The following is a 53,586-nucleotide window of genomic DNA, read 5'->3' as shown; positions in this document are numbered from 1 at the left end:
CCCCCCCAACCCAACCCTGAAAGCAAGTTTTTCAGGCAAAAAACCCATGACTAGGTCAGAAATTCTGGCAATCTCAGATATTTCGCCCACCTCGGATGTAAACCTGGCTGCGCCACTGATAAGGACGGAAAATAAATCTAACGCGATTTAAGAAGTGAAGGTAAACAAAAAACAAAAATGTGTAATCCTTTCGAGGCAAAAACTGTTCCTTAAAACAAGGGAAATTGTTTTTACAATACAAGAAGTTTCCAGCATCAAAAAATCAAAAGATCAAAAATAATGAATCTCGGGAATCAATTTGTCATTGAAATCGGGAGAAAAATTCTCTAATATGCAAAACTATTAAGACATACATACTTTTTATGTACCTCCCTAATGTTAAATGTGTGCAATGTGCAAAGTGACGTTAAAATAAGAACTATAAGATAACATACCTTTAGTCGTTCTAACATTACCTACAAATACCAATAAATTCATGTCAAGTATCAAGAATTTTAATTATATAACAAAATCAATAACTTATATACCAAGACTATAAGATAGGTCTCAAGAACTTTATTATATTTTTATTTAATGAGACTAATTTTAATTATGGCAGCTTTCTTGGCAGTAGAGTACAAAAAAAACTTTGGAATTCTTTCGAGGCAAAACATAATCCTCAACCCAAGGGAAAATATTATTTGCAATACATGAACAAGAAATTTCCAGCATCAATAAATAAAAAAATTAGTGCAAAGTGACGTTGAAATAAGAACTGTAAGATAACAAATACCGTCAAAATTAAAATATGACCCACCGGCAGCAAAAACAGCCAGAGAGGTTACGCAGAACAGAACCGCAGAGTACAGGAATCTTCCAGCATGCATCTTCTCAGTTACAAGTGAAAATAAAGCAATAATTGGCCACGTGTATTTATACTCAATTCTAGGCAGTTTTTAACATAGTTTTTTTTTTGTTCTATTAGCTTATCTGCCTGACATCGAATAAGTACGGAAACTTAAATACAACATGTTTTTGAATTTTTGAATTTCGAAATTTATAAAAAAAAAAACTTTTAATTTTGTAGGATTACTTTTGAATTTGTAAAAATACTTTTGACTTTGAAATTGTTATGAAATTCTTATGCATGATAATGTTTCATGGAATCGAGGCCTGTACCAAGCTAGTTGGAAACATTTGCTCTTACGTTCCCTACCACCGACATTAAAGGATAAATTAAACTAGTTTGAGACTGTGTGCATATTGGGAGCAGGTGAGGTCACGTATATACTCCCAACAAAAGTTATATGACCAAATTCAATTTATTTAATTGAAAAACCAGGGGTTGTCGATAAAACCCTGCCCCTATCAGAGCGCTGAGAATCATACAGTGGTGTAACCTATATTCGTGCATATAAGGATTCAACATCGAATTTCGTCAAAATTAAAAAACGCAATTTTTTTTTATGTCAGACCCGAGTTACCCGGAACAGATAGCCGTTAATATGTTTCAAAAAGTGAATGGTTCAAGTTAATGGGCAGTCGGTGGTATTTTTAAAGGGAAATCAAATCTTTCATAAGATTAATGGCCACTAGACTTGGGATAATTACTACCTCATTGGGGTATAATTTAATGTCTCATTAGTCCGTACCAAGACATGAAGTAAAAAATGATTTCAGCATCATCAGCATAAAGTTGTCACGGGCATATTGAATTTCAAATTCAAAAGTATATGTATAAATTCAAAGATATTTTTACAAATTCAAAAGTATTTTTACAAATTCAAAAAGTGTCATTACACATTCGAAATTCAAAATTTTAAAAATATGTCGTTTTGAGCTTCCGTACTCTACGGTTACGTGGTGCAAAACTGAATCAGCGCTTAAAGGGATTGTAATTTTGTTATGTGTTATGTTGAGTACGCTGTTACAAGGAAGAATAACTGAAATTGAATGTGAATGTGAACATTTGATTTAGGTCATTCACCTCATAACTCACCATGGTACATCAACTACCAGTTGGTCTGAGGAAAGAAATGAACAACCCAAACCAGGTGTGATAGGTGTGACAGGTGTAACAGGTGTGACAGGTGTAACAGGTGTGACAGGTGTGATAGGGAGCATGAGTTTAGTAGCACGTGTAGAATGATGTAATAATTTCTATCTTCTATGATATGGAAATAAGGAATATGATAAACTAAGTACCAACGAATCTTCAAAAGCTAAAATATGGAGATGTGCTACTTTCTAATAGTGGGAACATTGAGTTTTAGTTATTTATAACATATAGCAGTGGTTCTCAACCTTTTTCACTCTTCACACCCCTGTAACATATAAATAACACATAATATAATGTATGTAAATTATTTATTTACGATTCGGAATAGATATCCAATATACTCAATGTAGGGTATGAGATACATTACTCACAATCTGCATCGATTTTACAGTAGTAGAAATTCAACCCAGTTGCTCCACGTGAAGTTTCTAGTTGTCTTATATCAAACAGAGCGCACTCTGTAGGTGTAGAGACAACCGACAAACATCTGCGATTAAAGGCGCACAACTGTTGACACTTAGCCCTTGTTAGTGAACCTCCGATAACCATAATGACAGGAGATGTGTATAGTGTGCAGAGGTACTCGAGGAAAGACCATGTCGTACAATTTGGATGGTTGTTACATGATGTCTCGCATGCAGTCCGTGAGTTTTCTCTGGTTTTCTGGAGCATACCCAGGTGGAAAGCCTTAACACCCGACTTCCTGGAACTGACAGGCACCTGCAAACAAGAAAATATATAAGCAAACTATATTTTGATTCGTATTTGTGAAGGAGTTTTCTAATTAAGGCTTTGTCGTACCTTTAGTAACGTATCGACACGGCATCCGGCAGTGATTAAAGATCTCTCGATGTCGCGTGACCTGGCAAAAAAATCCTTCATTGCACGCTGCGTGGCGTTTGCTGTAGGCCTACTTAGCCAAACTAGTTGCAGAAATGTAGTACGTAAAACTTATTTTCATTTCTTACCTACACATGTTATATCCGTTTCCCATTCTCCACACTGTCCCTTGTTTAGTAAAAGGTCGTCTACACCTAAAATTACATTCAACTCCAATAACTCTTGACCCGATCGCAGTAGTCAGGTCACCATGCCTTATTATAAGGTCCAACGGACATTCAACTGAAAAAAAAAACATCAAATATAAAGATGGCAATTGGTCAAGATGGCAATAGGTCAAGATAGCAATTGGTCAACATAGCAATTTGTTAAGATGGCAGTTGGTCAAGATGACAGTTGGATAAGATGGCAATTGGTCAAGATGGCAATTGGTCAACATAGCAATAGGTCAAGATAGCAATTGGTCAAGATAGAAATTGGTTACTATGGCAGTTGGTCAACATAGCAATTGGTTAAGATGGCAGTTGGTCAAGATGGAAATTGGTCAAGATGGCAATTGGTCAAGATAGCAATTGGTCAACATAGCAATTTGTTAAGATGGCAGTTGCTCAAGATGGCAATTAGATAAGATGGCAATTGGTCAAGATGGCAATTGGCCAACATAGCAATAGGTCAACATAGCAATTGGTCAAGATAGCAATTGGTTAAAATGGCAGTTGGTCAACATAGCAATTGGTTAAGATGGCAGTTGGTCAAGATGGAAATTGATCAAGATGGCAATTGGTCAAGATGGCAATTGGTCAAGATAGCAATAGGTCAAGATAGCAATAGGTCAAGATAGCAATTGGTCAAGATGGCAATTGGTTAAGATGGCAATTGGTCAAGATGGCAATTGGTCAAGATGGCAATATTGGTCAAGATGACAATTGGTCAAGATAGCAATTGGTCAAGATAGCAATTGGTCAAGATGGCAACTGGTTAAAATGGCAATTGGTCAAGATAGCAATTGGTCAAGATGACAATTCTGGTCGATCTGACCCCGTTAGTTTACAACTTTCTCACATGGTCTACATTCTGTGCCTTCATATATCAAATTACCAGAATCACAACTCAGAATTTGTGGCATTCTGAATCCTTCACGGCAAGTGACATTGACTTTTGTAAACAGTGTTGAAGAATTCGTCGTTATTATTGCATTGCTGATGTTCGGCTCTGTCACGCAACCTGCAAACAATTTTGTGGAATTATTAGGAACATCATAAATTGAAAGTATGGGGGGTTGGGGGGTAGTTTTAAAACTGCAAAATTACAACATGTGTTTAACGTATTATTTTACGATACACAGTTTAGGATGAATAGACAATCTTGTCCTCATCCTTGGAATCAAATCCATGCAGATTACTGGCTAAGGGCTACCACTTTGTATGGTACATCTTCAGTTAATCAATCTAAAACTACCAAGAATACCAAAACTTCTAATAGTAATGGTAATACTTGCTGTGGTTTTAATTCCCAGTCTGGATGCAAGCGCACTTCGTGTCGTTTTGCTCATGTTTGTTCACGTTGTGGATACCCTCATCCGCTATTAACTTTTATGCTAAAGTACGTAAGAATACTCAAAATCAATCTGATAGGATCCACCTTCAGTGGACTATAATAATCAGACTCTAACGTCAGCCATGTACCCCCTGCCGTGTCTAATTTTTCTGATTCAATTGTTGCTCCTCCAGCAAACCTGCCTGTTGCATCTGGTTCTAATGCTGGGGCAAAAACGCCTAATGCGCAATCATCACGTTATATTTTTCGTAAAGCAAGTCCATCCTCAAGCAAAAGTGTCGACCCCAATAAATCCAAGTAGGTTGTGGCAGATACTTGATGGTTATGATCCAATAGAACGTCAATATCTTTATTCTGGTTTCACTGAGGGTTTTTTAAATTCCGTATTCTGGAGAGCGAACATTTTCCTTTGCAAATAATCATTCGTCGTGTCGTGATAATTTAGATATTTTACTTTCAAAAGTTAACGCAGAATTGTTAGAAAATAGAATTGTGGGTCCTTTTGAGTATCCTCTAATTTCAACATTGAGGTGCTCTCCCTTAGGGGTCATTCCGAAATCTGAGCAGGGTGCCTTCCGTTTAATACATGATCTATCTTTCCCTCAAGGCAACTCTATAAATGATCATATTGATCCCGTATTTACTGAGGTTTCCTACGAAACGTTAGATGTTGCAGTTCATTTAGTAAAACAAATGGGCCGTGGCGCTCTTATTGCCAAAGCTGATATTAAGGACGCTTATCCTTAAGTGCCAATACACGTTGACGATTATGGTCTTTTCGGATTCACCGTACCAATAAATGATAAAAATTACTATTTCGCAGATATGTGTTTGCCCATGGGTCTCAGCATGAGCTGTCAGACCTTTGAGCGCTCTGCTATACAGTGGTTTATGGTGTCGAAGAAAAATGCAATCATGAGCCATATGATAGATGATTTTTTCTTTGTTGTCCCTGAACAGTCTTCTGAATGTTCTGACTCCTTACAATCCTTTATGTGTTTAGCTAATTATTTAAATATTCCTATTAAACTCTCCAAGACAGTGTTCCCAACTACTTGTTTAACTATATTTGGTATTGAACTTGACTCGTCTGAAATGACTTGTCGGTTACCACTTGAAAAATTAAAGAAAATTAATAAGTTATTGTTTTTTAAGAATCGTTGAAAGGTCACTTTACGGGAATTACACTGTTAGGTTTGTTAAATTTTGCCACATTGGTTGTGGTTCTTGGCCGTACTTTTCTCCAACTGTTATATGATTTGACAATAAATGTTGACAAACCCCATTACAGTATTCGCCTTTCCAATGCTGCACGTTTAGATCTGCAAATGTGGACTGAATTTATGACTCACTTTAATGGGAAAAGCATGGTTTTTATTTGATAATTGGGTTAATTCCGACTGCATAAAACTTTACTCTGATGCTGCCTTATGCAGCTGTTTTGGGTCCAAATGGTTTTTTGGCAGTTGTCCCCCAGATTTTCTCTGTCCCATCTGCTAAGGAATCACAGAGTGTTATTATTGACTGATAATGAATGTGTTGTATTTGTAATCAACAAAGCTACCTTTAAAAGTCAGGCCATGATGTCTCTGTAAGGCGTATACCACAGCCAGTGCTTCCAAGAGTAGGTCTGGTGTCGGCTTTCAACACTATCACAAATTCTTGCCCGTGTATGGCTATATGAATATTTCCTCGGATGTGACAATAAACCGAGGCCCTGTGTGCTATAGGCTTCCCATCAGCCATATGAGAATGGAATATTATGTTGGACCCAGCTATCCACAACGCCCCAAACATTACTACATTTAAGTCGCTGATCAAGGAAAACACATACTCATTGCAATATAATGATCTTTTCAACTATGGCAATCGTGACTCCCAAATAATATTGTGAACTCCACAATGCAAAAAGTAACCTGAACTTATTATTATGTTATATATTATATCAGTTCATTGTAGTTTGATCTTATTACTTCAGGAGTTGTTTCCCTTTAACATCTATTGACATTTCTGTGAGGTACTATTTTTTGTGTATGAATACGAGAGAATATAGTTCCGGCGTGCACCAAAAAGCCGCCACCATGTGGGAATAAATAAATCGGATGTAATTCAAATTATGTTTGTTTTTCTACTAATGCCTGCCACATTCACTTCTTACGATACCACAATAGATTAACTACAATTTTTGAACTATTCAGACTTGGTCATAATTTGGCGAAGGAAAAGTAAATAACGTGCAAACAGTAGGTGAAAGGTCGATACAATTAGAGTAAATGTGGCTACGTTTCGGGACTAATCCTTCTATCAAGCGAAAAAACACAAATCAAAAGTAGACGAGAAACGTTGCTATCTGACAAAAAAATGGCACATTCAGCTTCATCGTATCAAGAATATGGGTTTTGACATGGTCTTATTAACCCGTATTAAACTAAGCCAACTTCACTTCGTTTTGTGGGCGTGGAAATGAGATTGGTGGCATTGAAATCTAATCAGATCGGTAGAACAGAAATGAGGTCATGTAAATAAAACACAACATCGCTTTGCCACCGCCCGTTTGAAGAGATAAGAACACAAGTCAATATTCTAAAGTAAGGTTTGATTTTCTCTCGGCTTCAATTCTTTAACGAAAATCTTACTCAATTGTGTACCGTACATATTCGTCAAAATCTGTAATGGCACGCTGCTTTCGTTTTGTTTACGTTCGCAAATAAAGCGTCATAACGATTGATTTGTTTTGATCGGCTGAAATTAGCTACCAATACAGTAGGGCCAATTTTGATTGGATAATATTTACCTATGAATACGTAATTTTCTCCACTTGTGTTACCGCGGCTCCGAGGAAGTATGAGGAATAGGGGTGTAGGAAGTATGAGGAATGGGGGTGTGGTTTGAACATGGTGACTCAGCTTAGTTACACAAACAAGAAAATATTTTTTCAAGGGAGATAATAATCTCAAAATAGATAACGTGCAAACAGTAGGTAAAAAGTCGATACAATTAGTGTAAATGTAGCTACGTTTCGGGACTAATCCCTTTATCAAGCGAAAAAAACAAAAAAAGCGAGAAAGGTGCTATCTCTACGAAGAAAAACACTAAACTGACAAAAAATGTCACATTCAGCTTAGTGAGATGAAAGAAAATAATTTTTTCAAGGGAGATAGTAAACTCACAAGATATAGGTCACAGAAACATTAGATTGTAAACTAATTTAAATATGAGAACTGTTTGTTCATTCCTGCAGGTGATAAGGTTCCAAGACGATGAATAATATTCATCTCACTGCGTTTCCTGTAGAGCTGTGGCGACTCCAGTTACTTTGCTATAGTTCACAATTATATTAATCTATTTTGGTTCCTAGATCTTAGAAACATGACATACAGAAATCTCACGAAATACTATACGACAATTAGGATTTACTATGTCCTTGGCAAGAAAGCATGAAAAGTGAAAAGTATCACTTATGGTATACAAAAAAAGCAAATTCCACACTTTTTTGCCATGGTTTTATCTTTTCATTGTCTAAGTCCTTGACAAAACGGCCTACCATGGAAGTTACGCTTGCGCTCTGCAACATATCAAGGTAATGAATGGCAGTATTCTCATGTGATCACGCGATTCTGGTAATTTAAATATCAGAGGTAGGTCGTTCAAGATTACGAGTATTTGCAAACAAAGACATTAAAAACAAAACCTTCAGAGGACATGGATTCAAAATGATAAAAATGTTGATGTATCATTGGTAAACAGATAATCACAATAAAATATTTAATGCATAATTTTTTTATCAGGATTATCCCTGAAGGCTGTAACATTGGAACCAATATGTGTTTGTAGGATAATAGTTTATTATGAGTTGTGGTCCTTGTTTAACTGCCTTCATAAGTTCTGATGTAAACACTCTTGAAACAACAGTTTAAGAAATGTAATTATGACTGTAAGCCAGTTTCACAGAGATAGATGTTAAAATGTCAAATTTAAACAAAGTCTTGCAAGCTATCGTAATACTCCCCTCTGTATCAAACAGGTTTAGTATTACCATTGAAAACGTCTTGATAACTCTCTGATATGAAACAAAACATAATTTTTTGCACTTGTGTCTATTTACTTGATATCCATTGCACTTAAGATAACTTTTTTTTAGAGATTTTTGGTGTAATGGGACACCAGATCATGAAATAATTACTCCCATATAGATTTGAATTATTCATTCCGAAATAAAAAGCTTAAACACTGTGATGCACTATACAATATGCAAATCATCTCTCGAGCTTATCAACTGAGTTAATATACCAACGAATTTTGATTAAATTAAAGGGGAAGTATGCGCAAGATTTTTTACATCTATGTATCTTCTTGATCAAATTGACTTTGTTTTAAATGGGTTTATCAAAATAGAGTATTAATTATTAAAGCAGTTTGACCTAGTTTTGGTGTTTGGTTTTATAATGGCTTCATATCACCAGTTGAAACCTTCAGAATACGTAGGAGACACATTTCTCTACAATTTGGCGTGTAATTTAGCCTAAATCCGTAAAGTAGTTTTTTTACGCCTACCAAAAACAATAATTAACTTAAAATTTTTAATTAAACTTTTAAATATTTTTGGCGGTTTTTTTTTCAGTTAAAACTTTCAGACACGTTTTTTTTTTTATCTTGTAGATATTTATTCAACATAAAATATACAATTATACAAAATATTACAGTATATGCAAAACTAAAACATGTATCGCACAGTTATTATATAATTAAAATCAAAATATACATTAATATCAAAGGAGAATACTCCTTAATGGAGTTAAAATACGGTAAAATATTAATACTGTATTATACTATTTACACTATTTCCATTATGGTATGGAGCTTAAAAAATATTACTGTAAGGCTTCAAATTGTGGACACTAGCTATGACAATGTTTCTCTAAAATGGGTTAACACGTACTATAATAATTAAAAATTAAAAACTTGATTAAAAAATCATGAAAATTTGAAAGTTGTATATGATAAAATGAAAATGATGTTTCTTAAATGCAGAAGTATCCCTATTGATGGATCTTTACATATGAAACCGAAAGTTGTAAAGATCCATAAGGATATTTCTTAAAAAAATGAAAAACGGGGTTAAAATATTGCTCTAGTAAAACCTAGAGCGTCGTCTGCTAGTGTTGACACAAGATATAAAGGAATGTGTAATGATGATTAAATCTATAGGGCTATAGAGACTGGTCCATACTGATAAATTAAGATGGTAAGTGGGTTATTATAAAATGTTCAAATCTATATACATGGTAAAATAAATATAATAAGTATATTATTTATGTATATTTAACAATAAAATGCTAAGAAAATTCAATATCAATTGTATTATCAAGGGTAATGTTGATAAAACATGACGGTAGAATAAACTTTTGAATAAAAGTATGCCTAGGATAAAATTGTTTTAAATATATTAATGCACTGGCCAAAATATTTTTATAAAAACAAACAAGATCTATATTACAGTCGGGATTGTCTATACATATATTTCTGTGGATATAAATGGTCTGTCTGGCACATGATAAAATTATATTTAAAAGCTCATTGGGAATTGATTTATTTGATTGTAAACCAAATAAAATAAAACATTTGAAATCATGATTATTAAAATGAGAAGGTAAAATATCAGACAACATTTGGTGGAGTAAATACATAAACAGACTAAGATCTAGGCAGTCGACGAAAAGATGTTCCGTGGTTTCGGGTTCCTCGTTGCATACTGGGCACATCTCTCCGTCGACTTTCCCTATTCTCTTCAGCTTTACCATATTCCATACCACATTATGGGCAATTTTAAAATCTAGGTTTATCATTGTTGGTGTCTTATAGATTTTAAAAATATTAGCCCATGTAGCAGGCCAATTGACTTCCAAATTCTGCTTCTCCCAGTGTTTAACACCTGTAGGGGTAACATCTTTAAGTTTTATTAATACTTTGTAGCAGAATTTGGAAGTCAATTGATCATATGAGATTTCACTACCATCAATATTGAAATGATTTTCACCAGTATGGACTACAAATGAGGACGAGTTGATAATATCTACCCATTTTTGTGGTAGTGATTCTTTTATATGACACGTTAAGTGACATATTTCTCAAGATTTTGATGTTGTCATTAATTTGAGCAAAATATACTTTTTAGACCTACAAAAACAAGATAATGCCCCTTTAAGATAAGTAAACATCTGTTATCGAATTATTGTAAAAATGTCATATGCATTGGACCCCAAGTTCTAATAGGGTGTCTAAGGATTTCAATCGAAGAAAACGCCCATTCAAAAATATTTTCGTGTGCTTCCGTTGTACACATAAGCATAGAGTGCAAGTTTCATCTATATATCGGATGAAACTAAAATGTGGCGTCTATTATACTACAAAACTTGATTTTGATGCGCTCTGACTTTGTACTTAATAATATGCATTATAGTTTATTCAATTAATTTAAGGGTTCATGCATAAATTGTATAAAGTAATAAATTCTAGAATGTGACACGGTCACTGTGACGCATTAACAAACAAGATTTAACAGGATGTTATTTATTTTATTTTTCATACGCCCACATGAAATGGAAGGAGTATATTGCCATGTCCGTCCGTAAACACTATAGAACGCACAATTCTTGACTGATTTTGATGAAACATAGTATGATTGTTTGTAATCACCCAAGGATGAACCCTACTGAAAATCAGAAAAATCGAAAAATATTTAGTATGAGTTATTGCCCTTTTTCTTGAAAACCCGATCAATTTTTAGCTCCACAAAGGCACAATTCCCGACGGATTTTGACAAAATTTGGTGAAATTGTTTTTATTACCCATGGATGAACAGCATTAAAAAAAAAAGTGATTGCCCTTGTTCTTGGAAAAACATTCAATTTTAACTAGTAAATACTTAATAAGGCACGATGCTTGCCGGATTTTGACAAAGCCTAGTAATATAATTCAGTATCTCCAAAAAGTTCAAAACAAGTGTATGACTGATGGTTTAATATTTACATTCTAGTGATTGTTACTGTACTGCCAAATATTTTAATTGAAAATCAGAGCTGTAAGTGGGCGTATATTACCTTACCTGGCAAGTTATCTTGTATAATAAGATAAAAGATATCAGTCATTGAAAAAAAGGTTGATCTGTATCAAAATATGACATCTAATACAGCGTACTAATTTTTATGAATACAGCAATGAATATATGCATCTATCTTCCTTGTACGAAAATTGTTTATTGCAACGTTTAAGGTTCCTTATGCGAAATATAAAAGCATAAATTTCATAATTTGCATTCATGCGAGTAGTATACTTCAACATGGATAACATCGTAAGAGTCATACTTATTCTAAGTGTTCTGCAACTGGGACAATCTGTAGATGATAGAGAATCGATCGACAGATTCAAAAGAGATGACAACGATGCGGGGCTGACAATGAAGAGTTATACGATAGCGTCGTCAGTAACTGAACGGTTCTCAACAGTCAATATCCAGAGTCGCCTGCAAAACGAGCAACCATATTCTGTCAACTCAACGTTACAGTGTCGTCAAAAGGAATAAATGGACAACTTGTAATTGAGTATGATTTGAAACACGAAAAAGACGCTGGTAATGTAATTGTAGAAGGATACTATTTTGTTCACTACTTTACACCAAGTGGACTTCAGACCATAGACAAGAACATTCTATTTGTAATAGATGATAGTGGATCAATGAGTGGTACCAAAATACAACAAGTTCGGGAATCAATGCTAACTATTTTAGATAATCTGAATTCTAACGATTATTTAAATATTCTTAAATTCTCCACTTCTGTGCAGACCTGGTTATCTATGCCTGCCCTGGCAAGCTCTGAAAATATTGCTAAAGCGAAGACATTTGTTAATGACAATCTTAAGGCTTCTGGAGGTACTAATATTAACGACGCCCTCCTGAAAGCCATACAATCTTTAAGATCAAATTCTATTAATGACATGCGAGCCCAGATTATTTTTTTTCTGACAGATGGACAGCCATCTACTGGTATAACAAACACGGAACAGATACGAAAGAATGTTATCGAAGAAAACAAAGGCTTTGCAGCTATATATTGTCTTGGGTTTGGTTTTAATTTGAACTATAATTTCTTGAAGAACCTGACCTATGAAAATAATGGATTTTCACGACGAATTTATGAAGGTGAAGACGCTACTGAACAACTTGTGGATATTTATAATGAAATTAAAGATCCTTTGCTGTTAGATGTTAAAGTTAACTATGGTAGTAAATATGTAGAATTAAGTTCAACCACTAACAACAAGTTCTACCAGTATTTTAACGGAACCGAGATTGTTGTTGCGGGAAAATTAAAGAAGTCTGGTGTTCTTCCAGCTGATACGGTTTTAGTTCAAGGAATTTCTAAGGATGGAAACTTGGATTTGAAAATGACATCCAAATCCGTGACTATTCGCCCGGTTGATGAAAATAGCAGCAACAAGAAATTGCAGGATTTCCAAAAAATCAAAGAACTGATTGAAAAATATTCAATTTACAATAATACAGAATCGGAAAAAGCCAAACAAGATGCTATCAAATTAGCAATTGAGAACAATTTTATTACTAAATTTACATCATTTGTTCTTCAAGTCAAACCTCTTTCAATCTCACGAAATAAAGTTATGTGTACTACAGGATTCGGAGCTGCCTTCACCGCGATAATCAGTCTCCTGAGCCTGTGGATGATTTAGATGTGATTAACATTCATCAACCAAATGATAAACAGAAGTATATACATTTCTCTGAAGTCAATTATAAGACTATCCAGAAATTAACACTTTTTTTTATTTGTAATTCTTTTTTTATGTTTTTAATTATTAGCCTACATACTAACCTCCTAACAGTATGTTAGATTTTTCTATATAAAAATTAACAATGAACATTTTTTTTCTTTTTATATGTTTAACTTAAAATACATAATTATAGTGTTGACATTAACAAATTTAGAAATTGTAAAACCAGGGGATTCCAATGGCCGTTTAGTGTGTACCGAAAATAGCATGATAGACGTGATATGAAAATATTAAGTTCCTTATTCCATTTTATGTTACAAAAGCCGAAATCAAAAAAAGAAGTCTGTCAGTCATACAATTCCTTTTAAACTCAGAGTATTATGACGTAGCTATCACTCAGGTATTAGATATTAGTAGCTTTTGCAATTATGACGTCATTTATGGTTAACCCTGTGAGGCCACAGCATACATGTTATGAATATTGTTCAAATGTACTATTTTGTTAGAATAGATTTGTATTTTTGGTAAACTTTTAGACGATGTGTGATACAGGCTGTGCGCGTTAAAGATCCCTCTACAGTTGGAATTCGAAAAAATTGTCCTCAATGTACACTGCATGGCGTTGCCCGTCTTCCTGAAAAGTAGGACTTAAAACTCTATTCATTTCATTTCTAAATTTTCATGATTTTTTAATCAAGTTTTTAATTTTTAATTATTATAGTACGTGTTAACCCATTTTAGAGAAACATTGTCATAGCTAGTGTCCACAATTTGAAGCCTTACAGTAATATTTTTTAAGCTCCATACCATAATGGAAATAGTGTAAATAGTATAATACAGTATTAATATTTTACCGTATTTTAACTCCATTAAGGAGTATTCTCCTTTGATATTAATGTATATTTTGATTTTAATTATATAATAACTGTGCGATACATGTTTTAGTTTTGCATATACTGTAATATTTTGTATAATTGTATATTTTATGTTGAATAAATATCTACAAGATAAAAAAATTTCATTTCTAACCCTAGGTTGAACCACCATCTTTTTTGTGGCAGTGGAATAGCCCAGTCGGTTGATGGATGGATTGTCATTTGCCAGTTCTTCCGGGAGTCAGCCCCTATCATAGTCTCTATCCCTGATCGTTGTTAGTTTATAGTGTATAAATATATATTCCTTTGGTTATACATTTAAATTACTATTAATTAATGTCAGAGTGATCAACATCATTATAATCATAAGTAATTACACTTACACAATGGACTATTAATTAATCAGCTTTTAAATTTTATTTGGTTGAAGACCATATTTATATTGATATAAATATTGCCCAAAAACCAAACCAAACCGCATTCCTTTTAATATGTCTGAACTTTACAGGATAAAAATAAGCCATCAAAACTTCAAAAGTGTTGAAGAGAACATCAGTAATGCCATTTTAATCGTTATTATGCCTATGCGTGTTATTAAAACCCCTGCTAGGCACCACCCTTTAGTAATAAAAATAATAATAATAATATGTTTATTCATTTGACCATAAGGCAATAAGCCTATAGTTCACTTACATAATGTACAGTGCATAATTTATAATATAATTGTACAATATTCGAAATTATATTATTTAAAGATGCATAACTTTATAAATCATGAACAATATAAAGTGCTATGCAGATATGTATTTAAATACAATAATCAAGGGAACATAATACAATCATTCACAATATAATATTTTTATTTTCTTTCTTTTTAACCACATACAGAAGCAATATATATTACAAATAATTAAACCCTCAACATTTCGTTTCTTATGTCGGTTGCTTTTTTTTATACATATAGCGAGATTAATAATGTACAATACACTGGTTATCTGAACGAAATAGCTGATGACAATTATCAGTTGGGTAGTCTCAGTAATATGGGGGAATAAAATTTCACCTAAGATCTGATTGAATTGGACATATTGCAATAAAATGCAATTCATTTTCAACAGTTTTATAATTACATAATGTGTACAACTTATTTTGTCTTGGTATACCATACCGGCGACCTTCAAGAATTGCTAAATAAAACGTAACGAATGACACATAGAGCTATATAAGTATGATTCACAATATATACCTTTTTTTATTTTAGTATAAAATTCACATTTTGGGGATTCCAACATGTAGTTATGTCAAACTTTCGTAGAGATATCTCTGAGACGTTGTTTTAGGTTGAACAAGAATGTAGGTATATCGCCCATTCCTTGGTTTAACCATACGTGACCAAAACCTAATCGATTTAGCATATTTTAATTGATGTACACCAATTATATCTACCATTTAGATCCTGTTTATACAGTATTTGATACGACAGTTTGAGAAGCCTATCAGTATCCATACATTGCAATTTAAGAAAATATGTAATTGGATTACATATATAGTTTATATTTCGTTCGAGTCTACCACACTCTGCTCTGGTAATAGCGTTTGTTGTTTTATTACCAGTACTTAAAATCCATTTACAAAATTTGTTATGTACATTTTCAATATCTTTACCCCATACTTTCGAACCAAAATACAATGCAAGGACATTTAAACTTGTTTCGGCGAATAGAATATGTCGTCAATGGACTGGTACAAAAAATATGCCACTACCCCCATTCTCTTTAACATGAATGCTAATTCGTTGATAAACATGCCAAATAGCCATGGACTCAGTATACAGTCCTGCTTTACACCAGATTGTCATATTAGTTTCAACACAATAGATTGTTAAGTTGTTGAATAGCACTTTCAACATTTAAATCTGTTTCTCTTTATATACCTTCTGCCGTATTTAAAAGGTCTACACTCTCCGCAATCGACTCACGATTTACTTAAAAGTGGCTTCTATTTGTAGGTGATAGTACAGCAACAGGTTACGGTTTGTGTATCCCACCAAAAGGCATCCGCATTAGTAAAACGAACACCCCCCCCCCCCCTCCCGCACTGTTCAGTGTTCACAGCAGAACTTCTCGCCATTAGGGATGCGGTAGCTTAGCTATCCATCAATTACACGGAGCATGCCGTGATTCTATCCGACTAGCTAAGCAGCCTCCAATCTATTTTTCTCACCTCTTCTAATCGCAGGTCAGAAGTTATCGCCGAAATAAGAAGAATGGTCCACAACAACCAAACCAACAAAACCGCAAGATTGAATTAGTATGGGTTCCATCAGATGTCTCCATTCCTGGCAATGATCAAGCAGCCCGTTGTGCCAATGAAAGTCTGAGTCTGGAGGATATCGAGCCTGAGGAATACTCGTATTCGGAATTCTGCAGTATCGTCTCTTCAAGGCTCAACCAGAAATGGGGCGGCATGCTACGGAACCTTGACTCCGCTAGATACCAGATTGATCCGAAGATACCAAACCAAACCAAACCATCCATCTGTAGCCATCTGCAAAGTGGTAACCAGACTCCGTACCAACAACTTTCTACGAGACCATCAGTTCAACGCCATTAAATGTCGCTGCGACCACGTTGCCACAAGGTCGCATGTCCTCATTCAATACACTGAACTGAAACCCGCTCGTAAGCCACTGACATATTACCTGGAAACCAACGGCATACCACTCACTATACAGAATGTTTTGGCTCCACCCACGGACCACTGGTATACGAAAGCTTTTATCCCTATTTTTTTTCCTTTCCCCCTCTTTTCTCACATTCTTTCTTTTTCTTTTTTTTAGGTCCTCTTGTTTTCGAACAGTTATTAGATAATCTAACCAAATCAAACCAATGACTACCATTCGACTACCAATCAACAAGAAATACCATGATCAGAACGAGTTTGGAAGAAGGAGATCGAGTAACTCACGCCACACCATCCAGGGCCGAGTTTCACCGCCATGTCATTCGACCCGATCAGATGTAACGAAGAATCAACAACCAAACCAACAACACAGAGTCATCCAATTGAACCAATCCAACTACCAACTATACTACGACTACCAACAACTACCTAGTTTGCGATATCAGCATCCGCTGGAAGCGAACGTTAACTTGTCATCTACCTACTTACCTACGTAGGTGATAATGGGCGTATATGTATAAGACACACTAATATTACAACTGATGGGGAAATGTTTTGATGTCGGTTTCTAGAACCCTTAGTTAGCAGCCACTTTTGAGCATTCCATTGACCGCATGCTTAATGCTGTAATAATATCAAAGCTATTATTTATTGAAACAAAAATGTCATTTGATCTGTATCAAAATATGACATTAAATCCAGCGGTCTTTGTGATTTATTAACAAACTAGGGTATACAGGATATTATTTATTTCCTTTATGCAAGTGGTAATTTGCCTGATACTGCCTGATACTAAGCTATTTGTGTGAATCACGATTTTGTTTCTATTTATTGATAAGGAAGGATGTTACTTTAATTCAAAATATAAAAGCATACATTTCATAATTTGCACTCATTCCATAAACATTCTTCAACATGGGTAACAATGAATCCACTGACAGTTTTAAAACACATGACAATGAAGCGAAGCTGTCAATGAAGACATATACCATAGCGTCGTCAGTAGCTGAACGGATTTCAACAGTCAATATCCAGAGTCGGCTGCTAAACAACCATCCATATACTGTCAAATCAAAGTTATTAGTTCTTGTACCAGAGGAAGCGTTCGTGTCGAAATTCAGTATATTCATAGATGGATCGGAATATGTGGGAAAATTGGTTGCAAAAAAAGAAAGAAAGGCAACTCCTAACAACGAAACAGAAACCCAAATAAATGTTGAAGTCAAATTTTCAGAGACGAATACAGAACGGGGTATTAACATTTTTGAAACAGATATAAAACTAGAAGCTGGAGCGGAGACGACACTTTCATTGACATATAATGAACTTTTAGAACGTCGACTAGGACTTTACACTCAAAAAATATTTGTGTATCCAGGTCAGGTGGTTGACACATTAGCCGTTAGTGCGGCTGTGATGGAACACCAAGGATTCGAGGCTTTCTCCTATTCTGTTCCAAACTCAGATAAATCTGTTTCTTTGTCAGCAACTTTAGATCCAACAGTAAACAGTGTTCTTTATCAACCAACAAAGATACAACAATCAATAGTGTCGTCAAAAGGAATAAATGGACAACTTGTAATTGAGTATGATTTGAAACATGAAAAAGACGCTGGTAATAATGTAATTGTAGAAGGATACTATTTTGTTCACTGCTTTACACCAAGTGGACTTAAAACCATGGACAAGAACATTCTATTTGTAATAGATGATAGTGGATCAATGGATGGTACCAAAATCCAGCAAGTTCGGGAATCAATGCTATCTATTTTAGATAATCTGAATTCAAACGATTACTGCAATATCATTACCTTTTCCTCTTTAGTTGAGACCTGGTTATCTACGCCCGCCCTGGCAAGCTCTAAAAATATTGCTAAAGCGAAGACATTTGTTAATGACAATCTCTACGCCTCTGGAGGTACTAATATCAACGACGCCCTAATTGAAGCCATACAATCACTGAAATCAAGTTCTGTAAATGTGAAGCGAGCCCAGATTATATTTTTTCTGACAGATGGACAGCCAAGTAGTGGTATAACAGATACGAAACGGATACGAAAGAATGTTATGGAAGAAAACAAAGGCTTTGCCGCTATATATTGTCTTGGATTTGGTTTTGATTCAGATCACAACTTCTTGGAGAACTTGGCCAATGAAAATAATGGATTTTCACGACAAATTTATGAAGATGAAGACGCTACTGAACAACTTGTGGATATTTATAATGAAATTAAAGATCCTTTGCTGTTAGATGTTAAAGTTAACTATGATAGTAAATATGTAGAATCAACCACTAACAATAAGTTCCACCAGTATTTTAACGGAACCGAGATTGTTGTTGCGGGAAAAGTAAAGAAGTCCGGTGTTCTTCCAGCTGATACGGTTGTAGTACACGGAATTTCTAAGGATGGAAACTTGAAAATGACATCCAAATCCGTGACTATTCGCCCGGTTGATGAAAATAGCAGCACGAAGAAGCTACAGGACATCAAAAAAATTAAACAACTAATTGGAAAATATTTTACCTACAATAGTACAGAATCTGAAAAAGCCCAAAAAGATGCTATTGAATTAGCAATTGAGAACAATTTTATTACTAAATTTACATCATTTGTTCTTCAAGCCAAATCTCCTTAAACCTTAGAAATACGTTCAGTGCACTACAGGATTCGGATCAGTTTTCACTACTATAATCAGTCTCCTGAGTCAACCATCAACCAAATGATAAACAGAAGGATATATGCATTTCTCTTTAATTAGTTATTGATTATGTCAATTATAAGACTATCCGGAAATTTACAAAAGGAATACATTCCTGTTTTTTTAACATTTTATTTGTTTGTAATTCTTTTTTTATGTTTTTAATTATTAGCCTACATTAGCCTAGCAGTATTTTAGCATTAAACATTTTTTTCTTTTTTTATGTTTAACTTAAAATACATAATATTATAGTGTTGATATTAACAAATTTACAAATTCCTTTTTAACTCGGGAGTTTTAAGACGTAGCTATCGCTTAGGTATTAAATATTAGCAGCTTTTGCAATTATGACGTCATTTATGGTTAACCATGTGAGGTCACAGCATGAATAATATTATGAATATTTTTCAAGTGTACTATTTTGTAACAATAGATTTGTATTTTTGGTAAACTTTTGGACTTCAATAAAACTATAGCAATTTCAGAATTTTGTAAATATGCAACAATACTTTTAGCCGATATTTGCATTAAAAGATATACCCCAATTGAACCTTGAGTCCTTCTCAGCGTTAGAAAACATGGGATACCACGGCCAGTGCTCCCAAGAGTAGGTCTGGTGTCGGCTTTCATCACAAATTCTTGCCCGTGGCTATATGAATATTTCCTCGGATGTGACAATAAACCGAGGCCCTGTGTGCTACAGGCTGGACGCGTTAAAGATCCCTCTACAGTTGGAAATCGAAAAAGAGTAGGCTAAGGCCGCTGTTATGGCAAAATTTCCCTCATTGTACACTGCGTGGCGTTGCCCTTCCTCATTAGTCCAATTTATTTCAGAAAGTAGGACGTGAAACTCCATTCATTTCATTTCTAACGCTTGGTCGAACCACCATCTTGTCGGCTATCAGCCCTAATCATCGTCACTATCCCTATACTGATGGTTGTTAGTATATACACAGAGTATATACATATATTGTATAAATATATATAGGTTATACATGTATATACATTACTATTAAAATTATATAATGTCACAGTGATCAACGCCAACGTTCCATATAAGCATAAGCACGGGAATCAAAGACATCCTAAATTGGTGTGGTGCAAAAAGAAGACTCTTGAATGATTGTTCTGAAGCTATGCAAAATTGACCTTTTAGGCTTTTCTTCAACAAACATGGCAGGTAATTTTGCTCTACGTTCAGTTACCATACAGTTTTGTCATGTCACTGAACATTTGCCCACTCTTGAAATTTTGGTATAGTTGTTGCAGAGTGCCGATGGACTATTGATTATTCAGCTTAGCTGAAGGCAATTTAAATATTTTTTAAGTATTCTTGTGATAAGGTATCAGTTTGATTTTACTAATACTACTTCAGGGGTTGCTTCCCTTCCCTTTCTATGTTAAGTCTCAAAATTTAACTTTCTATAACTTTTTCTGGAAATCTCGTTGAAAACTTTCCAATATGTTACATGAAAGCCTGGCCAATGCTCAGTTTCTGGACAAAAATTCAATATAACATGACCATGAAAATATTGAGCTAGCCAAACTGAAACATTTTCTCAACGCTTGACTGTGAATGCACACAAAACGACTATTTTTAGAATTATCCTTCTGCATGAAAATCTCTCATCATCTCACAAATTCTGCAATTTCAGACATCAAATTCCAAATCTAGACCAAAAATTAGTCAAACACAGGCATACAAAACCCCCGAAAGGAGAGGAGAAAGAGGATTTCTAAAAATTGCACGGATTATATTTGTTATACAATCATTAGCATAATATGAGAGAATATAGTTCAGGCGTGCAGCAAAAAAAGTCGCCACCATGTGGGAACATGTAAAAAATATTGTTTTTTGTTTGTCATGTCTGCCACAGTCACTTCTTACGATACAACAGTAGCCTAATTTACAATTAGCAAAATATTTAAACTTGGTCATAATCTGGCTACAGTTCACAATTATCTTAATCTATTTTGGTTCCTAGATCTTAGATACATGACATACAGAAATCTCACGAAATACTATACGACAATTAGAATTTACTATATATCCTTGGCAAGGAAGTATGAGAAGAGAAAAGTTTTACTTTTGGTATAAAAAAGCTAGCACTCTGCAACATATTACGGTAATGAATGGCAGACTTTTACGATCACTTGACAAATAATTGTGAAATGCCGAAACTAAACTTGCCAAAAAAGACAAAAAACGAAATTCACCATTCATTACCGAGAAAGAGTCAGCTTTACGGAAACTGTCGAGGATTACCGAATGGTCCTTGGCAAGAAAATATGGATAGTATCACTTTTGGTATAAAAAAAAGCAAATAAAAAAAAAGCAAATTCCAATTTTTTACGTAAAAAAATAAATTTTTTAAATTGATCATTAGGTTGTTTTTTTTTTCAATTGTATTTTCAGTTTTTTACATATTGATATTTTTAAATGTCGTCCCTGAACTTCCTATCAACTGCTTTTGTTAATATGTTTACTATATTCTTTGGTTTTAATTACAAACAATGTCAAGGAATCTAGCAAACATGCTGTTCCGGTTTTTTACAGCTTCCTTCATTGTCGGCATGGTTACAGTTATTAAGGCTGATACCCTCACTATTCAACTCATCTAACATGACACATTCACAAGGCCCCGAGTTTTTAAAATGCAACACACTGGGACAGCGCTGATTGTGAAGCCTATCAGTATGATGTTCTATAAATGGTATAGTTGATTCATCATGGGTATCGTATTCAACACAAGTGTCTAAATCTTGGGGATATGCTCTAGCTTCTAGATTGTCTACATTACACGGAAGTTCTCGTTCCTTATTTGTGTTCTCTTCACTAAAGAAGTACGATACATCTTTAAAACTTGGATTTAACTTTGGTATAACCATTTCTATAATTTCTTTAAATGTGGGCCGTTCAGTATGTTTATATCTCCAACAACACTTCATTATCACATATCTAAACAGAGACATAATCATAGAATTAATTATTATAATGTTATACATCGTTTTAATTGAGCAAGTACTCGACATTCAGTTAAGGTGCGAATAGACGATGTACGGGTGTCCAGAGCGATGCGCGGAGTGAGATTATCGATGCAGTTGAAATTAGAAAAAACGAATCGTGTCCGCACCCGTACCTCATGTGTTCACCACTTTTATTTTCGTTTGTATCGATCATTCCACACCGTTCACCGCATCGGACAACGTACCTCGTCTATTTGCGGCTTTACACTCATGTACTTTTGTGTGTAGTCAGTTAAATCAAAATTGTGAAAATGATGCAAGAATCTTGAAATACTTGAAGACTTACAATTTATCAGGACATCCTTCGGGTTTATTATTAATATTACCATTGACTACATATTTTAATACTTCTTCATTAGAGAGACCTTGATAGGGTTGTGCTCCTAATGTTGCCATTTCCCATATAACCACACCCAGCGACCTGTACGTAAAAGAATATAAATTTCATTTTCATATTTATAAGAAAACAAAAATGACACATACGGCATCTCAAATGAACATCAATCTCTCAGAATTTACTGGTTCCAGATGCTTTAGCAAGCACAAACAACTTTGCATTAATGTAAATGCAACACAATCGAATAGCCAAAATACAAAAACGCCAACAAGGCCTATAGTTTGGACATTCTAAACTCGACACTTCGACCTTCTAAACTAAATTAAAGTTAATGGGACAGGGTTCGCCATTTTTGGGTGTTGATTTGGATTTTCTATATACGGTATAGTCTGAAGAAAAGACGAGTGGGTCGTCCTTTTTACTTTCAAACGCAGATATTCCTGGACAAACATGGATTTGGAGACTCAAATTTCGACGGTGAGCTGAGAATATACTTGGCTAAAGAATTCCCGTTTCTGAGACTAAAACCGGATGGCTAACCTGTTCCTTTTAATGTAACAGTCACTCATATAATACATCACATGCAAGTATGCCTTACCAAACATCTGACATGGTTGAAAATACACCATCTTTTAAAGATTCCGGTGCCATCCATCTCACTGGTAGCAATCCTTTGCCAGCTTTTTTATAATATTCTGTTTCATAAATGTCTCTAGCCATACCAAAATCTACAACAAAATAGAACTAACTAATTATATTTATAAAATAATTCTTGCCAAGTTGTTCTTGTATTCAAAGATGGGTTCCCTTATCTTTATTTATGAAAATACTAATACTTATATGAATAGAAAGTAGAGATAATCTAATGACTAGGAAAAATACCAGGTTGTCTCACATGTCCATAATTAATTCATAATTAGCTATATTAGAGAATTACCAGCAGAATTCCAATGAGTGACCGATCAAGAAAGGTCAAAAGTCTCTTTTTGTTTATCCAGACTGTACATACATGGAAATTAATGATTAACTCTTAATTATATGCAATAAGAACATAATGATAATGATTAAGAATACGTGATAATTCAATCGAAAAACCAATTCATCAAATAGTTTGCTTAATTTGACACTAAAAAAAACAAGGAAAACTGGACTGGCTAAATTGATGCTATCAATGTCCTTGATACACATACAAATATTAGAAAACCTCTTTACAATCCCTTTAAATTGAATAATACCTCCTATTTTGACGACATTATTTTCTGAAACCATACAATTTCTGGCTGCTAAATCTCGATGTACAAATTTTTTATCTGCCAAATACGCCATACCGTCTGCTATCTCTCCTACCATCTGTAAAATATCTTTTAAACCAAGTGTTGGATTATTTCTTGGATTCTGAAATTGAAACAGTGTTTAAAAGGGAGTTTAGGCCAATTAAGGTGTGTAATATAGTCTAAAGGTGGAATTAAAACAAAATATTATGGTGACAAAAAATGAAAACGAATCTATTAACATCAATGAAAAATTTTTTGCGTATTTTCCTAAAATTGTCAAGATTTTGTACACGATTCGTTTTGACGCATTTTCATTTTTCTTTAAGTATCCATGTGCTTTCTTAAATTTTCACATTCGGTTTTTTCACCACCATATTGAATGGGAGGTTTGCTGACTCTGAGCTTTATTCATTATCACAATGCATTAGGCAAATAGCACTATATCAAAACATTAATCACCATCACAACGGTAACACACACAACATAACATAACACCTTATTAACCATAACAATGAAATGAATGGAGTTTTATGTCTGCACCATGTGGGCTAATGAAGACGGGAAACGGCATGCAGGGTAAAATCAGTGAAATTTCCAACTTCAGAAAAGAGTCTTTTTAACTTTCAAACGCGGATAATTCTGAACACACATGGAATTGAAGGCTCAACTTTGAAAGGTGTGGCGTGAATACTATTACGGAAAAGCTTAGCTAAAGAATTCCCGTGTCTGAGACTAAGATACGTTTGGTTAAACGGACGGCGAACCTGTCCTTTTAATTTGTTTTTTCTTATATATAACTAAACAACTACAATTGATACAAGAATTGTATTTAAGTCTTATTACCTCTGCATTTGGTCTGCAGGAACGTAAATAATTTCTTAAATCTCCATTTTTCATTAATTCCATGATGACTAATGCTGGTTGTCCTATAGATACAACTCCTAATAACCTTACTACATGATAACATTTAAACTCCCTAAAATGATCAGACAAAAATACAATATATAGTATGATAATCTTTTTAAAAAAAAATAAAATTTTTATATACAATATATTTTGACACCAGACGTATTGCGGATAATATAATATCGCAGCATAATCCATTTTATAATACATTAGCAAGTTCCTACCGTAAAATTTACCCTAAATAATCCCCATCAGTTTTCTACCTATTTTAGATAGATGACGCAGTTATATGTTTAACAGGTGAATCAAATAAAATGAGAACTGTACTTTATCTTAACCTGTTCACTTTTTAACCGAATTTTATACAACTTGGTAAACATTCAGCGTATTTTGACTGGTGACGCTTCCTTCTTACAAAGTATAGGGAGCCGCGGTGGCTCCGTGAGTTAGAAGCTTGCTCGCTAACCTGAAGGTCCAGGGTTCAATCCCGGCATAGGTTGAGATAATACCTTCGGATTTTTCAACCCGGTTCCCCCCTGTCAGTGATGCAGGTAAGAGGGGCTGACATGGAAAAAGCGTCTAATCGTTCGGATGGGACAATAAACCGAGGCCCCGTGTGCTGCAGGCTGTGCACGTTAAAGATCCCTCGACAGTTGGAAATCGAAAAAGAGCAGGCTAATGCCGCTGTCTTGGCAAACATTTCCCTCATAGCACCCTGCATGGCGTTGCCCGTCTTCATTAGCCCTCAAGGTGCAGAAGAGTAGGACGTAAAACTCCATTCATTTCATTTCATTTCTTACAAAGTATGTACTTACTTCATTATAGAAGCCTCTTTTAAAAATGTAATTCTATCATACAAGCCAGCTCCTTCATTTACAATCTGTAAAATACAAAAAAAATTATCCTTCAAACTTTTTTTTTAGGATTCGTAAATAAATACTCTTGATACTGGTCAAATACTTCGTCGGCCAGAGCAATACAAACAATTAAAAAATAACACAATTACCTTTACTGCAACTCTAATAGGTTCTTTTTGTGATGGTAAAATGTCTTTCGCAACAGCTTCCCAGACTTTTCCAAATGATCCTTTACCTAATGTTTTATCTAATAGTTGAATTTTATCTCGTTCTATCTCCCATCCATCAGGTTTATAAACTGTAACAGATTAAAAAGAGAACATCAGTTTTATACTAGAATCCTATGAAATGCAGTTCTGTGTCTCTTGTGCTGAGATAGCAGTAGCTCAACTACCATAGGGACTGGTTGAACCAAGTCCACGGGCCCCACCCAAGAAAAAATTCAAGAGACTGGGGAAAGGGCCCCCAATCACCCATTTGTGCCACTGTGTGATAATGGAGATGGGTAAATGGAAAAGGGGAGTAGGTGCATGTTGTAAATAATGACTGAAAGGGATAGAGACAAAAAATTAAAATGAATGCAATTACACATAAGCTCATGTCGGATTTTAGTTTTGGAAACAACGCATCTTTTCTTAAATGTCAAACGTTAGTTCTTTGCAATTTGCAACATATAATCATGTCGATCAAGTCTACGATGTGACTTACTGTTTGATGCCTGCATATAACCCGGATTGATCGAGACAAAAGTCGGTTGCTGTTCATGATGAAACCTTCAATTAAAAAAAAAACATCAACTTTAATGGTAATAGAAGATTGCATAAAGATGAATAACATATTTTTAAAAGGCAGGTGATATGTAACTTTAGATATTTATAAGTGACTTTCTATTTGATTATGGATTAGGGATCACTAGTTTACTGTATTTTGACCTTTCAAACGTCGGACACGCTTTATTTTACTCTCAAGTGGGTTTTTTAATATGATAAAAAATCCATTATATGAGTATAATTGTCCACCAGCTGTCTTCGCAAATTTGGTGGTAAATCGAAATTTGCCTATTTTCAAAAGTGTGAATATCTGTTTTAAAACATTACCGATATTCTTAGAACGACTTTACGTTGATAAAAATATAAATTTTTTAAGTGTACAATAAATACACCCATCCGTCCATGCCAGATATTTCAAACAAAATTGTTCCAAATTGTTGCTGAAAAGCGTCCTCTGTAAAAACAAACTCCAGAGAGATAAACACTGTGCTGCTATTTACATGAACGCCAAGACATTTCAAGACAAGGTTTGTATTCCAATTCTAATAAAACTACATTGTATCAGTGAAATTCGTTCTATCATCTGGAGTTATCAAATCATTTTTTTTCTTATGACATTCTACTTTCCGACCACAGCGAGCTCTGAATTGAATGTTTTTTATATCGTTTTTCAAATATTCAAAATGAAATTTTTCCTTTGGACCCATTAATATAAGGTTAGACAATGTTTCATTTAAAACAAAATATAAATATATATTTCCAAATAAGTATTCTTTCCACAGCTGGCATTTTCATCAACCTGAAGACAAATCATATTAATAGTTCGGATGTTATGATTCAATTCATATAAAATAGTTGGCAAATGCAATACTGTGGTCTCACAGTGTATGTCTATTCAAATCGTTCATAAAAAGGCTTGTTTTAGAACTTACCTGTTTTTGGCAACAAACCATACAAGAATAGCGATGATGATGATGCCTAAAAGAACACCAATTATTAGGACGGCAACAATGGTTCCATGTAAAATATTACCATCTAAAAAATTATCAAGAACAAATAAATGTTGTGTAGTTCTAGAAGTCATTTCTATATTGAATGGAATCATCCCAGTATTTTGTAAAATATCATTTAATTAACCCCTTACTGAAAACTGCAGAAAAACAGTGACAAACTGTGAATATCGAGAGGAAGGTGCTATTCTCAACATTCTACATGCTAAAATTTGTATGATATATCTTTAAACTAGTTCCAAGCCTAGGTTGGTATTTGGATGTAACGGCGATTAAATATCCAAAAACGTCAGAGGGTCCGGTGTGGTTTTTGGTGTGGGTTTATCGATACAGTAGGAAATAGAGAAGCGAATACAGGCGGTTAAGGTCCGCATAAAACGCGGACACGATTTCTTCCATTAGGGCTAATTCCCATTTGAGCTACTTTTTCACCGTTAGGGTTGCTAGGGGTACCTACTAATTAGGAGGAAAAACCAAAACACATCGAACGTGTAAAATTGATAATCTATTCTCCATAAAAAGCAAAAATCGTCAAGATTTTCAACAAAACAGTGCAAGTCAAAAGCCTTATCAATGGGAAGCCATAAGGTATCTATTTTTATAGATGATTAGAAAGTATATCATAATATATAAATATAAGCATATAAATCTTTAACTTCCGTTATTGTTGTTAAGTAGATCCAACTGCCTGCTCAAGTCTTTATCATGAATACGATTTATAAGTGGCTGTAACGAGAATAGTCAGTTTGTATAAATTTCAGCTCAATTGGGAATTAGCCCTAATAGGAATTAGCTCAAATGGACCTTACGCGGCGTTCCCATTTACTATGTGGTTTATGTTCCGTTATGCAGGGAGTCCCTCTTTGTATAACATAAAATATTAATAATTCATTCATTAAATACCTGTGGCACCGCTTTGGATTGATCATCAATTTTTGGTCATTTCGACAAATTAAAGATCGCAAAATATCTTGGCTTATCATATAATAACCATAACAGGTGGATTTTATTAAAATGGATGTAAATGCGTGTGAAAGACTGTATAAGCTGATAAGAAATGATGGAGTCTCAATATTCAAACAACAAAAATTTTTACCTTCATCGGCAGATGTATCGGTGTTGAAGGCGGATATAAGATTCTCCTACACATTTTCCTTCGTAAACAATTTCATTTAGAAATATTATATTACGTAAAATAAAATATATATTTTATGATGTTTATACTACATTGACACTGATAATAATTACCACTTATAATGAGTAGATTATAAACTTGTTCATTACTTCCTGTGCAAATTGAAAGGTATGCAGGGGTTGCCAAGAATCTATTGAAATGTTTGCTGTGGATGTTAACGCTCTCTGAAAGGAAATGCCTTTGAGGTTCTGTCTCTAGTGGCTCTCTCCTAGCAATGCCCACAGTGGCTGTAAAGGCTCTCTGTAATATTGTCAACACTACCCGTTATGGCCCTGTGAAATGTCTACAAGGGTTATTAAGAATGTTAAATGCAACTAAGCTCTCTGTAATGTAATGTACACACTGGTTATAAGGCTCTGTGAAATGTCAACATTGTTGTTGTTAAATCTCTGTTAAATATAAACAGACGCTCTCTGTAATGACTACAGTGGCCCTCTGCAGATTGTCAAGCCTCTCTGAAATTTGTACAATGGTTGTCAAGGCTCTCTGTAATATGCACAGTTGTTGTCAAGTCTCTCTGAATTGTCTACGCTGGATTTCTACGGAGAAAATGTTCATAATGTATTTTATTAAGATCACAGACTACACTACTGCGAAATTAGAAGATCAATAAAATTAAACAATAGCAAAATTGTCACATTTGAGAGACAACTATTTTGGGTCGTCTTTCATACAATTATGTTGGCAATAAGCGAAACTTATTATGGGTGTGTTCCGTGATCCCCTATTTCTCATATCTCTCGTGGTAAGATTGCAGCCAATTTTACATTTGGCCTAATATAGGTTATCTTCAAGTCCTCTCGAAGAATTATGTTTCCATTTTGACCTTTATATCGTGAAAAACACTTAACAGCTTCACTTGGTTGAAAAAAGTCAATCTTTTTTATCTTTTAGATGTAAAGCCGAAGTTACTATGCTATATTATACATTGTTTGAGCTCAAGAGCTTAGGCGCCTTTCTCATTAAGCGCTCTACTTATAAGAAAAAATGAAATTTTAAGTTGAGGGCTAGTAAGAAAAATGGAGAAGAGTTATGAATACCGGGGCAGTGGCGGAGCCAGGTTTGTCCGAGGGGGGAAATTGAAATATATACAATTTGATCTGAATCGCCGATTTAATTTTGACTAATCATAAGATTTTTTATTGAATCTCAAAATAAAGGTTATTTTCACTCATGGCTACAAGGCTAACCGTTATTTACTACAGACCACACGAAACTGAAATGATCTCCCTTTGACCATGAGAATACCATGGCTATTATAGAAATATTTATATATATATGTATACTTCCTAAACTTAGTTAATGACCAATGCACTTGTTTTGAAATGGGTATGCAGGCGATTTGAATTTCCTTTTGGACTATAGTGCTGCAAATGGGTACAGAAGCATAATTGAATTATTGATTCCTGCATAAATTCTGAAACTGCTTACCCTGATGAAAGACAGGGGAGCTAACACGACAAAGCCACTATTATTTGGCTTGGACAATAAACCGCGTTCGTTACAGGCTGTGCACGTTAAAGATGCCCCGACAGTTGGAAATATTACAGAGCAGACTGATGCGCTGTCCCGGCAAAATTTTCTCGTTGCACACAACATGGCGTTTCTCCGTCTGCATTAGCTGCAGAAAAGGTTCATGATTAGCCTACAGTATAGTCAGGTTTAATTTCACAACAGTATACAGTATTAGAATGTTGTAGAATGGTATTACGTTTTGGATGAGCAAAACTGTGCCGCTCTGATTGATGTGGTTCGAGAAGTCTGGCAGAACCTGGGCATTGTTAAACGTACATGTAGGTCTTGAAGTCCTATTTATTTTATAAATAATGAAAATATCTTGAGCTAAGTAATATATCAGAGGTTATTGCTTAAATCTTTATAGGCGTTGACAAGGAAGTAGCACAGACTAGATTATACAGACTAATAATATTATGATATTAATTTTAGACCATAAGAAATTGAAATTACCTCCCTTTGACAATAAAAATGAACATCTGATTCCAGTGTGACTTTTTAACCACAAATTTTTTTAAAGAAATATAGATTTTTGGGGTTAGGATACTGAAAGTGTTAACTAAACATTAGATATGAAAGCACTTGAAGAATAGTTCAAATTGCAACTGTTCATCTTTGGAAGTTTTTAAACGGTAACATTTCAAAATTGTGGTCCTTAACGCATTCGCAAATTTTTACCCAAAAGAGTTTTTGTTCAAATGAGGTTTTAAATGTCCTGCCTCTATTTCAGCCCAGAAGAGAAATTGCATGTTTTCAAAAATCGACTTCGACAGAGTAAGCCCAAAAGTTGGAGACACTAAATTTACAAAGGTAGACAGTTAACGATAGTCCTCTTGAACTTTCTTCAAATAAATCTTTTAACCTAACTCGATGACGTCCGATTTAACCAATAAAATTTCTACTATCTCAATAGCTGGCATTTTGTGACGCGGTATTTATCTGTTTAAATCAGGTCAAAGGTTAATTTGACGAACGTTTAAGAGGACTGTCGTTAGACCCTAACTGAAGTGGCTATAATAAAAATAAAAGCTTATCAAAAACGGAAGAAAAGTTTGGTATAATTTTAATTAGACTGACACTTGAAAATTTAAACAATATTATTTTACAGAAGAAATGTTCGACTTTTTCTGCAACGGTCTAAAAAAATTCTGTATTAATTTGAATACTTAAAATTTGAAGAAGAAAAATGTGATTTGACACAAAAGAAATTAATTTCACGTCCTGCTATCAAAGGCAGGTGGAGATTATCTTAAGCCCCTTTTACACGATCTTTATATTACATAGAGATCAATAGATAAAATCGTATTAGTTTAGATTAGATATATAGAGGCGTCGTTAGTAACAGACCTAACGACAAAAATACTCCGGATATGATTAAGTGTCTAATCGAGTCTACAGTTGGGCTCCTGTTTTTTTCCTTTACAAGTCTTTTATTGATATCGGCATCTGGATGTCAAACTTTGAATCGAGGTGTTAAAACTTTCAAAAATGACGGTAAGATGATCTTAGATTTAAATATGCTAACATCTGTATTCGCTAGTTAGGCCTAGTTTCGATAATGTTTGATAAGGTTTTAAGGACCTATTCGACACGTTATAAATAAAGCGTACTGTATATTCTTATATTGAATATGACAGTATTTATTAAGCCATTAAGTGGTGTATTATGTTTCATATTTACCTTTGTTATTAATAAGCAATTACAAAATAACATAAGATATATTAATGGGAAAATAAACCTCATGGATTATATTTGAAGTGTTTCGGTTATATTAAATCATGGCAAACAAGAAAACAGCTTTAAAATTTCTATGAGCTACTCAAAAAGTGAAACCCGTTTTATTTTTATCATTGCTTAAAGGAGCTTTTTCATAATTGCCAAAAACAAAACCTCGGCCACGAAATCGACATGCTTCGCACTCTGAAGCGGGAATGTATTTCTGAGTGGAAGCCATTTTATTACCCTGCACACTGATAAGCTGCATAATATTAATTAAAGATAGAGCGGAATTGCTTAATATCATTTTTGCCATTCTACTGCTATAAAGTCTCTTTAAATGCGAAATTGACTCCGATATTATTTTCTCTATTATATTGTCTATATGTAAATAATATATTTGATCTGATTTTCTTTTCTTTTTTAGTTTACATGACAAATCTTGAGTGGAGTTTCATATCTAATATCTTCTCAATAAAGACCTAAGTACAACAGACGCCATGGATAAACCAAAGAAAACGTTCGAATTTCGAATGTCGAAAAAGGTTGCTGAGCTAACGCAAGTAGTTCACATGCTTTTCACCAGGAACCATGAAAAGGAAATTGAAATGGAAGCACTTAAAGATGCGTATGAACACGAGATCGAGCTTGTGATCAAAGATGCAAAAAACAAGATTTCGTTACTGGAAAAACAAATTTCCGAATTACTGAAAAATAGACAGAAAAACTCCGAGAAGCAATTGGATTTGAAAGCGATGAGGGATGAATACGAAAGGAAAGTGAAGGACTTAGAGTCATCTTTACACGATGAGAAAACGGAGTGTCAGAATTTAAGAGACCTGTTAATCAATGCTCAAGGTGACATCGAAAAACTCAGATGTGGTGTTTCCGATCAGATTGTTCATAAAAATGAAGAACTCAAGCGGAAAGAGGTTGAAATGGACAAACTGAGAAAACGTTCAGCAATTCTGGAAAAAAATCTAAAAGAAACCGAAAGAGAAATGACACTGACAATGCGCGAAGCCGAAAACAACGCAGCTAAACTACGCGAGGAAATAACTCATATACATAGTGCTTTAGACGATAGTTACCAAACAAGAGAATCTTTACATTCTAGAATCAAACAGCTGGAAGCAGACTTAAAATCCTACAAAAGAGATTTCAGTAGAAAAGTGACCGAAACTGTAGCTAACCAAGTTGGTAGACTTTCTAAAAGTGTGCACTATTCAGTAAGTCTATTTTATGTTACGTAAAGAGCATAATATTGTGATCTATTTCAGGTTTTTTTTTAGAACATTGTGAGAGCATCACAGAAAGTTATCATTTGTTTTCATAATATGCAACTTTTAATCAATATTATGGAACATCACAAATTTTGATTCGGACAAGTGTGAATATATAATACGTGGTCACATAAAATCGCTCTGATCATGATATAATCAATCCCTTGTATTCTGCTATCGTAAATTTGATCAATCGTTAATATCTAACTAACTAACTTAAGGTACTCTTTACATTCCCTTAAATTCATTATACATGTGCATAATATAAGTTTCTAAAATTGTTTCTAGGAAAGTGAAGAACTAGAAAAATTACGTAAAGAAATTCAAAAATATCGTTTAGAGTTGAGCAATAGAGACTGTAATTTCAACAGAATGTTCACAGAAAAACAACCAATATTCATCGACCAGCGATCTAATGGAGCCAAGACGAATGGTCATCACCCTAACTCAGCAACATCTTCGCATACAAATGGTGTAACGTCAGCATCACCATCGCCACAGTTATCATCGGCATTTTACCGTAGAGAAAGATCTTTCTCTCAAATCATCTCGTTACCCTCAGAGGATCAGGTATGCTTTTAAAGATCTCTATATTTATGATTATGTATTTATCTGGTTGGTGAATCAATATAATTATGACGGCCGGTATTTTGATTGTCTTAATGCACCCTTGTTTCATATCTTGGTCGTCAGTTAGGTCAAAAGCTTTCTTGTGAATAAGCTGACTTCTGCTATTGATTTCCAGATCTTTTAGAAAAACATTCTAACAAACGATATGCATCTGAAAAATCAACGGGGCTCGTATCCGCTTAAGTTTATAAAAGTATAATAAAGACGATAAAAGGGCGGTGCTAGTTGACGGTGTCAATCTCTTGTTTTCCTCAAGCAGCAATAGGGAACCAAGCTATTCCATAAATCTATGTTTAATTTGCTTGAGATATTTTCGATCTCATTATTTCAGAAATCAGCAATACAACGACCATGCTCAGCAGCCGATCTTGGTCAGTTACCGAAAATAGCAGCAACGTATTCCGATAGAGCAAAGATATCTAAATTAGTTAAACCAAAACCACTGCCTAGAGAAATGTTGTTTTCTAAATAAAACAAATGACACATTAATTTTTTACATTTCATTATATCGGATGTTGACCCTTTTTTCCTCTCTTATGAATGATCTCCATCAGTGGCTCAACAACTGGGGCCCCAGAAAAAAATGGCAGGAGAGCGTAATAAAATATTTCCCGGCGAAGGGGTCCCATCTCAATGAAGTCCACTTATCTAGTTAAGCCACTGATCTCCATCTCAACTTTCAACAACCAGACATGAAACTATTACATTTGCTATGCATTTGAAAGTAAGAATATTGGTGGATAAGAAAAAAACAAATGGAGTTTAATGTCATACTTTTCTGATCCTTTAACACGCGCAACAAAGTGTACAGGGAGAGAAATTTTGCTCTCAATCGAGTGAATTATGTCAAGAAATCTTATCTTGCATAACTTTTTAAGCATCGGGTTCCAGGCCATACTTTGAACATTTATTCCACCGAAGCTTATTGGTGAAAAAGTGGAAGACGGTTGAATATGCAAATCATGCAAGATGTGTGTGCAGTGTAAGCGAATACAAAAAAAATTATTGGCTTCAGACCAAAAAAGGTTAAAATTGTCTGCCTTGGACCACAAGGTCCCGAATGTCAGAAATCCTCATTTCAAACTTTTAAGTTTGTAAAGATTTTTCGTCTCTAACCACACACTGGAGATCATCTCAGCCTCCTCTAAATTGGCGATTAGGGATTTGGCGATATTTCTTTCAACTCGCCTTAATTAACCCTTTCACAAGTTACTTGCAGTCGTATCAAAGTGCATTCCTATTCTGTCAGTAGCAAGTTAAACTTCATTCCCTAGATTATTATGACTCCTATATCCATGAATTTCGAGATAAACCATTATCTGCTATTAAATTTAGTTTTATATCGAAGAACGCATTAATATTTTTGGCTTCGGACCAAAGTAAGTTGTAATTGTCTCCCTTAGACCACAACCTCAGCTTTATCTATATTGGTACATAACGTCATAACGTTCATGGTAACCAAGCAACTGCAATATAATCCCAGAAAGATACTAAAATGCTAAATTTCTATAAATTTATAAAGACTTTTGGGATCACATTATAGAAGATCTCAATATGTGAAATATATTATCAAATACAGACATCATCAAGCCATGAGTCTATTTTTAGATCAGTCAGTACAATGTCAATATATCACCAAAATGGAAACTAAGCTAACTGAGAAATCGGGCATTAGGCTATATTTTCATCACAAAGGCTAAGGGGCAAATATTTTAAATAAAAGAATAACTCAACGATTTATAAATAATACCGATATCTTTCTTTCAAAATCACACATGATAAATACAAAACATTGATTTGAATCTGGGTCATATTCTTTGTTATTGTTTATAATTAGAGCCAATGAAGTCGCATAATAATATAATGGGTTACTAGGTCATTTAACCAAAGCATTAATAAATAAAGTAGCACATATAAATATTTTGTTTCTAACCAGAGTTAGATACAGTTATAAATAGCACTGAAAGAGAATGGTGATGATAACCTCTACCCCCCTTCCCTATTCCAACACACACAACATTATTATACCATAATTATAACAAAATACAACATGTGTCTGTGCCAAACAAAGAAAATAGAATATCCATGCTCTGGATCTTGTCTAATGACAGTTCAATTTCAATTCTTGGCAACAGTTGCTTATGAAGACAAATTCTGTCCGGTTAGGACTTGACATTTTTTCTGTCAAAATAAATATCAAAATATATACATATTTTCTATGAATTTCAAAACTGGTGATTCTTTGCAAATGTCAAGCATGATTTTTGTTTAGCCTTTGAAAGGCAGCATGGCTCCATCAAAGTACATTTTTGTCACATGAAAAAAAAAAAAAACACCAAGTACACTACACATAATAAGGACACAATGATATCTATACAAAATGATTTTCCATTTCCTTTACATGGTCACTTTGTTGACTCTAAGGTCTGTTTTGACTCACTTGACCTATCATGAACTCCTTGGCACATATGTCTTATCCTTAATCTTATTGATATCCTGTTGCTATGCTAAAAGTTCATCAAGAAAATAAGGGTATTTTTGTTGATGCCCCTCACAGCCTTTCTAAACGTTTAAAACTCGGCCCATTGTGATGTTTCTAATCATTTCAGCTTAGATCAGTCATGAACAATAAATATTTATCATTTAAAGCAGTCATAGAAACAAATCAATTCACATAGCAAGATGAAACTAAGGTCTTTTTTCCTTCCTGACTCACACAAAATCACATTGTTCAAGAAACTATTCCCATCCATTGTCCTTTATCATGTGGGCCAATTCAATGATATACTTCCCCTCTTTGTATTTTTGACTAGACTCGAAAGCATGTTCATATTTCCAACCCAAAGTTGTCTTGCAGCATTCACAGAATATGTCAGCCACTGCATGGAGACCAGTTAATAAGACTCTTTCTTCAGCTGGCCCACAACCAACATTAACTACATCATTAAATAGGTATGCTCTTCCTTGACTTCCTTGAAACGATTTTGATATCAATTCATCATGAATAGCTAAATGAGCTCTGCAGTGAATACAGCTGTAGGTACGATGACATTTGTTTGGCAAATACTTCTGGAATGTCCTCACCATTTTGGTAGACTTTATACATGAACTTAAACCATATGTGAGAAACTTCAATGTCTTTCTTTAGCAGGAAACTCGTCTCAGCTTGACAGTTATTGAGTTAATTCATTTTCTCGTTCGGACTCGGAACAATGGTCTGCACTGTGTCGAACAGTTTCCTAGAACATTCTTCCATCTAATCACAAGAATAACACATAAAATGGTTCACATTCACAAAACTCTAACGATGTGTAAATACGCTGCTTAATTTCCAAGCTCCCAATGTACCCAAACTGTGAAAATTCATAGATTTGACAATATTACGATGTAAATATTATTATTCCTCTTGTTTATTTTTCACCAGACGGATATTACGTCAAAAGGTCATGGATTTCTGAACTCTGAGAATAGTAGGCGTGGTTTTCCATATAAATAGTGCTGACTCCGCCCACCAACAAAAGTTTTCCTTTGTAAATTCAATTACTTCAATTATTTGACATAACTAAGTGCAGAAATAGTTTCAAAGAGTGTAACAGCACTAAAGACATGTTTCAAATGCCCTCCTAACAATTTTCTAAAATTTGATTGACACGGTCGCTACCGTTACTTTTATCCCGAAGACTACTGTATAAAAAATGTCATTCCGAACAGCTGATAGCGTAAAAGAAAAACAATCGGTTTCGCGGGCGTTGCTCGATTAAGCCAATCAGAAATCGAGCACTTGCTCTGACGTCATTTCCACCTTGGAGAAAGGGTCACGCCCACAGCACGCGGTCAAAGAAAATGGTTTACTTTGTGAAATATGTCTGCAAGAAAAGTGAATTTATGATATAACGGAATCTTATTGAATTGTTTGGTGTTGTTTATTAGTGTATTTTATGGTACTTTAAAATTTAATTCAGACAATTTACTCTTGTAGCACAAAATATTGTTGTTACTGTGAAAAATAAGTGTTTTTGTCGTATTTTCATGCGAGGGCGTGGTTCACTATCTTGGAAACGAAGCACACGTATCTTAATTTGTGCCAATGCCATAAAAAATGACCTTAGTTGTAAAAGATGGACATGACAGCGATACTAATATAGCAGCTGAATGCCTGGTGGCGATGTCAAATTCTGCTAACGATATTGAAGTCAATAACAACGCAATTAAAAGTTCGGAAAATCGAGATAGTGCAGTAACCACAACAACAATATCAAGAAGAGATCAGGGTCAACCTGATTCTTTGTTTATGCTCGCAAGAATTTTAACTGATTTGAGTTCAATAAAACAAGAAACGGCTGGAATAGATTACGATAGTGAAGGTATCCCTGACAACAGTGTAACAATCCCTGAAAATATGCAAACTTGTACTGATTTGAAGCGAAAAATCTTTAAAACGACCACGCCCATCTATTTAGAAGAAGAAACTGACGATAAGTCAAAAGTTCGAAAAATCATAATGCAACGAAATTCATCCTCAAGTAAAAAAGTGCACGAATGTCCTTATCATGATTGTGGAAAAGTTTATGGAAAGAGTTCACATTTAAAAGCACACCTGAGAACCCATACAGGTATGGCCTTATCCTTTATATTAAGCAGATGTTAAATCAGTGCTATTTTTAGAATACAGTAGGTCAAGACATGTAACATTATTTTCTTTGTTCGCACAGTGTGGGTGTGTTTCTTAAAATTTACATTGCCACAGCTTCCAAATCCTTCAGTAGACCTAGCATGTTTAAGTTGGTTGAGTTAAGTTGAGATTCTGAACTGAATCAATATAAACTTCCCAAACATATGTTATAACCCTCTTAAAGGATAATTGCTCAATACCAGCTGTAAGACCTGAATCTAAGCTACCCTTGTCACTTATCAGAATAAAGATTGGATTATGTAAAGCAAGAAATTAACCTGTTGTCACTGGCAGGGATTATACTTATACTTGTATACAATTTTTATAAGTTTAATTTCGGTAATCACAACTTTTGTGAATGTCAAAAACCATGCACTGGAAATATGACAACAAGCTTCCCTGTAAATCTAACAGCAATTCAACAGAATTCTACTGCCTCTAATACTTATATTTGAGTCCTTAAAGGGCCAGGTATTATAGCACACCCTCATCTACAAAAAAACATTGAGCTCAAAACCCAAAGAAACAACACATTTTTATAGCTTTAGATTTCTGATTATAACATTAATTTCTTTTATAGGAGAAAGACCATTTCCATGTGATTGGAGTGGTTGCGGTAAAAAATTTGCCAGATCTGATGAACTTGCCAGGCATTTAAGAACTCATACAGGTAAGAAAATAGAAATACACTTTTAAATTCAAGTCTTTGATTAAGGACATGTTTAATGCCTTCTTTGTAAACAAGCTGGAATATTGAGTTGATGTGAATATTTTTGGGCCAGATCACAATGAAAAACATGACTTGTATTTCAATGCTTTAATTATATTTTTGCAGGTGAAAAAAGATTCAGTTGTCCAATCTGTGAGAAGAAATTTATGAGAAGCGATCATCTGCAGAAGCATGCTAGACGTCATCCAGATTTCGATCCTAGTATGATTAAAAAAAGAGGAGCAGCAATGAAGATTGATGGAAATAGCGACGGCATCTCGGATCATTCTGTGGCATCATCATAAATCTGGAAATCATTCTGCATTTAATTTCAAACAATTTAGAAACTGAATTGAAATAATATACTTTTCAGTAATTAATGGCTGAATTTGGCTGCTGTAGGAAAATGGCTGATATTTATTGGGAAAAGCAATATCAAACAGTAGTTAAGATTTGTTATTATTCATGTGCTAATGACGTATGCCCTGCATTTACTTAACATTTTGTCTTGTTACAGTATCCTATTGAAAGACACAACTAGTACAATAGGAAACTACAAGACGTTTGGAAAAGATAGACTAACTGAACACTTGGATGGTTACTTGTTAATTAAGAATTGAATACTAATGACAAATCAAAAAAAAAAAGTGAGGAGTACATAGCCTGACCTCTATAATCCTTACATTATTTTTCTAAAATAAGACATGATCTAGTCTTACTATCAGGATGTGTTGCAGAGACCTACTAGATTGTACTGAGAATGTGAAATAACTCAACATTTGGTTAGAATCAGTGGTCAGCTTTAGGTAATTGGACCACTGTACATCATTTGATATAGTATGGCATTATCTAAGCTCATGTCCAACATGAAGAAGAGATATACGGAATTGTTGACTTTAGTGGAAATACTATTAAGCAAAGGCTTGAAATTTCATCAATTAAAGATATCCTACTTAATTAATGTTTTGTCTCATATACTTAATTACTCTTTTGTGTATATATTGGCAGTAGCCTACCATGTAAGATCTGATTTTAATCCTTTGATTATTTGTATATCCTTATTTTGAATCCTTAATATATATTAACCCCATATAACTTATAAATTTGTACTAATATAGGGCTCTGATTATCCAGACCATTTCATCAGCTCGTTACATTTTGTGTTTAATTAGAGAAAGGATTATCTTAGCCATTAATGCTTTCCTGCATAACCAATAAAAAGGTATGTCAATGTATTCCTTTATTCAATCATGATCTGATTAAAATACTGATTGTTTCATGTTTTTTCTATGGGTGCTTCCACTTACCATCTATGATCTGACTAAATTGAAAAGTAATGCATGTTCTCTCATTAGAATTTTCAACCAATATTAAATCATCATCCAAATTCTAACAATTCTTTTGTTTGCTTAGTCTGAACATGTGGGTAAAAGTTCCAAATCAACACAATTTAAAGCAAAATGTCATCGGATCATGGATGACAGGTGTACTTGCTCGCAGAAAAACATTGAAAAGCAATCTCTAGATCTTCATTATAGTAAGATTTGGTCAATTATTACTTCCAGTTAAAATCTGCAGACTGATCTCATGAACCTCTGTAGATCTTTCATATCAAGCAATATATTTTGTGTCTATTCAGCTAAATGTGTATTTTGAATGAATAATGTAAACTAATAATTTTATTTTTGTTGTATTGTTTAAACAATTTGATTTGTTGTGAAAAGTTACCAAATGTTTATATATTATATAATATATAATTAATAGTATAACAGTCAACTATTGAACTACACTAATCACTGCAACATGGATCATGTATGAAAGGGATTGTATAGAGGTTTTATAAAACAATTTGAAATTTGGCATAGATTTGCCATTCCAATTTTTCATCAAACATCTGTGGTTCTTGCTATTCCACTGAAACTATGTGTTTTATGGCATCACTATTGCAAAGGTCCTTATATGTCAACAGCAGCTTTTGCAATACTGACTTCAAACTTTTAGTGGAATTGCAAAAGCCACCTACGTCTGATTGAAAACTGGAATGGTACAAATTGATGCTATCAGTGTCGTCAATACACATGAACAATTTAGATAAACTATTTACAATCCCTTTAAGTACTCAAAGTAAATGTAATATACATGTAGCAATTGACCAAAGGTGGCAATAACTGTAATATGGCAAATGTTAAAATGACTCTCATGGACGCCATTATTAAACTTGAATAGGAACTATAAGTGAGTTTTAATTTTGAAAAGTGATACAGATAGATGAATAAAAATGTATCCTCTACTAAAGCAAACATTTAGATGAATATGTACCTTTTGTTACTGATTGATCCGTTTATTAGTGATTGTATTTGTTAGATCTGATTTTAAGATTATCTAAAAGTTTTGAATCCTTCATATCCTTACCTTATATAATAATATAGTTATTTTATTTAGGACATGCACATGACCAGATTTATGGGTACCTGAACCCCGTTTCTCAAAAATTTGTATGACTAAAATTGCATGTTCAGTGAACAAAAACATTAATTTTCTATCACATGGTTAATTTATAATGTTTACGCTCGTACGTTAATCTGCGATATATTTCCTAGTCTTGGTGAAAATTAGTGATAAAGAGTGTTACAGCTAATAACCATCAACAAAATCACATAAGGTCTACCCAGATTGATTTGTCTGGATGAGATCCATTATATAAATTATGTTATATTAACTTTGTGGGTGTGGCTAAAAATACATGACAAAATTGATTGTAATTGAAATATCTTAAAGGGATTGTAAAGAGGTTTTCAAATTTTGTATGGGTATTAAAGACAATGGTAGCATCAATTTGCGCTTTTCCAATTTTCAATCAAATGTCTGTGGTACTAGCAATTCTCCTAACATTAAGCGTTTTATAACGTCAACCACGCAAAGGTCTCAGGTGATACATGCAAATTTTGCAGGGAGATGTCATAAAACACTTAGTTTTAGCGGAATTGCAGAAGCAACATACGTCTGATTGAAAATTGGAATGGTGCAAATTGATGCCATCAATGTCCCTAATAAATACAAAAAATTTAGAAATACTATTTACAATCCCTTTAAAACTTCAGTGTTTAGTTTTAATGTATGACATGTTCTTAATAAAAGGACTACTGTTGCATACAAATTTTCTGATTCTCGCCCACCGTAGTCATCCAATCATTCAAAGATGTATAGACATATTACATACTTCTTATACAGTGAATTTGGCTAAGGATAAACTGATAAAGACTAAAGCATGAGATTGGGAAAAAATTTCCCCCTTGGCACAATGCCTGGTGTTTTGTAACCCTCTTCAGACCAATGGGCTGTGGCAGTTAGAACATAAAATCTCATTGTTCTTGATTAGAATGTTTACTAATGTGCACCAATATCTTAGATTAATCTTTAATCATGAGATGGACTAATCTAAACTTCACCTATAAGATTGGAGGAAAAAAATCATTTAAGTTGAAATAAACCTCATTGTTGAAAATATTATACTTACCATGTACAGATCTCATTTTACAAAAAACCGGACAATCAAAATTTATCAAAAGAGGTACAAATGGAGGGCTTTTGGTAAAGTTTGATCATTTGATTTTTTGCAAGGTGATTGTCAAAACAATAATGTATTTATTTTATTTTTGCTCTTTGTATAATAAAACTATTGAGAACTTGTCTTCCCAGGATTTGTTTACATTAAACATTGTATGTAACAATGTTTACAATAAGGTTTTAACCCCCACCCCACCCAAAGAAAAGCTATTAGAATAAGAGAAAAAAAGTTTGAGGAATAAAAAAAATATTGACTGTCGCTTAATGAAAGAATAATAACTGGTCCCTCTTAAATCCAAGAGGGTTATGATGTTGTTTGGAAAATGGCCGTTGCTGTCTGAACATTTATTCTTGATTGGAATCGTATTATAATGGCAGAATCTCTACCAACGTTCTTCATGAAGGTAAGGGAATATACAGATTAGGTATAAGCGGTTACAAAGCTCACAAGAGGCTTCGATGTAATGTTTTGACGTTTGTGCAGAAATTAGGTCACGAGACTGGAAAAGCCTCATCGCACACTAAAATGGAAATGATTAGGCTACTCTTATCAAGTCACCAACGATTCAGTTAGTTTGGCTTTTACAATCTCAAATAAAATCGACCACATATAAATATAAATATTGCAAAGATTATTCCTGTGAGCTCAATGGAATCTGCGATTTTGTAGAACTTGCATATTTTGACCTAATTTTCGGGGAGCAGTTATTGTTTCAATTTATGTCTATGGAATCTGCAGAAATAGTTACCTTAAGTTTTGGTGGGGATGGTGGTGATGAACTTTCTTTATTAGCCAAAACAAGAGAAGCCAAAAAAGAGATTGAAAATCTCAAACATCTGCGGTTCCTGCAATTCCATTAAACAAACGTGTTTGCGCCCTTAATTGCAACATATATCACAGAACTCTGGTCATCATATTGCAGGAAATATATACAGACATCTGATTGAAAATTGATGATAACAGTGTCCCCTATATACATGAACTTTTTAGAAAACCTCTTCACAATCTTCTTAAGATTTTATTTTATTGCATTTATTTTATCAGGTACAAGTTGTAGAGGAGACATTTGTAAAGCTAAGTGGAAGAGATCAAGAAAGAGCTATAACAATCTTAGAATCTTCAATTAAGAAACTTCAAACCTTATTGGGCAGTACTATTCACATATCATCCAATTGTGAACAACATGAAAATCAGTTGAACTCATTTGAGGACAAACGTGTGGAGAAAGTTGAAAGCAGGAAGTCTGCTGCTCTTCTCAAACCAGATGATCATGTTAAAAATAAAGATAGAAATGAAAATAATTCAATCACAAGAAGATTTCTTATGAAGCACTCGATCAAAAGCATTCTTGAATCAAAATCACCAACATTTCTAAATTGCATCACCTCAGAAAAAGCATCGCCTGCTAAGGAGAAAGCCAAAAGAACTATCAAAGCACATGCCTATCCCAAAAGAGAGCAGGCAGATGTCCCCATAAAGAGAAGAGTTCTAGTCTGTTATGAAACAAACGAAACTTTGACTCATCCAAGAGCCATTAGAAGTCATATAAAATCGCATCCTGGGCAACCCATGTCTTGTCTAAGATGTCGAAAAGAACTAAAAAATTTCTGTGAATTTCAATTCCATGAGTGTGATCAAAATGCTCTGAAATTGATCGCCAAAGGTAAAAAGAAAAAACACACTTGTTCTGACTGTGGTGTTACTTTTAAACTTTTAAAATCATTAAAAAGACATTTGCATAATATGCATTCACCCAATTTAAAATGCTCTGAATGTGAAGAGTCATTTTCAAAGAAATCAGAATTAAAAGAACATGCTAAAATTCATTCCAAAATGGTGTGCATGGTATGTGGAGAAGTATGCAAGGATCTGAACATTTTCACAGAACATATGAACAAGCACAGCAGTGAATCCTTAGGTGATAAGAATGAACATGTAGAGCATACAAATGAACACTATGAAAATACTGAAGATAATTCAGAGGAATACTGGTATTCTAATGAACAAAATGAACACTCAAATGAAGAATTTACAAATGAACATCAAGAATATGCAACTGAACATCAACAATATATCACTGAGCATCAAGAATATTCTAATGAACATGGTGAACATTCGAATGAGCTCTATCAATATTCAGCTGCGCATTATCAATACTCAAACCAACAGAATGTATATTCAAATCAGCAATACGAGCTCTCAAATGAGTTTGAAACTCAACAAAATGAATACAATGAGTATAAGTGTAATAAATGTTCTCAGTATTTTTCCTCTGATGCTCAGCTGAATGAACATAGGTGTGAACATAGTGATTATAGTGACAAGAGTTCAATTTGTGATGTTTGTGGTAAATTATTTAGTCAGCCAGGATTGCTGGTGATCCATCAGAGGTTACATACAGGTAAGATTCATTTGGTCAAAGCAACTATTATGTACCATGTCTGAAACTTTATAGTTTAATTTGAAAAGTTTATGCAACATTTCAGTCTTTCAATATCACCATATTGAATGACCATTGATCAAAATGTTCAGCTCTGTGCATTAGGGCTAGGAATAATGGAATTTTTCTGCTAGCAATGTCCCTGCTAATTAAACAGTTTTTTTGCAAAAGGTCACACATCAGTAATGTTTTCTGTTTGCAGGTGAAAAGCCATTAGAATGCTCTGTATGTAAACTGGCGTTTCGAACCAAAAGAGCACTATTAAAACACACAGAAACTTTCAAACATTGTGAGAAAGCTGGAATCAAACAAGATAAAAAGTTTTCATGTTCAACTTGTGGCAAATCCTTCTACAGGTAAGTAAAGGCAATAAAAATGAAACAATTTCAGCAAAGGACCTGCAACTGTAAAAATTCCAACAACTTCAACATCTATTTGAAGTGGTCAATTTGTTTTGTATATTGTTTGTGGGTTAACTCACCTCATACCATAATCTTATTACATTTGCAAGAGAATCGAGTTCAACCATCAAATGCTCTTTACAATGGTACATGTATGCATAAATTATTATGCCAAAAATCTATAGGAAATAACAAAAATAAATGGAGCAGCCCACAGAAAAAAAAGGAAACAAAATATCTAATAATAATGAAAAACATTCAAATCTTTTAATCTTTTGTTTCAGAAAACAGACCTTAAAACGTCATTTAAAGTGTCATAGTGGAGAGAGACCTCATATGTGTCAATATTGTGGATATAAAACTATTGAATTGAATAATTTAAAGAGACATGTGCTGCATCATTTTAAAGGGCAGCGTAATTTCATCTGTGAACTTTGTGGTGATGCTTTTCATACAAAGAAAACATTAGAAAGTCACCATAAACATAAACATAATGAGGAACGTAATTATGCTTGTACCGAATGTGAAATGATGTTTAAATCCAGAAGTGGATTGAATCGCCATGAAAAAACTCATTCAAAAATCAAAGAACACAAATGTTGGTGTGAAGCAGCATTTGGTCGCTTATCAAATTTAAGACGTCATATGAAAAGTGTTCATGGAAGCGACAGTGAGTTACCACCAGTTCGTAAAATTGCAGTCATGGATGAAGTAGATCCAGCTGAAGAAATAGAAGAGACTATACCCGAAAGTGAAAAATATGATCAAACTCAAATTTCTCACAATCTACATGATCAGACCATGATGTCCAACTGTTTACAAATGACAGACGTCACTTACCAGCAGACACACCATCAAACAATGTCTAGTCACATGACGCTAGACACACAAGGCATGGTGTATGACAACATGGCTTCCACTCAGCATGCTCAATCTCTTGTTGGCTATCCCAGTACCCAGTTGGTAGGCATAGAACATCAGAGGACCACAGACTATTTTCATAATAACATGAATATGATGGACAATATGGCTACCACACAAGACTATAGTAATTCCTGTATGTATATACAGAATGTTTTGCTACCTTCAGTGGCTGGACTTCTGGATCTATCACATTCGGGAAAATAAAGAAAAATTGTTTGGTGCTTTTTGGGTTTACACATTTTGAGTGCAGTTCCTATAGAAACGGTCATAATTTTGACAATATCTGCAGTCTAATTAAAATTTTACCAAAATTTCGTTTTGTTTTTTTATTAGCTTTTACTTTTAATACAGCCACATCAGTTAGGGTCTAAAGAGGAGCCTCTTGAATATTTGTACCAATAACCCTTTGCTTTGTAACACATGCTTTAACTTATCAATTTTTGCACTCTCCAGCGCTAAGATTTTGTGAGAGAGTGAAGGAATTTGATTGGTTAAAGCAGAGTTCATCAGGTTAGATCAAAAGGTTATTGGGATAAATGTTTAAGAACCCACATTTAGACCATGTAATATGTAGCAGGCTGCTTGACTTACATGTGGAATGGTGCACACATCTTTGCCTTACTAAAGAAATACATGTAATACAAGTATCAAAACACAAAAGGAAGCATTTAAGATTTATTTGAAATATTTCAGTTTTGTTAATAAACTCAAGCTAACAGAAACATGTTATATAAATACAACATAAAGAATAATAACTTAATATAAGAAGAATGTCTATGAGAAGCAGGAACCCTTATTCCTGGCAATTTAACTACATAATTCAGGCATAATTTTTAGCAATTTTTGAACTGGCCACTCTCAAAACAATATTTTATCAAAATATAATAATTCGAAATATTGGGGAATTTTAACAATTTTATCCAAAAAAAAAGACAGAAAAATATTCTATCTACCACTAGATATTTATTCAAGACATTTATTTGACAAAAGCATTATAGTCAAAATATCTTGAAGATCCTCTTTAAAGTGATACTACATCTTAGAATTAACATAAAATTTAAGAATTTTAAACTTGGCGAATAAGAGCCAGTAGATATACCTGATGTCATAAATAACATAACAGGATCCTTATATAATCCGATAAATACAAAAAACTTAGTAATTATCCATAAATATGCAATTAACTATTAAACAGCGCTTATATATCAAGATTAAGCGTTTTTCAATAATTACTGAGTTTTATGAATTTTCCAATTTTACAGATTTTACAGGGATTCTGTTGTAACTTTATGACACCAGGTAAACTAACTGATGAATATATACTCATACTGACCATTTCGAGAACTTAAATTTTATGTTGATTCTAAGACGTAGTATTACTTTAAATAAGGATTTGTTGTAGTTTTTTACTAATAAAGTTGAAATGATGTGGTTGCTCAAAATTTTGTTTTTACTACAAACATAGTATACATGTGATTGCATATGCTACATAAGTGTGCATTAATATCAGAATATATATGCCGATTCTTAAGTTAGCATCTCACATCATCTAGCCCTTTATAAAATGAATTCATATAAAACTATAAATATAACTAACAATAAGATTAGAACAATTTACTCCCAACAAAATTTCAGTTATGTAATGGCATGATGCTGCAAATAGTAGGCTTATCATCACCATGACAACCAGTGATATTTACTTATAATCAAACATTCTTTCAAAAATACTAAATTTTTTTTTTTGCATTAAATGACTTCCTTTTCTAATATATGCAATCTTAATGCAAACTTTTTAAAAGTGTTAGAATTAATCAATAAAATAGATATTAATCTTAACAAAGGAATACAATGCATTCCTTGTAAACTGTAGAGTGTTATCATCATCTTATAAGTGCTGGGTATTGCCAATCATGTATCGTAATACAAGGGTCATGATACAATATGTATTGCTATATGGGGTAATGTGTTAAAAATAAAAAATTATTAATTTATTACTTTGTAACTGTGATATTTGGTAAGGTAGCGGAAAGTAATGGTTAACGGCCACTGTCTTATAAATAGTTTACAACAATTTCAGTCAAATCAGTGAAAATGACTTATGATTCCAATCTCCCTCTTTTTTATGGAATATGAGGTATCGTCAAGTATCGATACACGACCTTGCAGATATATAGTGCCTTTAGAATTCAATAACATTATCATTCAATTCTGAGGAAATTGGAAAGCACCCTTTTATGTGAAAACAAAAGCTTTAACTAACAATAGTTTATCAATAAAAAATAAGTAGGCCTCGTATAAAACGAAGACAAGTACTGGATTTCACAATAACTCTAAAGCTGTAAAAAAAGAAATATACATGGCATGCAATAACTCCTTCTATTGATTAATATATTTTGCAATTTATAATAAGTATGAATTGGAATTCAATGACCCAAACAGTAATTGAAAATTAAAAATGTTGATGAACACACCTATGTGAACATTAAATGCATATAATTTCAAGACCAGTTAATTGAATTTTATAGAATGTAAATCCATTAGGGTCAATATGAAATAATTGGTAGTGGTATTTAAAGGAACACTACCTCTTAGAATGGATATAAAATGAAAATCTCAAACTTGGTTAACAAGTGTATAGATTCATCAGTTGGACTTACCAGGTACCATGACTAAAGAATAGAATCAATATATAAGATGATATCTATTAAACTAATAATTCTTGAAACACGCTTCTAAGCAGGTTTCAAAATTACTTCGTTCAATGGATTTTTATTTAATTTATGGATTTATTGGATTATAGAGGGATTCTGTTGTATACTAGGCAAGTCCACTGACAAACTCATTTTGCCATCCTAGGAAGTAGTATACCTTTAAAGATGCACCAGTTTTGTTAGTATGTATATGCTTGTTATTTTCCCATTACCAAAACTAAGAGCCTACATCGAGGCAATATGTAATAAGAAGCTATTAAATGAATACTATAGAGCAGTGAGTATAAATGATAAGAATATAGGCATTGCTATGCTTTTACAACTGATAAAACTGGCATATTTCAAAAGAAAACCAAAGATTTTTTGGAACATATATATTTTAACTTACTATAGTATGTTTTATAAATTTCAAAGGAACAGAGTCTCTGATATCCAAGCAGATAAGATTCTCAGAGTTAGCTAAAATAAATTTTTCTGGACATAGTAGGATTTTCAACTTAAAATATGTTACAAGTCTTAAAAGACTTCATCTCTTTCAATGACAATTTAACAGTTGATATGATTAATAGGAAGTATATTAGCAGCGAGATCAAAGGAAAAATATGTTAATTAGAAAGACATAACTAATGATTAATCTAGAATTCAAGTCGCATTATTACGGCTTGAAATTCTCAATAACTCTATCCAAGAGATAGTACCATTGCTGGTTTAATAAAATTTCGGTTTGAAAAAAAACCCAAAGATTTTGTTTAAAAATGAAGAAAAAAAATCTCTCAATGGATGAAAAGAAACATGTAGAGAAAAGACAATTCCTTTCCACTTAAATTGTATTGCTTTTTTGATATATTTTTAATTTGACAAATGGTTAAAAGACCAGCAGTACATTAATAATTCAAACCCTGTTTACGTCCTTGACAAACTCATGTTAAAGTGATACTACATCTTAGAATGAACATAAAATTTAAGTTCTGGAAATGGTCAATATGAGTATATATTCATCAGTTAGTTTACCTGGTGTCATTAAGTTACAACAGAATCCATGTAAAATATGGAAAATTAGAAAATTCATAAAACTAAGTAATTATTGAAAAACGGTTAATCTTGATATTAAAGCGTTTTTAAATAGTTAATTGCATTTTTGTGGATAATTACTAAGTTTTTTGGATTTATCGGATTATAAAAGGATCCTGTTATGTTATTTATGACATCAGGTTGGCTCTTATTGGCCAAGTTTAAAATTCTTAAATTCTATGTTAATTCTAAGACGTAGTATCACTTTAATATAGTGAACAGAAATACAAGCGTTCAATTTCAACTCAACTCATATTTCCTCTGCTTTCATGAGCATGCCAAAAGTCTTGATTAAATATAAAAATATTGCTTTTGTTAGATTCAGAAGAACTTCTGCTGTCAATGTTTCAATATTGATACTTTAATCTAGCTCAAGCAGTGGAATTTTGGACAATATTATTAGTATGCAACTTATATTTTGTTTCATATATTTTCTGTGGGTTATTTCACTCATACTAAAATCTTATAATGTTTAAAAGAAAATTCATCCAAGTAAATGCTTTGTTCAATAAGAGCTCACCACCAATGGCGATTTATGGTAATTATGGGATCAAATTTCACCTAAAACTCACTTCAAATGTAGATGGTTTTATGTCGTAGATAAATATGCCAATAGCGCCATTAAGTTACAAAAGACTTTAAAAACCTTATTATCAGATCTAAAAAGTGATGAATAGCCCACAAAACATAAAAGAAACAAAATATTTATTATTAATCAGATTGACAGAGTTTATTAAGGGAAATATGGTAATATACTGTGATATAGTCAAGGTATATTAATAATAAAATAATAACAGCTTATACCTGAAGAGAAGTTATCGTTTACGATAAACAGTATAATAATGATATGGTGCTGAAAATAAATATAACATGCTTTTCACAACATTCTGTATTGCATCCTCTAATTTTACATCTGGCAGAGTTACCCCCCCTTTTCTTGGTTTATAAGATATGCCAGTAAAAAGTTGAAAATGAGTTCAGTGTAAACTGTGAGTTCAATTTTTCCTGTATATTTTAGCATCTAATTTTAAGGACTATTATAAAAAAAAAATATTTTAAGAATAATATTTTTTCACAAAATTTGATAAATGAAAATATTTGGTCTTCTATTAGTTTTATAAGTTCATTATCATGTCATGCGAGATGTAAATCATGCAGGGCATTCTATGGAATTTAACATAACTTGGAAACTTATACATTATTAGCATAATCCAACCAAATACTACTATTATTTTACAGCATGCACCATAAACCAGTCAAAAAAACTAAATGAACACAAGCCTACAACAAAATGTCGAACACACCTACAAAAACTTATTCACAACACTAAAGGTTTCCTTTCTCAAAATAAAACACAAAACATTTAACAACCAAATAAAATAATCACAATAATATATGTACTCTTTCTTAAAGACTAGAAGTTCACTATGTATGTTCCTTTAATCACTAAGGAAATACAAATTTTTCATTTGTTTTGTTTCTTCATAACAAATCTTAAACTCGTTTTGAATTAGACTTGCTCACATATGATAAATCAAGAGGAGCAAGGGATTGTAAAGCAGTTTTCTTAATTTTGTATGTGCATCGTGCACACTGATAGCATCAATTTGCACTAGTCCAATTTTATGTCAGAGGTCAGTGGTTCCTGCAATTCCACAAAAAATAAGTGTTTGATGATGTCACTAAATCAAACTTAGCTTAATCACATAAAGCCCTATGCAATTACTGTCATCATCAATCACTTAGTTTTAGAGGAATTGCAGGAACCACAGAAATCTGATTGAAAATTGGAATGGTGCAAATTAATGAAATCAGTGTCCCAAATACCCATATAAAATTTAGAAAACCTGTTTACAACCCCTTTAAACTAAAATTATTGTAAATGCAAGTCCAGTTCCTAAACCAAAAGACTACAATAATCGTAAAGAATAAATATTATTCTTGAATTTCACTATTATTAATACATATATTTTCACTTCATTTTTCTTTTTTTCAATATAAATAGTAGACCCATAGTTGTTTAACATATTTTTAACATTTTATAATATATACATAATTAGCTTTATACATATGATACAACTATAACCACATAGCACTTTTAACTAGTATTTACATTCTTATTTGCCCTCAGTTTTCAACAAATCAGACATCTAACTTCTGTTTTAACTTGGTACCACTAGTAGACTGTTATTTTCAACAAATCTAACTTCTGTTTTAACTTCTGGTACCACTAACAGACTGTTTTTAACCTTTTCTTCAAAATTGGAAAATTTCTGGCATAAACAGTTTGTTCTATCACTACATGATCTGTTCATTGTTCATTGTAGATCCTTAAAATATTTTTCAAAAGACTGAATTCAAAATGTTGAAAAAATTACACTAATTTTTGAAGTACTATATTCATTTCACACAGTTAGCCAAATATTTTTTTAAATTTTGTCAAGTCACTTGAGACATCTGAAATTGATCAGTCATTTCAGACACAGCTGAAATTGATCAGTCATTTCAGAAACAGCTGAAATTGATCAGTCATTTCAGAAACAGTTGAAATTGATCAGTCATTTCAGACACAGCTGAAATTGATCAGTTATTTCAGAAACAGCTGAAATTGATCAGTTATATGAGAAACAGCTGAAATTGATCAGTCATTTCAGACACAGCTGAAATTGATCAGTCATTTCAGAAACAGCTGAAATTGATCAGTCATTTCAGACACAGCTGAAATTGATCAGTTATATGAGAAACAGCTGAAATTGATCAGTTATATGACAAACAGCTGAAATTGATTAGTTATTTCAGACACAGCTGAAATTAATCAAACATTTCAGAAACAGCTGAAACTAGTCAACATTACAGAAGCAGCTGAAATTTGTCAGTCATTTCAGAAAAAGATCAAACTTGTCAGTCATGTTAGAAACAGCTTATATTTGTCAGTTTAAATTTGTTTAAGTAAGATATAATGAAAAAAAAAAACATTCAATCTATCACCGTCAATTCAACTTGTCACAAATTGTGCATAGATATCAATAACTAAGACTACATCTTCTAAACTATAATACCAACTTTCCTGAATGAGTATTGGACTGAA

At 33.4% G+C, this 53,586-nt stretch overlaps 8 protein-coding genes across 8 annotated transcripts in view; 5 read left to right on the top strand and 3 right to left on the bottom strand.

The window, feature by feature from the left end:
• The window catches only part of LOTGIDRAFT_165822 (hypothetical protein), a gene marked incomplete at both ends in the record, with an annotated part of 2,389 nt that extends 1,523 nt beyond the window's left edge, over positions 1-866 (bottom strand). Inside the window, 2 exons of the mRNA XM_009062834.1 lie at positions 435-455; positions 797-866. Coding sequence (XP_009061082.1) covers positions 435-455; positions 797-866 — 91 coding nt within the window. The remainder of the gene's footprint in view (positions 1-434; positions 456-796) is intronic.
• Positions 867-12,007: 11,141 nt separating this feature from the next.
• LOTGIDRAFT_126255 (hypothetical protein) lies at positions 12,008-13,183 on the top strand (the record flags this gene model as incomplete). Its single annotated transcript, XM_009062833.1, has 1 exon — positions 12,008-13,183. A coding segment is annotated over one exon (1,176 nt), but the record flags the coding sequence as incomplete, so codon positions are not given.
• A 4,531-nt stretch (positions 13,184-17,714) lies between these two features.
• Positions 17,715-19,965, top strand: LOTGIDRAFT_193666 (hypothetical protein). The gene has a single exon (XM_009062832.1). The coding sequence runs from the start codon at positions 17,758-17,760 to the stop codon at positions 19,417-19,419; it is 1,662 nt and encodes a 553-aa protein (XP_009061080.1). The 5' UTR covers positions 17,715-17,757; the 3' UTR covers positions 19,420-19,965.
• Positions 19,966-22,008: 2,043 nt separating this feature from the next.
• Positions 22,009-26,182, bottom strand: LOTGIDRAFT_126442 (hypothetical protein; the record flags this gene model as incomplete). The annotated part of the gene is made up of 7 exons (XM_009062831.1): positions 22,009-22,441; positions 22,796-22,930; positions 23,445-23,574; positions 24,082-24,241; positions 24,964-25,096; positions 25,842-25,906; positions 26,033-26,182. Coding segments are annotated over 7 exons (1,206 nt in total), but the record flags the coding sequence as incomplete, so codon positions are not given.
• A 5,629-nt stretch (positions 26,183-31,811) lies between these two features.
• LOTGIDRAFT_234666 (hypothetical protein) lies at positions 31,812-34,489 on the top strand. The gene is made up of 4 exons (XM_009062830.1): positions 31,812-31,867; positions 32,517-33,318; positions 33,661-33,942; positions 34,334-34,489. Exons 2-4 carry the CDS (start codon positions 32,590-32,592, stop codon positions 34,472-34,474), a joined length of 1,152 nt encoding a protein of 383 aa, XP_009061078.1. The 5' UTR covers positions 31,812-31,867; positions 32,517-32,589; the 3' UTR covers positions 34,475-34,489.
• Positions 34,490-36,584: 2,095 nt separating this feature from the next.
• LOTGIDRAFT_219464 (hypothetical protein) lies at positions 36,585-37,419 on the bottom strand. Its single transcript, XM_009062829.1, has one exon. It carries the CDS (start codon positions 37,087-37,089, stop codon positions 36,742-36,744), a length of 348 nt encoding a protein of 115 aa, XP_009061077.1. The 5' UTR covers positions 37,090-37,419; the 3' UTR covers positions 36,585-36,741.
• A 1,084-nt stretch (positions 37,420-38,503) lies between these two features.
• On the top strand, positions 38,504-39,688 carry LOTGIDRAFT_126249 (hypothetical protein; the record flags this gene model as incomplete). Its single annotated transcript, XM_009062828.1, has 3 exons — positions 38,504-38,615; positions 39,255-39,344; positions 39,510-39,688. 3 exons carry the CDS (start codon positions 38,504-38,506, stop codon positions 39,686-39,688), a joined length of 381 nt encoding a protein of 126 aa, XP_009061076.1.
• A 4,934-nt stretch (positions 39,689-44,622) lies between these two features.
• Positions 44,623-46,371, top strand: LOTGIDRAFT_74520 (hypothetical protein; the record flags this gene model as incomplete). Its single annotated transcript, XM_009062693.1, has 4 exons — positions 44,623-44,787; positions 45,190-45,352; positions 45,594-45,747; positions 46,077-46,371. Coding segments are annotated over 4 exons (777 nt in total), but the record flags the coding sequence as incomplete, so codon positions are not given.
• Positions 46,372-53,586: the final 7,215 nt, after the last annotated feature.

The sequence above is a fragment of the Lottia gigantea genome (genome assembly GCF_000327385.1).
Source record: "Lottia gigantea unplaced genomic scaffold LOTGIsca_53, whole genome shotgun sequence".
Lineage (NCBI taxonomy): Eukaryota > Metazoa > Mollusca > Gastropoda > Lottiidae > Lottia > Lottia gigantea.
Note: the sequence above shows the minus strand (reverse complement) of the source record. Positions and strands in the feature narration are given on the sequence as shown.

Coding starts and splice junctions, on each gene's coding strand:
- LOTGIDRAFT_193666 (XM_009062832.1), top strand. CDS start 17,758: ATGAAGACATATACCATAGCGTCGTCAGTAGCTGAACGGATTTCAACA.
- LOTGIDRAFT_234666 (XM_009062830.1), top strand. CDS start 32,590: ATGGATAAACCAAAGAAAACGTTCGAATTTCGAATGTCGAAAAAGGTT. Junction 33,319..33,660: donor CTAAAAGTGTGCACTATTCA/GTAAGTCTATTT, acceptor AATTGTTTCTAG/GAAAGTGAAGAACTAGAAAA. Junction 33,943..34,333: donor CGTTACCCTCAGAGGATCAG/GTATGCTTTTAA, acceptor TCATTATTTCAG/AAATCAGCAATACAACGACC.
- LOTGIDRAFT_219464 (XM_009062829.1), bottom strand. CDS start 37,089: ATGGTGAGGACATTCCAGAAGTATTTGCCAAACAAATGTCATCGTACC.